Genomic DNA, 72,089 nt, shown 5'->3' on the forward strand with positions numbered 1-72,089 from the left:
ATAGCTTAGTCTATTATTGATAATTGACATTATCAATCTATAATCTGGAATTTCCTCAAGATCAATAAAGCTTTTCTCTCGCCTTCCCGTGGACGTAGCCAACACATTGTTGGTGAACCACGTAAATCTGTGTATGCTATTTATTTGTTTTACATTCATTAATTTGTTCTTTCTCACATCGGTTACAACAAGTGGTATCAAGAGCTTAGGTTCGATTTGAGTGGGAGAGATGTCTGGTATGAGTGTGAAAATTGATAAATTCACGGGGAAGAATAGTTTTAGTTTATGGCAAATCAAGATGCGGGCGTTGTTGAAACAACAAGTGTTATGGGCACCATTGGCAAAGAAGTCATCGGATGGCGCTGAGACACCATCAACAAAGAAGTCACTGGGTCCGGATACCGCTGAGATGGCCATTTTGGAGGAGAAGGCACATTGAACGATCATGTTGTGTCTTGCAGACGATATCATTACCGAGGTTGCGGAAAAGGAAACTGCGTCAGGTCTGTGGTTAAAATTGGAGAGTTTGTACATGACAAAGTCTCTAACAAACAAGTTGTTATTGAAGCAACGTCTGTTTAGTCTGCGAAAGAATGAAGGTACAACTCTTAGAGATCACCTTGATCAATTAAATACGATTTTGCTAGATTTGCGTAATATTGATGTTAAGGTTGATGATGAGGATGTTGCTTTAATTATGTTAGTTTCTTTACGTTTGTCGTATGAAAATTTTGTACAATCTTTTATTGTTGGTAAAGATACCATGTCCCTAGAAGAGGTTAGATCATCTCTTCATACTAGGGAATTACGCCATAAGGCATCTGGTAGTACAGGTACAAATAATCAAGCCTCTGGATTAATGGCCAGTGGTGGAAAGGGCATGGAAATTTCGAGAAGAATAAGGCTAAGAAGCCCAGAAATTCCAAAGGGGGTCCTAAGCAACCTGATGTCTGTAATTACTGTATAGAGAAGGGGCATTGGAAGAGAGAATGTCCCAAGAAGAAACAGCAGGATAAATCATCTGTTTCTGCTGCTTTAGGAGAAGAGGATTCGAATTATGAGTATGACATTTCTTTAGTTGCGGGTGAACATACATATCACAATGATGTGTGGGTTGTTTATTCTGGGGCATCGTATCATATATGTCCACGTAGGGAGTGGTTTACTACTTATGAGCAGGTAGATGGAGGAAATATTTCAATGGCTAATAGTGCAGTGTGCAAGGCAATTGGGATTGGCTCTATCAAGATCCGGACACATGATGGTACATTTCACATATTGAACAATGTCAGACATGTTCCATAAATGACTAAGAATCTGATTTCACTTAGTGCGCAGACAATAAGGGTTTCAGTTTCAGGGGTAAAGGTGGAATTCTGAATGTCTGCAAGGGTTCAGATGTGATTCTAAAGGGTGTCAAGCGTGGTACTTTGTATTTCCTACAGGGCTCCACTTTATCAGGTTCAGTTGATGTTGCTTCATCTGAGGTTCAGAAGGATGACATGACCAAGTTATGGCACATAAGGCTTGGGCATATGAGTGAGAGAGGAATGAAAATCCTCTCCAAGGTTAATCATCTAGGTGGCCACAAGGTCACAAACCTTGAATTCTGTGAGCATTGTGTCTTTGGGAAACTACATTGCAGCAAGTTCCGCAAAGGCATTCATAAAACTAAAGGTATCCTTGATTATATCCACTCCGATTGTTGGGGTCCTTCACGTGTTAAGTCATTGGGAGGTCACAGGTATTTTGTATCATTCATTAATGATTTTTCAAGGATGACTTAGGTGATCATAATGAGGTTTAAAAGTGAAGCTTTCAAGAATTTCAAGCAGTGGAAGGCATTAGTGGAGAATCAAACTAGGAAGAAGATCAAGAAACTACGAACTTATCATGGTCTAGAATTTTGTTGGTCTAAGTTCGATGAGTTCTGCAAGAATGAGGGGATCACTAGGCATCGTACCGTGAGAGATACACCACAGCAAAATGGTGTAGTAGAATGAATGAATTGGACACTTTTGGAGAGAGTTTGGTGCATTCTCTCTAATGCTGGATTGACCAGAAAGTTTTGGGCAGAAGCCGTTAGTACGGCATGTTATCTGATCAACCGTGGACCGCACTCTGGAATTAACCTCAAAACACCCTATGAGGTGTGGTCTGGTAAGCCTGCAGATTACTAAAAAATGAGAGCTTTTGGTTGCAATGTTTATTATCATGTTAATGAGGGTAAATTAGAGCCAAGGGCCAAAAAGGGAGTATTTGTAGGGTATGGCGATGGGATTAAAGGTTATATGATTTGGTCTCCATCGGAAAGTAGAGTTATACTTAGTAGAAATGTAGTCTTTGATGAAAATTCTATGTTTAACTCTAATGTTCAGTCCATAGTTGTATCAGATAGTGGTAGTGTTGACAAACAGGTGGAGCATCAAGTCACTCATGATGAGAGTGATCAGGTACAAGAAAAAGATGTTCAAAACGAAAATTCTGGAGCACCAAAATCATCAACGCCAAAATTGAACAAGCCTAGTCTAGCTCTGGAACGTTCTAAAAGGGCGAATTTTGGAAAACCTCCTGACAGAATTGGTTTTAAAGATATGGTGGTTTATGCACTACAGGTTGCCGAAGAGGTGGATGTATATGAGCCATCTAACTACAAGGAAGCAGTTACATGTACAGAATCTACCCATTGGCTTGCTGCAATGGGAGATGAGATGGAGTCACTTTATAAGAATAAGACTTGGGATCTTGTTCCTAGGCCTTCAGGGAGAAAAATTGTTACTTGTAAATGGATTTTCAAGAAAAAGGAGGGGATAACACCTGCGGAGGGGATCAAGTATAAGGCTCGAGTATTTGCAAGAGGGTTCACATAAAGAGAAGGGATATACTACAATGAGATCTTCTCACCTGTGGTCAGACACACTTCCATCAGGGTGCTATTAGCAATAGTTGCACATCAGGATTTGGATCTTGAGCAACTAGATGTGAAAACATCTTTTCTACATGGAGAGTTGGAAGAGGATATATACATGACCCAACCGGATGGTTTCCAAGTTCCAGAAAAAGAAGACCATGTTTGCAAGTTGAAGAATTCCTTGTATGGGCTAAAGCCGTCTCCTAGGAAATGGTATAAGAGGGTTGATAGCTACATGATGGAGCTAGGCTACAACAGGAATCCGTATGGTTGTTGTGTATACCATAACAAGTTGACAGATGGGTCTTACATCTACTTAGTTCTATATGTAGATGATATGTTGATAGCAGCGAAGAACAAGTTTGATGTTCAGAAATTGAAGGGTCTTCTCAGTGCCGAGTTTGAAATGAAGGATTTGGGTGCGGCTCGAAAAATATTGGGCATAAATATTTATAGGGATAGAGCTCAAAAGAAACTTTTCTTATCGCAGAAAGGCTACATTGAGAAGATATTGTCGAAGTTTGGCATGTCAACATCGAAGCCTATAGATACTCCAAGCGCGGCCAATTGTCACTTGTCGGTCGCTTTTGCACCAAAGTCTGCTGAAGAGAAGAAGTACATGCCTCGTGTTCCCTATGCTAGTGCAGTACGGAGTTTGATGTATGTTATGGTTTGCACTAGGTCGAATCTTGCACAAGCAGTCAGGGTTGTTAGTAGGTTCATGATTAATCCTGGAAAGGAGCATTGGCAGGCATTCAAGAGGATTTTTCGTTACCTAAGGGGTACGTCCGATGTTGGTCTCATTTATGGTAATGATGTGGCATGTTTAGTTACAGGCTATTTGGATTCTTATTATGCTGGGGATGTTGATGGTAGAAGGTCTATGACTGGTTATGTGTTCACTCTTGGTGGTTCTGTTGTTAGTTGGAAAGCTACTTTGCAGCCTTCAGTGACTTTGTCTACTATTAAAGTAGAGTATATGGCCTTAACAGAAGCATCTAAAGAGGAAATTTGGTTAAAGGGACTAGTTAATGATCTGGGTCTACATCATGATCAAGCGATAGTATATTGTGACAGTTTAAGTGCAATATGTTTGGCTAAGGATTAAGTGCATCATGAGAGAACTAAACACATTGATGTCAGGTATCATTTTCTACAAACTGAGACGAGAATTAAGGTGAAGAAGGTAGGTACTGCCAATAATCCTGCTGATATATTCACCAAGCCGGTTTCGCGGAGTAAGTTTGAACACTGTTTGAACTTGCTCAATATTCGAGATTGTTAGTAGCCCTTAGGGGCTAATCTGGAGCTCTATGGGGCTAATCTGGAGTCCTACGGGGCTAATCTGGTCTGGTTTTCTTTTGTGACAAGTCTGGTTGCAAGGAGAGTCTAGGCATTGATCACAATGCGTCTGGTTATCTGGTTTTGTGAGAGGATTCAAGTCAAAGTGGAGATTGTTGAAATATGCCTTGAATTTGGGTTTAGGAGCAGCGAGCTATAGCTCGAGAGGTAACTCGGTAGTTTCAAAAGCATATGGAGTTGCGACGAAATTGGAGCTATAGCTCCTATGCGAGTGAGATATAGCTCACGAAGACAGATTGGTTCGACTAGGCCGAGCGATAGCTCGCTCGGTAGCTCGCGTGGTAGCTCGTGAAGGTCAAAGGTGAGATAGGGGCCGAGTGATAGCTCGCTCGACCATGAACGATAGCTCGACTGGGGTCCGAGCGATAGCTCGCTCGAAGGTGAGCGAGAGCTCTCCGTTTGTGCACAGTGGAACCAACACGACTTTTAGGGATTTGTGGGTCTTTTTATGCACTTATCTATCTTATTTGGGGAAGCTATATATAATCCTTGTTAGGGTTTATTCATAGCTTAGTCTATTATTGATAATTGACATTATCAATCTGTAATCTGGAATTTCCTCAAGATCAATAAAGCTTTTCTCTTGACTGCCCGTGGACGTAGCCAACACATTGTTTGTGAACCACGTAAATCTGTGTGTGCTATTTATTGGTTTATCATTCATTAATTTGTTCTTTCTCACAGCCGTTACAACAATTTCTTTAGCAAACTATTAAAGTAAGGCTCGTCTTTCTTTTAATAATTTGAAATTATCAATTATTGACTTAGTACTAAATGACTTAGAAATCTTCCTTTCAATTGAAATAACTTAACTATCGGCCAAAAACTCATCCTCCATCTTGTTACGTAGTCTTGTTTTCATGATCTTCATTGCTAAAAATGCTCTTTCAGTGGTAGCTGTTGAGACAGGAAGAGTCAAAACTAGACGTATTAGTCTATCAAACAAAAAGTATACATTTGATTTTCCTGTTTGTGCCAAGTGTTCGCAAAATTCCTCCAAGTTAGAATGATGAGTCAAACTAGGCTCATTTATTTCTTCACAAAAAAAGTGTTGCAATTGATACCTCAAATGATACCTTTCTTGCTTCGTAAAATCCATAGGGTAAAACTTTTCTGCAATCAAGCAAACCTTCTCAAGATCAAAATTTTTAAATCTGTCTTTGGGCTCTAACAAAGATGATAAAGTTAAGAGCTTTAAAGCATCATCATTAAATCTGCGATTAAGCTCTTGTAATTGTTTGTCAATTGCACCCAAAAATATTTCAACTCGATAAAAAATGGTTCATTGCAACTTGATCTTGTTGATGACGAGCTTGACCCCTACGAGCTATATAAGGAGAATTCATATCAGGTATTAAAATATCATGTTGTTGACAAAACAATATCACCGACTCTAAAAAACTTTCCCATCCATTTTCTCTCATATCCTGAATTAGTGTATGATCTGTAGACACTAATTTCACAGCATTGACAATATCTTGGGACTTTTGTTGTAAGGCTTGACATAGAACATTAGCAATTCCCAAAATTTCTTCCATTAAATGAGCAATGAACATAAAATCAAAGGAAATCATTAGATATAAAGCAGCATCAGCATCCCCACGTTGAGAAGAATTACAAGACTTATCATTCGAGATGTGTTCAAGTACTAACACTGTTGCATCAAACATTTTCATTAAGCTACGAATAGAGTAAAGATGTGAACCCCAACGTGTATCTCCAGCACTTTTTAAAGTACTCGTCTGATTAGCTCCTCTACCACTGTCTATTTCACAAATACATAATAGCCTTTTAATTTCATCAGATTTGATGGATTGCAATTGGTCAACTCGTTTAGGAGATGAAACAATGACATTGATAATGAAATTCAAATTTGAAAAAAACTGATGTATTACTCTAACATCTCTAGATGCTGCAACCAATGCTAATTGTAAACGATGAGCAAAACAATGGATATAATAAGCATATGGACAATCAGAAAGAAATAATGGTTGCAAACCATTCCACTCACCTATCATGTTACTAGCACCATCATATCCTTGCCCTCGAATATTTTCAACAGATAAATTATGTCGAGCAAGAACTGAACACAATTCTCTTTTAAGTGTTGTTGCTGTGGTATCGAAAAATTGTATAAGGTCAAAAAATCGCTCCCTAATTGTTCCATATTTGTCAACAAACCTTAAAACAAGACCTATTTGCTATCTTTGAGATTCATCTTGAGCCTCATCAACAATAATACAGAATTTAGAGTTACAAATTTCTTGTGTAATATAGTAGCGAACCTTATTCGAAATAATATGGAGAATATCTAATTGAATCGAGGGAGCAGTATATTTGGCATTATAAAGAGCTTGTCGTATAGCTGTGGAAACATCTTTATTATATGCAGTCAACACCTTTCTGAATTCAAGATAGTTTCCTTGATTCTCAGAATTATTTGTTTCATTGTGACCTCTTAAAGGACAAGATTGTGTAGTCAACAAGCGGAGGACATCGATAGAGGCCTTCAAACGCAATCGGTTTTTCTTGATTTGCATTTCACTTTGTTTGTAAAAAACATTACGAATCTTTGCTTTTTGCTTAGGAAGAGTCCTGTACAATTGAACCTCATTTCGATGAGCTGTACATGGACCTTCTCCAATATGAGCAAGGAACCCACAACGTTTTCCGTCATTGACTTTTTTTCAATTTTTGAATCCGGTCAAAGTAAACATTTTTACTCGATAATTTGGTGTTTTAATAAAGAGATAACAAGGTAGACAAAACGCAGCATCTTTAGAAGGTGAATATTCCAACCAATCTAGGAACTTAGAAAACCAAGTAGATTGAAATCGACAACGATGCTTTGTAGGCCCTGAAAATGGATATTCTGCCAATTGAGGTTGATAAGGCCCCAATTTAATATAAGCACGTCTTATTTCATTTCGTTTTCCAATTGGATAAGCCCATAATGGAGGACATAACCCTGGATCACGTTCTAAAGAATTGATATCCACATTGTCAATGTCAATGATCGATGGACCTTCTTCATGATTATGTGTCCGGGTAGGAGTATCTTCATTATTAAGTGATTAATTTTTGTCGGGTGTTGTGTCATTTTCAGGCTCTTTTCTTTTAAAAAAGGAGGTAATAGATTTTGTTTGTTCATATTTGTTTACCTGAAATTAGTTATAAGTTAAATTTATTTTATAAATGTCCTACATCTTTCTTGAAAAAAATATTACGTTTTAATTCATTATTTAATTCTAACAAGTAACAATCAATTAAAAAATATAATATGAATGAAAACAAGAAACTAACTTTAAGAAATTAAGCATACATTCATTAGTGACTAATTTGTTAATTATTAATGCATTACAATTCACAAATCATAAGTGTAAATCAAAAGTTAAAAATAACTTATCAATTGATAAATATTAATAGAGAAATAAAGAACGACATATCGAAGGCAAAACTTGCTATGTACTTTGAACTAAGTAATTTATTGACTTTGATAACGTCTTGTCACCTAAAATTATCAATTTGTTTATTAATGCTCAAATTAATCAATACAATACTACATAGTATAACACAAAAATATTTAATTGCAAAAAGTAAAAAAAATAAGGAAAATTTCATATTTACTACCAGCAAAAGGACCCTATTTCACATTTGCTACCCCTTTAAAATTTTATTTTATTTTACTACCACCGAAACACACTAACTTTCATAATCACTACCACTTAACGGAATCCGTTAGATTTCCGTTAAGTTTATTAAAAAAAAAATTAAAAAATTAAAAAAAAAAATTAAAATAATAAATAAATAAATATAAAATGAAAAAACCACCCAAAAACCCTAGCCCTCCCCGTCATCCACCCTCCCCCCTCCCCCGGCCGGCGGCCAGCGCCCAAACCTGCGGCCGGCGTCGGCGATTCGGGTCGGAATCGGACCCCTCCCCTTCCCCACCCAAAACCGACAATCCTAACACTAATCCCCCTGCCCGAAACCACCCTAAACGAGTTTTAGGGTTTCGCTTAGGGTGGTTTTTGGTGGCAGGGAAATCCTTCGTCGCGGCCAGAATAGGGAACGGGGGACGATGAGGGGCTGGATCGGGTTTCGAGGGGAGAGGGGCTGGGATCGACGGGGGTTTCGAGGGGAGAGGGGCTGGGATCGACGGGGGTTTCGAGGGGAGAGGGGCTGGGATCGACGGTGGTTTCGAGGGGAGAGTGGGGCTGGGATCGACGGGGGTAGGGGAGAGAGGGGCTGGGATCGACGGAGGTTTTCGAGGGGAGAGGGGCTGAGATTGAGGTGGGTTTCGAGGGGAGAGAGGGGCTGATCGGGTTTTCGAGGGGCTGGGAATGCGACGCCGGCGCCGACAATCAGGGTGGTCGGAGTCGCGGACAGCAGGGGATTGGGCTCAGGCAACTATGGAAGTGGCTTGGTGGCTGGGCTGGACGGTGAGTGGTGGTTGCGGCGGATTGGCAGCTGGTGGGTGGGAAGGAGTGGTGGCTGGACGGTGGTTGGGTGGTGGTAACGGAAATACTAACGGTGTAAGTCAAGTGGTGTGATTATAACAGTTAGTGTGTTTGGGTGGTAGTAATATAAAATAAAAAATTAAAGGGGTAGCAAATGTGAAATAGGGTCCTTTTGCTGGTAGCAAATGTGAAATTTTCCAAAAAATAATTGAAAACAAAAATTGAAAAACAAATAGTCGAGTATAATTCCTTAGATAGTGATATTGTAAACTTGTAATTTGTTCTTGGAAGTTGCAATTAAATTGGAACCTTGGAAAATTTATCAATTGTTTAATGGTATTGATGACATGATGAGGATTGAGGAATACGAAGTATATAATACGGAGTAGAAGGAGCGTAGGGAAAAGGGTTAAAGGGTTTAGGTTTCACAATTATCAAGTAGTTTTTTTGGGAATTGGGAAGGAAGGAATCTTTTCCTTTTCTAAAATTTCCTTACACCGTAGTTTACTAGCCGCATTCACATAAAGCCATCACTTTTGGATTTTTTTCCTTTTTCTTTTTTTTTTTTTTAATTTTTTAATTGGGCTTTAAAAAATTTTCCCCAAAAGTCATCAGGGGCCAAGCCCAGTGCAGCCCCTATTATGGTCCGCCCCGACGTACAATTGTAACTATATAGACAAACTAGGACAAGGATTTACAACTTCACAACATTATAACTTTCAATACCATATCCCTTCTTAATTTTTTGTTACTTTGCATTCCTTCAACTCTTGTGTACAACCAATATATGTTAGAGATATGAATTATCGAAAAATATAATACTCCCTCCGTCCCCGATTGATAGTAACTTTTGAAGAAAAATCACGGGAATTAAGGAGAATTAAATAGAGTACATTGAAAAAGTAAATTTACATCGGGTATGCAAAAAAGTAGAGAGAGAAAGTAATTAAATTACATGGGAAAGTAAAATTTACATGGGAAAGTTAAATTTGCACAAATATTTTTGCAAATGTTAGAGAATTTTGGTAAAAAAAATAGTATTAATGGTACTTGAAAAAAAACAAATGTGACTAACATTTTGAGTCACCAAAAATGGCAAAAGTGACTATCAATCGGGGACGGAGGGGGTATTTATTTTGAGGTAGAAAACAATAATAACTTTCACACTGTCTTCTTTTTTTTCTTCATTTGCATAACTTGGCACCTCTAACTCACATATATGCAGATAATGCAAAAGAATAAAAAATTGTTGCATAAAGCTTAGATCTTTCCTGTACCCCACAATGATCATTTGAAGACACAACACTACTCTTACCAAGGAAAAGTTTGAGAAGCTCGTATGCATCAGTTTGATGAAAGTAAGGATAACACAACACTACTCTTAAGTATTAACAAGCCATTTCTCTTAGGAACAATTAGTGTCGGTACAAAAAAAAATACTCATACTTTCACGGACATATATAACCTCTTACCATGAGTTCTTGTATTTACCTTGGCATCTCCTTTGTTCCCTCAGGATTGCGTTTATAACTAAGGTTGTGGCGGATCCAGGAATGAAGGAATGGGGGTACAAAATTTGGCTCGTTAATAAAAATACGAAACTTGATAAACTAAAATTTCAATAATTTATTAATACAAAGTAATATAATCAAAGGCCATACAATTATATTACACTTTAATAAAACTCTTAAACGAATTTTTATTTTAACAAGTCAATTATTGTATAAATAAACTAAAAAATACTCGTAATAATAACTTATAATTCCTTGTCACAATCTAATATACGAGTACTCGAATTGAGGCATACTATAAAAAAAAAATTTAATTATATTGATCAACATACTACGTTTAAAACTTATAATTCGCAAACTCTTAATTTTGTACACTGAGAAATCATTAGACAATCATATAATATTAACAATATATCTTAAGTAAGATAAAATTAAAAATAATTGATATTTGATAGTAGAGTTAGAGCCTGTTCACTTCAGCTTAATTTCAGTTCATTTCAGTTAAGCTTCAATCAACTCAGTTCAGTTAAGCTTCAATCAGTTCAGTTCGTTCAACTCCTAATTTCCTTCTCTCATAAAATATTCATTTCATTTCAGTTCAGCTAAAATCAATTCACTTTAATTCAGCTCCTAGTTTCCTTCTCTAATAAAATATTCATTTCAGTTCGGTTCAGTTCAACTCCAATCAGTTCAGTTCAGTTTAAATCAGTTCAGTTATTGTGAACAGACCCTTATAGTAATATAAACTATAAAAGTGAAGAAGGCATGAAAAATTTGCTATGATATATAGTGAGTACAAAAGTTTTTTTATAAAAAAATATATAAATTAATTTAATTATTTTGGATTAAAAAAAATAAAAAAGGAAAGGAAAAAAGAGATAAGGAAAAAAACGTGTCACAAAGCAAATACTTTATATATAGGGAGTACAAAAGTTTTTACATAAAAAAAAATAATAGTTTTTTGGATTAAAAAAAATTAAAAAGTAAAGGAAAAAAGAAATTAAAAAAAGGGTTTTTCTATACAGTGTCCCTGAGACATTGACTTTTCCAAGCTGCGCCAATCCATTTTCAAAATTCCACGCTGTACCCCCAAGGTACCTTTAGTGTCTACGATACAACCCTACCCTAATCCCTCCGTTATCTTAAGTTAACTTTCTATTAAGTTCAAAATAAATAAATTAAAAAGAAAAAACAAAAAATACCCAAACACCTCTCTCTCTCCTCTCTCACAACTACCCACCACTACACTTCCAGCCGCACCACCGCTGCACCTCTAGCCGCACCACCCACCACCCACCAACACACCCCGGGCCACCTGCAAGCCGAACCCCATCACAGGAAAATAAAGCATCAAACTCAAAAATAGTAGTACTACCGTACGATTGCCTCGCTAATCCCGTCGGAGCCGTCCGATTAACCTTCGAAAAAGCTGTGTCCTCCGGTCTCAACCCCTCCACCTCCACCGGCGCCAATTGGGGCGTTGTAAGGAGGGTGATCCCATACTAAGGGGTACTCTCCAAAAATGCCCATGGCCAAAGCCTAGGACTTTACACTTGTTAGGGTGTAGTAGGATTTAAATTCCTGACTGTTTGGGAGACCTTAAATTAGAATTGACTATATCATTACGCTTTTTTATAAGAAACAAGTAGGAGTCGCCAATGAGTTTAAGGAAAAAATAATTTTGCGACTACCATAATAATTAGTTACAAAAATAATTTTAGCGACTGAAAAAGACAAGTAGTCGCAAATTTTGCAACCGAATTTGCAGTAGTTGCTATGCGGTCGTTAATTAGCGACTGATTTTTGCGACTACTATAATAATCAGTTGCAAAAAATATTTTTGCGACAGAAAAGGACGAGTAGTCACAAAATTTGCAACCGAATTTATAATAGTTGTTATGCGGTCGCTAATCTGCGAAGCTCTTGTAATAATTTGCAACTAACACGGTAGTCGCTACTATTATTTTAAATATTTATTAAAAAAAAAACCTAAGTATAATTAAAAAAAATAAAAAAAAACCCCTTATTCCTAAAAAAAACGGAAAAAAAAGGTTATTGCCGCCAAAAAAACAAGAATTATCAATCAGTCTTATGCTCTTATTCACCGTCAAAAACAAGAACTATCATACTCTTCCTAAAAAAAAAAATCCTTAATCATTTAAAACAAAGCAAAAAAAGAAAAAAAAAAAGAATTAATCACTCAAGATACACGCAGAAGGGTTTTTCAAAGAGAATCAACCCTCAGCCCCTCACCGTCGTTCTTCACCTTCTGTGTGTTGTTAGTTGAGGAGTGCGTTTTCGCAGTACGGCGATATCGAGGATTGTAAGGCGGTTACCGATAAGATCTCCGGGAAGTCGAAAGGGTACGGGTTTATACACGCAGAAGGGTTTTTCAAAGAGAATCAACCCCCAGCCCCTCACCGTCGTTCTTCACCTTCCTTAGCTCCGCTGCGCCACCACGTCTCTTCCCAGGTAAGTTTAAATGCCTTCCACCCTTCGCTTATTGTAATTTGTCGACTATGAATTTTAGGGTTATCATTGATTTTTTTTTGGTCCAATTATTGATTTTAATTTGGTTTCCATGGTCTAATTGAAGTCAATTAATTAAAAATTAATCAAAATTGATTGAGTATGCAAAAATCCCAAATGATTTTCAATGTAAAAATCCCGAATGGTTTGTTGTTAATTGAATTCTCGTTTTGCTCTGAATTCCTGTTCATTAGAGGGTATTGAGGCTCGCTAGTTATAATTGAATTCTTGTTTGCTCTGATTTTATCATGTTTTTGAGCCTAATTTGCTGCTGGTTAGTTGTCATGGCAACGGTTGTGGGTGGTTGCTAGAATAACAGTATGTTAATTGAGTTTGCTCCTAATTTGAGTTGTGGGGCAGCAAGTTATTCTAAAAGAAGTGCAATGACGATAAATAAAACCATCTTCGTGTTGGATCGAAGTGAAGAATACTTATGGATAACTGGTTAAGCCACAAAACACAAAAAACTAGCCCAAATAAAAGAACAAGGCCAACACAAGGTCCAATTAATTAAACCCGATCATAATTAGGCTTAAGCCCGTGCTTAAAACCCAATAATGACGGATTTAGGAGCATCTAGGTTAAAATTAAAGCTGCCGCGGAAAATGTCGCGCGCATCTCACAAAGTCGCGCTCGGTAGTCGCGCGCAACTGATTCAGTTGCGCACGGCATCCAACGCAACTTTGTAGGTGCGCTCGCGAAAGATCCAGAATATCAAAATATTGGAAAATCGAATCTTACCATAGAGCTGTGCGCAAGACAAATAGTTGCGCGCGTATACCGCGCGCGACCTATTCACTTGCTGCGTGTGTATACCGCGCGCGACCTATTCACTTGCACGCGACAGCCGTTGTGCGCGACACCTACTGCGGCAAAATGCTCTAAACCCTAAACCTAATTATTCCCTATAAATAAGACCCTAATCCGAGGGTTCAAGACACAGAAAAATAACCTAAATCCTGGCAGAATACTTGTGAACTTGTGCATCCAAACCCTCTTGTCCTAAACACTCACCCTTTTCGATATTTTGTTACTACAGTGGAGGTTCCCCAACAAGAAGGAGTCCATAACTGTTCTAAATGGAGATCTAGCAAAGAGAAGTGGTAAATTCCTGAGCACTTAGTTAAATCACCTTTATTTTCATTGTTTAAAAGAACTTTAACTAATTAATTAGTGTTGTTTGATCACCTTAAAATAATAAATTAATTAATTTCACATAGTATTCTTTCGTTAATCAAGATTAGAATTGAATAAAATATTTGTTGGTTGATCACTTAAGTCAAGACGAATATTGTTTATTTTATTGTTCTTTTCACGAATTTGATTAAATAAGAATAACGACCTTACCATGTAATCCCTACGTGAATTAATGTGTGTAAATAAAATCAAATAACATAGTTTTAGGTGTCACGTTGCATATATTTTTTGGTAATGAAATTGTGCAAAGGAAGAGCTAGTTGAGGCCGCACTAGGGCTAGGATCGCGATTCCCCTTTAAAGGGAACGTTATCTTAGTACCCTCGCTCCCGAACTCATTTATGGTTTCTAGACCAATTTGGGGATGGGTAAACTTATGATTCATGCTAAATATCCCTTGAACTCTACTTGGGAGAAAGGCATGAACGAGGTTTATGGGTTTTCCTAAAACTCAGTGGCGACTCCTACTTGTTTCTTACAAAAAAGCGTTTATGATAGAATCATCTCTAATTCAAGGTCTCCCAAACAGTCAGGAATTCAAATCCTAATACACCCTAACAAGTGTAAAGTCCTAGGCTTTAAAGGGCCATGGGCATCTAAGGAGAAGGATCCCCTACGATGGGAATACCCTCCTTACAGTGGCGACTCCACTGGGGACTTAGAGGTTACATGATTAGTTCGTAGTTATGGTCCAAGGTATCCAACACCAGGTTACCTATGGGTTGTAACGAGAGCTAACTTGGATTATCTCTAGTTAGAGAGCAAGACTTGAACGCATAATATCTCGCTTTTGCACAAAAGTAAAAACCAAACAAGCAACATTGCATCATGCATAAGTATAGCACACTTAAACCTTGGGGATTGGCTCATTGACTAGGGGTTGCCAACACTAGGCTTTTATCCCGAAATCAATAACAATCATCTCACCCATATCGCCAACAAAATGTTGGGAGAGCGATGTCATGAGTCAACTCGTTGAGTGATTGATTTAGTGCGTCGTTTCTTAAGATATGGTACCTTGGACACCCAAACCTTTTCGACCTTAGAATGGCGATCCGTGAATTATAACTTGTGGCATGCTTATGTGATTATGTGACTATATGCAACGTGTTAGGATAGTTTTTTTTTCTTGCTTTTAGTTTGGTCTAGGTTCCCAATTACGAAGTCGTCTCTTCGTAATTTAGAGTCATATTCAACGGGTAACATAAAAAAAACAAAAACAAAAGAACAACGTAAAATAAAAGGGAAAATAAAAAAAAACGCTCGAATAAAAAAAAGAGGTCATACGAGCAGGTGGCGCGCGCAACTCACAGAGTTGCACAACCACACCCAGCGCGCGACATCCGCGCGCAACTCTATTACTTGCGCGCGCCCACTGTACGAATCAGTTTTGATTTTGCAAAAAACAAATTGATTCGTCAAAACGATATCTTTATTCAAGAATTGTTAAGGGCAATGTTATCCGTTCGAATATATCTTGCATCATTTCCTATTTTCTTTCTTTTCCTTCTTCCCCTTCTAAGCAAGCATATCAGTTACTTATCCTTTCGTACTTCTTTTAAGGCCGGTTTCCAATCTTGGGAAAGAAGACTCCCGGGCGCTCGCCTTCTACATTTACCACCAAAAGATCAAACCCTTTCAAACCATTCTTCTTCCACAACTAGTCCTAGTCCAATAATGATGTCTACAATTCAAGAACTTCAAGAAGAGATTCTTCGTTTGAGAGAGGAAAAGGCTCAAGAAGCCGAGGAAAAAAGAATTAAGAAAATCGAAAAGGCTAATAAGAAAAATGTTGAAGCCTTAGCCTTGCAAGAAAATATGGAACAACTATCCATCAAAGAAAATTCGTTAGAGAAGCTAGTTCTTCGTTCTACAATGGGGAACAAGTACTTTGACGCAGAAAAGTTTGCTCCTCCCGCAGGACTTGCTTTACCGGAAAAGTTCGTAGCTACGGACTTGCCAATATTCAAGGTGACCAATAATCCACAAAATCATTTAATGTGTTTTACTGGCACCATGACACTAAAGGGAGTTGATCCTAAGCTTTACGCTTTGACTTTCCCTTTATCTCTAGACCCAACCGCAAGAGAGTGGTACTATGGGCTAGATCCAAAATTCAAAGCAACATGGGAAGATGTAGTTTCGGCTTTCATTACCAAATATGAGAGTAACATAGAGTTCAAGTCCACTCTACGTGAACTCGAAATGCTTAAGCAAGGTGACGATGAAGGTTTCCTTGCTTTCTATGGTAGATGGCGAGAAAAGGCGGCCCACCTTGCCCAAAGGCCACCCGAACTCAAGCTAGTACAAAAATTCATTGACAATTGTCATGAAAAGTACAACAAACATCTACGTTACCTTGGTTTAGACACTTTCCAAAAGGTCTATTCCGTGGCTACTAGGATTGAAGATGATCTTGCTAAAGAAAAGGCAAATAAGCTTCATCATCAACAACCTAAAAATAACTACAAGAAGGGGATTGATGGCACATCATCCTTTATTGACGTATTTGCGACCTCCACGCAATACCATAACACAAATCAATATAATGATCCCAGGAAAAGATGCAAAAGAAAGAAAATTTACTCCATTTCCTGTAAGCTATAAAGAATTACTAGAAAAGTTAAATGAAAAAGGCTTACTTTCACCAACAGGACCAACACCACCCACTCCACCAGAAAGAAGATTTCCTAATTGGGATGGTAATGCTTATTGTGATTATCATAGAGGTAATGGACACGATGCTGAACGTTGCTTTGTCTTGAAACACAAAATACATGATTTGGTAGACGATGGGAGAATTCCCACGCCTAAACCAAATAATAATGCATCCCCCTTAGGGGTATTTCACATCGATGAGGACCATATGGGAAGCGATATGTTTAATCCGTTGAACTATATCACACCTATAGGAGAACCTCTACCTACAATACTCATGGGGGCAACAAATGAATGATGAGTGACATTTTTGTCACTCTTAGGGAGTAGTTTTAGAGTTATTTCCGTGTTTATTTTCCCTTATTTTCCTTTTTATTCTCTTGTTTTCTTTTTAATAAAGTTTCTAGTTTATTTCTTAGTTTTAGTATGTTTTAATTTAATTTCTTTATTTAATTGGTTTCTAGTTTATTTTAGTATTTTATTTGCTTTCGATTTATTTTATTTTGTTCCTTTTATGTGTTACTTTCATAGTTTTAATAACCTTTATGTTTATTTTGTTATTTTATTTTACTTTATTTACGTGTATAGTTTTATTTAATTTTGTTAGTTTTAGTTTATTTTCGTATTTTTATTTTATTTGATTTTATTTACTTGCGTAGTTTTAATTATATCTTTTAGTTTTAGTTTTGTGTCGTCTTTTATTTTAGTTTACTTTATTTATTTTCATTTTATTTTATTCTTTGTCCCAATCCTCTCCTCAATCTTGCTCGTGTTTGTAGGTGTGTTCGAGGTTCAAGGCATATGCTACAATATCCAAATGGAGTGAGTTTCGGGTTTTCCTTGCTACTTGCTGCTGCCCCTTAACCTTCATTTTTATAACGTTTTAGTTTTATCAAATTAACGTTTTGTAAAAGATTTTTCATTGATTGCAAAGCCTCTCACATCCCTATTGCAACAAGATAAAGAGTTTATATTTGATGATGCTTGTCAAGAATCTTTTTGTAGGTTGAAAGAAGCCCTTTGCACCGCCCCTATTGTCCAAGGTCTGGATTGGTCTCTTCCATTTGAGCTCATGTGCGATGCAAGCGACGAGGCTATTGGTTCGGTTCTTGGGCAACGAAAGGATGGAAAACTTCATGTCATACATTATTTGTCCAAAACTCTCAATGATGCCCAACGAAACTACACAACCACCGAGAAGGAGTTCTTAGCGGTTATTCACTCATTTGAGAAGTTTAGAACCTACCTCATTGGTTCTAGGACAATTGTGTATACCGACCACTTGGCTCTCAAATATTTGATAGGGAGAAGGAAGCTAAACCAAGGTTGTTGAGATGGGTTTTAGTTTTCCAAGACTTTGATTATGAAATGAGAGACAAGAAGGGAGCCGAGAATGTGGTGGCGGATCACCTTTCAAGGTTGGGCGGTGCAAGGTTCAAGGATGATGGTTTGCCAATAGAGGATGCTCTAAGGGATGATGTGCTATATGTTCTTGAGGTGAAGTCGGCGCCATGGTATGCGGATATTGTGAATTACTTGGCTTGTGGTGCCATACCTCCGGATTTCACTTCACAACAACGTCGAAAGCTCAAGCACGAGGCAAAGAGATATATTTGGGATGATCCGATTTTGTTGAAGAGAGGGGTCGATGGTTTGTTGAGGAGATGCGTCCCCAACAACGAGGTTCAAAGCGTTCTTCATATGTGCCACTCTTCTCCTTGTGGTGGGCATATGAGTGCTCAATAGACCGCCTCAAAGGTTCTTCAATCTATGCTCTTTTGGCCTTCTCTATTCAAGGATGCTTGGTTGTTTGTCAAGACTTGTGATAGATGCCAACGGATGGGGAATATTTCTAGAAGGGATGAGATGCCGCAAAACCCAATCCTTGAGCTTGAGGTTTTTGATGTGTGGGCTATAGACTTCATGGGGCCTTTCGTTTCTTCACATGGGAACAAGTATATTTTGATTGTCTTTGACTATGTGTCCAAGTGGGCGGAGGCCGTGGCTTCTCCAATGAATGACTCTAAAGTGGTGGTCAATCTTTTCAAGAAAGTGATCTTCCCGAGATTTGGTGTTCCAAGAGCAATAATTAGTGATGGGGGATCGTATTTCAAGCACCACACCTTCGTTCGACTACTTGATAAGTATGGGGTGTCTCACAAGCGAGGGCTTGCTTACCACCCCCAAAAGAGTGGTCAAGCGGAGGTCACCAATAGAGAGCTCAAGGTGATCTTAGAGAAGACGGTTGCTAGGACGAGGAAGGATTGGTCCTCTAAACTCATTGATTCTCTATGGGCTTATAGGACCGCCTTCAAGACTCCGATAGGGACCACCCCCTACAAGCTTGTATATGGGAAGAATTGTCATTTGCCCGTTGAGATGGAGCATCGTGCTCATTGGGAGATCAAGCAAGTCAACTTGGATCTCCATAATGCGGGAGAGCGAAGGCTTCTAGAGTTGCATGAGCTAGAGGATTTGAGGATGAATGCCTATGAGAATGCAAGTATGTATAAGGCAAGATCAAAAGCGTGGCACGATGCCCAAATCATCAAGAAAGATTTTGTCAAGGGGCAAAAGGTGCTCCTCTTCAACTCGAGATTGAAGCTTTTTCCGGGCAAGCTCCAATCAAGATAGAGTGGGCCATACATTGTCACGGAAGTGTTCCCGTATGGTGCATATGAAATCTTCCAAGATGGCCACTCTCCTTTCAAAGTCAACGGTCACCGTCTCAAGCCCTATTTTGAAGGATCCCCAAGTGATGAACCGATCTCCGCTACTCTAATTGATGTGCATTGTCAATTTGACCCTCCTTAATCAACTCAAGGAACGTCGAGCTAACGACGTTAACCAAAAGCGCTTCCGGGAGGCAACCCGAGTTTCTAACCCTGTTCTACTTTCTTCTTTTCATGTTGCTTTTATTTTTCTATCTACAACTTTGGATTGTTGGGATTTATGAGTTTTGATTGTGTTTGGGTTTTTGATATGCCTTGCATCTAGCATGATTGTATGGTGTTTAGATGTGTGTTAAGGACTATTTTTGCTTGTGCGATTCTTTATGGGAGTTTGGCCGAACCACTTTATGTTCGTCCGTCGAGACAATCAAGCCTCCATTGAACAATGGGGGTACTATGCGAGGGCAAATTATGACAATCTCGTGCAAGCGGGCATTCAAGCCCCCTATGTGAACTACCCTTACCACCCTCCTCCAGAGGGTCCGGTAAATCATTGGGGACCCTATGATCCTCAAAACCCCACCCCCCCTTGCTATGCCTATTGGGAAGGTCCCATAGAGCCTTCCCAACGCGTCGGCACCCCACCATACGACCCCTATCGTCCGGGTGGATGTGATCCGGCTTATGACCCGGCATCCACATCCACCCCCGCTCCTTTTGATGGTGGTTGGGGTGCCCAAGGGTGGCCCTATGAGCACTTTAACCAACCCTTCCACCCTTTCATGGACACTCCCGGGTTTGATCCTGATAACCCCCCTAAACCTAGGGGGCGAGGAGATGATAACCAGTGATGAGGGTTCCTTTCCCTCCCCCCCCCCGTTCTTCTCACTTGTAACTTTTGCTCGGGACGAGCAACAGAATAGTGTGGGGGAGGATGTCCTTTTGGTTGGTTTAAGTGTACATATATAGGAAGGTAGAGTGGTAGGGTAGTTGCTTGCACATAAGCAGGGTAGTGAGGATAGTGGCCTTGTAGTGTTGATGGCGTTGTGATGGTGGTGATGATGTTGTAATGGTGATGTTGTGATGGTAATGTGATGAGATGGTGATGTTGTGATGATATTGATGTGATGATGTGATGGTGATGATGATGATGTTTTATGATTATTTTTGCTGATTTCTGATGATTTTCTTTGATGATTCCTGAGTTTTTGTAGGTGGAGATGCTCCCGAGAGAAAAATCCAAATTCCCGAAAATCCAAATCCCCTTAATCCAAACTTTGTAGATAGTTTTTTTTATTTATTTTTCTTCTTTTTGTTTATATCTTTAGTCTTCCTCCTTGTTTTCTAACTTTTTCTTGTTTTATTGTAGTTTCTCTTGTTTGGCTCACCTTTCTTGAAGCTTGAGACCGGAGATGAAGGAAGTTAAGGAGCAACCCGAGCTCCCTTGGTGAGATTGGTTATATTACCTTGTCTTCTATATCAAGCGGCATTTAATTTGGTGAGACCTTTCCTCTTTTTCTTTTTCTTTTTCTTTGAGTGCTTAGTTTAGGTTTAGTTTAGGAAGAGTTGAATGGTTCGAGGTTGATTGATTGTGGTTCTAAGGAACCTGGGATCGTTGATGTTGATATCAACGATCACTTGTATGTCGATTGGGATTTATTTGAATTATATGCCTCGATCATGAACCTTTTAATTTCTTCCTCTTTCTTGTGTGTTTTTCTTGTTCTCTTTTGTGTAACAAGCATGACCTTGGCAAGTTGAAATATTTTTGTTGTGGATTTGCTCATCCATTTGGATTTGAGACTTTGTGTGCCTTCTTGATGACATGACTTTGAATGCTTACTTTCCTAGTTGATAAGGGATTACACGGTTTGAGAATGCTTAAGGTTGAATCAGACACATTATAAGCTAAGGTAGCCCGGTTTAGAACTTTTGAGGACGTTTGAACCCCTAGTTCACGGGAATGGTAAGATGGTGTTGCTCTCCGTAGTGAATAGGATTCCCTTGGTTGGTATTTGCTTGTTTTTATCCCGTGTGAGCGTCATTTGTTCTAGCCTCCATCATTCTTGTGAGCGGCGCTTTGGATCCTTAACTATGCATGTCTTAATCTTTGTGTTGGTATTTAGCTCCCGAGATCGTGACCAAACAACTTTAAAGGAGGAAGAGGGCATTTCTTCTCATTTTTCTTTATTTTCTTTGTGTTTTGTTACAAATTTGGTTTTCATTTTTACATCCACCCACTTGCTAACCGATTTGGGCCTTATTCCCCTTTCTTGATCTAGCCATATTACAAACCTACCGGCCTATGTTCTACCGACCCTTGTAGTTAGTGAAGCGTTGGCTTGTGAGGTTCGAGTTTGAGAGAGTTGGTTTTGGGACAAGAAAGTTGTGAATGTTGGTTCAAGTGAGATTTTAGAAGTTGTTCATGAAAGAAAATATTTGCAAAAAGTTTGTGAGGAAGGATGCAACGTATGAGGACCAATAGAAAAAAAAAAAAAAAGAGAAAAGGAATTTGAAAAAAAAAAAATTTAAATTGAAAAAAAAAGGGTGAAAGAAATGAAAAAAAAAAAAAGAAAGAGAAAATGATGAGAGAAATGATGTAATGTTGTGAAATTTGTATTGAAGGTTGTAATTTGAATTAAGGTTCAATTATTAGGTTGTTCTTGAGAGATGGCTACTCTTTTGCTTCACTTAGGATTTGCCACCAAAATTTTCAAATTGATTCCCAACCTTAACCCCTAGCCATGACATTACAACCCGAGTTAAGACCCTTGGACTTGGAGGAGTGCGGTCAAAGAACGATGGAGGGAGATGGATTTCAACCCTATAGAGAGAGTATGCATAGTTGAGATGTCGGGATAACCTCATGTTCCACACAGAAATATCTTTCCGGTTCCCTCGAGGAATCATGAGGAGCTAACTAGGGGATGAATGGAAACTAGTGGAGAGAACGTGGACCGTCTTGGTTGGGGCTAGGGCGGAAGATGAAATCATTAGTTCTCTATCCTTAGCTTAGGTTTGTCTCCTTCAAACATGAGCATCTTGGAACGTGTTTTCCCTCTTGAATTGAGAAAGGTAAGTATTCTTTGATGCATGTCCCTACATTTGAATCCAATTGAAGCATTTCCTACCTTGAGGTTTGATCGGTTTTCTTAAAAGCCTTGTCATGTCATGTTTGTTGTGTGTGTGGTCTTCTTGTTTTAGTATTCCTTGCTTGAGGACAAGCAAAAGGCAAATGTGGGGGATTTTGATGAGTGGCATTTATGCCACTTTTCCACCCCTTTTCTCTAAGGATTCTCCCCTCATTTGCACTTGTTTAAGCCTCTTTAAGCGTTTTTACCTTAGTTTTGCTTTTTCCTTTATTTTCTCGTGTTTCCTTTCTTTTTCCCCTTTTTGTCGGTTTTACTAGAGTTTCTTTGTTGTCCTGTAGGTTCTTAGCCTTTTTGAACGAACTTTGGAATGCACGGCGTGCCATGGAGAAGGAGCGTGAAGATCAAGAGAAGCTGAAGGAAGGAAGAACATCTAGGTTCGGTCGAACCCCCCAATGGTGTGGCCGAACCTACTTTGTGGTGCGGCCGAACCATCTTGGCAGTTTCAAGCTGGAAAATGGCCGTTTCGCAGGAGTGACCGAACCTCCCAAGTTCGACCAGACCAAGATCAGGGGAGGTTCGACCGAACCTACCCAGGGTTCGACCGAACCTACCTTGTTGTCCGGCCGAACCTTCCCACTGTTCGGTCGGACCAACCTTTTTATTCCAGCTACTTGTACGGTTTTATTTTAGGCGGTTATTTAGAACATTTTTAAGGTAATGAAGGGGGATTAGCTTAGGATCATCTTATGTACATTTTTAGCCCTAATCTAGAGAGAGAAAACTTCATTAGTAGAGAGAGAAAGTGTGGATTTTCATTGATGAACTTGGATATTGAAGAAGGAGCTTGATTGAATCTTTGTAAATCTTCATCTTCAATTAATGAGCAATCACTTACTCTTTTTCTTTACTTTTGTATTTAGTTTTGTTTGCTTATTTTGACTTTCCTTCTTTGCTTATTGATCATGTTGATGCTTATTGATTTGATGGTTGATATTTTTTTTCAATATGATTTGTGAGTAGTCACCTAGCCAAGGGTGTGGGGATGGTGTAGTTGTTAATTGATTCATGCTTATGATGTTGGGGTTATGTTAATGCTGATTAAAGTCTTTGCATGCTTGATATTCTTTAATCTTCTTGCAAGTGCACATTGTTGGGTGATTAAAGGTGAATCTTTGCTAACAAGGAACGGAAGTTGACTTAGTTAAGGTTCATTATTATCGATTGTTATTTAATAGTACCTCCTAGTATATGGTTCTAATGTGGAAACATAGAGGCTATGTTAGGAGAAGCCAATTGACCCCGGAAGGCGGCTAGATTGGATCCTTTATTTCGATATTTGAGCATGTTTAGTTCATAATTAATTCAATTTCTATGCCTTTGTTTATGTTAAAGTGAATTCTATACCTAAACCATTTCCCTTAATGTTTTATTTCTTGTTTTAGCATATTTAGACTTTAGTTTATTTATCTCCTATTCCGGACTGGCTTAATTGTCGATAACATTTGGTGGTGTTTATCCATTCTCTGTGGTTCGACCCCTATGCTTGCCTTATACTCGTATTAGGTTTGTTTAGGTTGTATAAATTGTATTTGATCTAGGGATAGACAATTGACGACGCGTTTATTCCTTTGTCAATGAAGTATGTGGGCTATGGGACGACGACTTTCAAGACTTATATGTCTCTAAGTATGCTGCCGTCCCACCTCCATCTTGTTTACAAAATGAAACAAATGGAGCGCTTGATTGGGATCATTTCTTGGGGAAGTCACAAGACTTATCAAATCTCTCCTTGGATGAACAATGGCACCAAGCTCAACTCATGGAACATCTTGAAATGGAGGCGCGCTCAAAACCTCTAGAAGAAAGTTGGTTTGTGAGTCTTACAACTAATCCAAACGAGATAGATTATCTAACTCGTTCTGGGCGAGTTTACCAAGCACCACCACCAAATGGATCTTCGACCACACAAAATCAAACTCAAGGTCAAAATACAATGCCACCTCCTCTTGAGGTGGAAGATCCATTGGTCAAACAACTTCGCCAATCCAAGGCGAATGTTAGCATTTGGGAACTCCTAAGTACTTCTAAATAACATAGGAATTCCCTTATGAATGCTCTAACGGCTTTGTCTGTAAGCACAGACACAACCCCTCAAAATCTCTTTAGCTTGCTTACTAGCGAGAAATCTAACAAGTCAATCATTTTCACTAATGATGATTTGCCTTTAAAAGACACTACCCACAACAATGCATTATACTTAACTGTGGGGTGCAAGGGATACAACATCTCTCTAACTTTGGTAGACAATGGGTCAGCTGTAAATGTATGCCCATTGCGAACTACAAAATACTTAGGCCTTAATCCAGAATAAGATTTTCAATCAACAACACAAAGGATTAGGGCCTATGACAATTCGAGAAGATTGGTTTGTGGAACTGTTAAGCTACCAATTACCACAGGCCCAATACAAAAGATGGTTGAACTTCATGTTATGGACATAAAACCTACATTCAACCTTCTACTTGGACGTCCTTGGATACATGAGCTTGGTGTAATACCATCCTCACTTCATCAAATGATTAGGTTAAACTATCAAGGGCTTCCTATGACTTCGCCGCAGAGCCAATTTGCACAATAGAAATGGAAGAAGACTTGGAAGAACCTTTCAAGCTTGATCCATATTCCACCCGGATAGTAAACAACATCTTACTCAAGAGTAGTTACTTCCTTGGGATGCCTTTAGGAATAGGAATGAAGAAACCTTTCTTATTTCCTATCCCAAAGAAAAGCTTCTCCTTTGGATTGGGATATAAACCAACCAAAGAAGAATTGAAGTCTCACGATGCGAAAAATAAAGCATGTAGAGATAACAACATAAAGGGGATCGGATAGTCACTTTACTCCCATCCTACCAACAAACCCTTAATGGACAATTTATTAGGGAGGGAGAAGACTACCCATGCTATGACTTTCCAGATTCATTGGTTTTGGAAGGAATCAAGAAGCCTGGATTCGAAATATTTCACGATTGCTACTTCTTGGATGACGATTTTAGTATCGTTAAATCAAAGTACCTAACTCTAGGGTGATATGATAGGCAAGCATTCAACTTGCTATTTGGAGTAGAGAAAAATCATGTCGCTACCATGACCAATCAAAATGCCATAAAAAATGAAGCTTTTGACCCAACTTCATTGATCACCCCATCTAATGAAACCTTGGAGCATGGATGGAAGAAATCTTTCAAATGGACCAATCACAAAGGCGATAAGCTGGAAATCGTCACAGGCGAAGGGAGGATGTTTGAAGAATCGGACAACGAATCTGTTATAGACTTTAGGGAAGCTGAAAATTTAGGCCTTGTTGCCATTACTGAGTCTTTATTTTCTAGTTTTAAGGACGAAGATCCCAAAAAGGATTCTTCTCTTGATGTACTTTCTTTCGATTTTAATAATATGATCTCTATTTCCGAGTATATGCCTTCCTTTGAATCTTTCGAATGCTATAATAATCAATCTAATGAAGATGATAACATTAATAAGTTGGTTGAACTAATGAATGAACGAGAACAAAAGAACCCTATCATTGAAGAAACTAAAACAATCAATATAGGAACTAATGAAAACAAAAGAGAAGAAAAAATTGGCTTAACTCTAAATCCGGAAGAGAGATCGACCCTCATATCGACGCTCAAAGAATTTGAAGACATGTTTGCTTGGTCATACAAGGACATGCCTGGAATAGATAGGGAAATTGCGGAACATATCATTCCCTTGAACCCTACCTCTAAACCAGTAAAACAAAAACTTCGACGAATGAAACCTGACGTCGCATTAAAAATAAAAGAAGAAGTACAAAAACAATTGGACTCAGGTTTCATTCGCGTATGTAATTACCTAGAATGGGTAGCGAACATCGTCCAAGTCCCTAAAAAGGATGGACGAGTTCGCATGTGTGTCGACTTTAGGGACCTTAATAAGGATAGCCCTAAAGACAATTTTCCTCTACCACATATTGATATATTGGTAGATAACACGGTTGAACATGCAATGTTATCCTTTATGGATGGATACGCAGGTTACAACCAAATTTTAATGGCAAAAGAAGACGAAGAAAAGACATGCTTTATCGCCCCTTGGGGTACGTATTGCTATACAGTCATGCCATTTGGTTTAAAATATGCAGGAGCTACGTACTAAAGAACGGCTACAACTCTCTTGCATGATATGATGCATAAAAAAATAGAAGTGTATGTGGATGATATGATTGTAAAGTCCAAAGATAGAATGGGACATATAAAAGCTTTACGCAAATTTTTCACTCGCATAAAAGATTACAACATGCGATTATATCCACAAAAATGCTCCTTCGGGGTAAATTCTGGCAAGTTACTCGGATACGTAGTTAGCACTCACGATATTGAGATCGATCCCCCTAAGATAAAGGCAATTATTGACATGCCTCCCCCTCAAACAGAAAAAAGAAATTAGGGGGTTCCTTGGCAAATTGCAATACATTAGTCGATTTATTAACAAATAGACTATGACTTGTGAGCCAATATTTAAAAAATTGAAAAAAGAAGAAAAACATGAATGGGACGACCAATACCAAAAGGCCTTTGAGAAAATCAAAGATTATCTCAAAAGTCCACCAATTTTAGCACCACCAGTACCCAAACTATCTCTTAGGCTATACATTACAGTTACAGACATGGCCACAGGAGCCATGTTAGCACAAGAGGTAGACAAAGTCGAGCGTGCAATATATTACATAAGTAAAAAATTCATCCAATATGAAACAAAATATAGCACTCTATAAAAGACAAGTTTGGCATTAGTGTGGGCAACTAAAAATTACGACATTATATGCTACCACACACCACTCATGTGATTTCTCAACAAAATCCGATAAAGTATTTGTTTGAACAACCACCTACACAAGGAAGAATATCCAAATGGTTGGTGATGTTGGCCGAATTTGAGTTAAGATATATTCTAAAAAAATCAATGAAAGAAAAAGTAATTTCCGACTTTCTGGCCCAACATCCAATTCAAACAAGTTATGTAGAAACTACTCATCTTCCGGGTGAAGAGATTCTCATGACACAAGATGACAAATGGGTAATGTACTTCGACGGTGCATCTAACCAAAAGGGATGTGGCGTAGGAGTGTTACTCATAAGTCCAGAAGGAGCACATACTCCAATCTCTGTAAAACTAGACTTTGAGGTTACTAATAATGCCGCAAAATGTGAAGCGTGCATTATTGGATTAGAAGCAGCAGCTAGCATAGGTGTGTAAAAATTAGAGGTATATGGAGATTCCAGTTTGATTATAAATCACATACTGAAAAAATGGAAAATAAAGAACTCCACAATGATATTATACCAAGCACACCTAGAGCAACTCATCGAGCATTTTGAACATATTGACTTCAAATATCTCCCTAGGGATGATAATCAATTTGCCTATGCGATAGCAAAATTAGCCTCAATGATCAACATTCCAGATCACTTGAATATGATGCCATAATGCGTTGATAGAAGAGAAGAACCATCATATTGCAATGTAATAGAGGAAATAAATGACATCGAAGGAAACAATCCTTGGTATGATCATATCCTCCAATATATTACTCATGGCACATATCCCGAAAATACTTCATCGAAAGACCAACGAGCCTTACGAACACTTGCGGCTCAGTACGGTCTATTAAATGGTCAATTATGCAAAAAAGTACCTATGGTCAAAGTTTGTTGTGTATAGACCAACCCGAAACCACACGCCTTTTGGAGAATACTCACAAAGGTGTTTGTGGACCTCACATGAATAGTAAAATGCTCCCAAAAATAATTTCACGACAAGGGTACTATTGGTCCACTATGGAACATGATTGCATACAATATGTCAAGAAATGTCCAGAGTGCCAAATGTTTGCTAATTTACAACACCTTCCACCATCCGAACAGTATAATCTCACTTCCCCTTGGCCCTTTTCAACTTGGGGAATTGACATAATTGGAAAAGTCTCTCCAACAGGAGCAGGAGGGCACGAGTACGTATTAGTAGCCATCGACTACTTCACCAAGTGGATTGAGGATGCTTCTTACGTTAATTTCACTTCTAAACATGTCGCAAATTTTCTCGAACGAAACATAATTTGTAGATATGGAGTTCCACACGAACTATTTAGTGATCAGGGATCACAATTCAAAGCTGAAGTTATAAATAAAACATCATCACTCATCCCCATACAGACCTCAAATGAATGGAGCTGTAGAATCGGCAAATAAAAATATAACAATCATCATTAAGAAAATGGCAGAAAATTATAAAGACTGGCCGAATAAACTACACTTCGCACTATGGGGTTATAGAACGTCTATACGAACATCAATAGGAGTAACTCCATACTCCTTAGTTTTCGGAATGGACGCAGTTCAACCAGTCGAACTGTAAATTCCATCCCTACACATCGTACTCGAAAGTAAGCTGCCGGAAGTTGAATGGGTAAGAGCGAGGTATGAAGAGCTTTTATTGCTCGATGAACGACAATTAAGAGCTTTGCATCATGTACAAGTCTGCCAAAGGCCCATTGTGCGTCATTTCAATAAAAGGGTAAAATCTGGAAACATAAAAGAAGGTGACTTTGTACTAAAAGAGGTTAGGGGTCCACCTACTGATCCAAGAAGGAAATTTAAACCTAATTGGATCGGTCCCTACCGCGTAATTGAAATCCTATTAGGAGGAGCCGTCAGATTAATGGAAATTGGAGGAGATGAAATTCGCCAATTAACAAACATTGATCGACTTAAAAAATATTACATATGAAATCCGGATTTCTCGTTCATTCATACAACCAACTTTAAATTAGCATTCAACCAAAAGATTCTAAGTGTTATGCATTTTAACGAACAACACGATAACATACATAACACTTGGGGGGTATTTCAAGAATAATAAACCATTCTAAGTGTTCAGATTTTTTCTCGAACTCCACGAAAAAAATCTTCACACTTGGGGGGGTAGTAGCACAAAAATAAAAAAAAAATTTCTTGACCTTATGGAGTTCAATAAAGTCAATAATTAAGTTCGACTTGAGCTTAGAGTCTAACATCGTCCACAGAGTTACATGGGGTACTTACTTGATTTCTTGAACTTAATTTAGTTACAATTTCCTCGCACACACTCACATGCACAGAAAATGAAAAATAAAATGCAAAAATAAAATGAGCTTAATAATAAAAGTTTGCATATATACAAAATGTCTAATACATGAGTCATATAATACAATTAGACAAAGTCCTACAAAGTCAAATAAAAATAAACACAGGTACAACTACGGTGCGGGAGGCCGCAAATGATGAGGAACGTTGAAAGTATCAAAGAATTGTGTAAAGCGGGGAGTATGCCCCTCACCATCTCCTGACCTGTCAGTCGACGGAAACCTCAGCCCAGGGCCAGTCCAACCCGGCTCACCCTGATAGTCAACCGACAACGGCTGAAGCTGCAAGGGCTGCTACGACGACGAGCCGACCTCGTACGTCCCACCACCCATCGAAGGAGCCGCTTTCGTCCCTCCTCGGCCAGTCGGCCCAGCAAGAACCTCCTCGGGAGAGGAAGCTAAGTCCTCCGTAGGAGCAGCCTTAGATCGGCCACCTCGACCACTAGAAGAAGTGCGGCGACGCCTCAAGTCGGATCTAGTCGACTCTCTCTGAGGCTCGGGTCTCGACCGAGTGCGCGGAGAAGGAATAGGTTGTCCCCGCAAAAGTAAATCAAGTCAAATATCAAGTAAAGGGTATAACGAAAGGCAATACAAAAATACAAGAGAAATACCTCCTCAACGTCGTTGTTCCGACAAGTAGCTCGGTTTCGTAAACTCGCGAGCTGGCTGCGAAAGGCGTCTATACACCTCGCTATAGCTGTCACCACCTCGCGAGAAAACTGTCAAAAGAGCAAAGTCAGTAATGATAAAAGGACAAATGCAAAGCTACTATATATGAATATGCTCACCCAAGTCTGGTGACAAGGAATAAAGCGCTCCACGAAACGCTCCTCCTCAGCAGCTGGAGGAATCATCTCCTCGATTGGCCCGAACATGCCCTGGTAACGAATGGACATCCTTGGAGGGACGAACTCCCTAGGCCCATCTTGATAAGGATAAATCAGAATGATTAGAACTCACTTGGGGGCTACCTAGATGAATAAAAAGAAATAAAGCGAAGCATACCGCTGCCTCCTCAGACAGAACAGGGGTCGGCGCTAACAAAGGCAGCAGGTCCTCCTCATAGCTCAGTCCCAAATAGGCAAGAGACTGCCAGGGGGTGCCCCGAGACGACCGACTCGCCGAATCCCGCAGCAAAGCCTCGTGAAACATATGTCGAGGCGGGCGAGCTGGGACAACAAAAACATCCGACGAGCGCTGAATAGCCACTCTCTAACCGAGATATACCGCAGCGTCATATGTCCCCTGATAATAACGACGCTTCGTAGTGTATTGCGCGGCCAGCGCAGGTACAACAAAGTTAGCCCAGGGTCGGTAGACCCCACCAGGCTCCTACAAAACAGCTATGTAAGATAAATGCTAGAGTTTGAGGGATCCTTAATGTCATTTGGGGGGGTAGTAGCACAAAAATCATAAATTCGCTCGTCCCTTAATTTAAGATCCTTAATTTTGACTTAATTCGCTCTAAAAAGGTCTTATGGATCTTGAGCTTAGACTTAATTTAGTTTAGAGTTGTGACCTTACTCAACCTTATGGACGATCTTGAGCTTAGAGTCTGTGGACGATCTTTTTCTGCAACTCTTACTTTGACCTTAAAATTTTTTGTAGTAGTATCAATTTCATCTAGGAATTTTCGATGTGGCGCCATGAAACCGTTCTCTGTGTAACAATTTTGAAATAACATGATCAAAGTAAATATATTTAGAAACTACAAACATGTCTCATATTGCATGCCTTAAGTGGATGAAATCTGAATTTAAATTAACAATCTTTATGCATGCAAAATGTTTGAAATATAAATATCATCAGTCTTTTGATTGTTATTGAAAAATATCTAATGCAGATGATTTTAAAATCATTCTATATGCCTTAACTTGATGTTCAAGAAGAAGAAAACAAAGATAATAATGCATGCAATATGTACAGGTTCAAAATACATTTATAATTCTGTAGTTTTTTTTTCTGTATTTTGTATATTTTGAATGTATGAGTATTACATTGTATGTCTTAAGTGTATGTTTTGCAAAATTAAATAAACAATTGTTGTGCATGCAAAATGTTAGACATGAAAAATTTCATCAATCCATCATTGCTCTTATTGTACAATATCTGAAGTCTATGATTTATAAATCAGTTTGCATTCCTTAAATTATTGTTTATAAGGCATAAAGGTAAGAAAACTATGCATGCACTTGTAGGTATTCAGAATGTATTACTTATTATGCAAAATCTGTAAAATTTTTGAAGCATGTTATGATTTAAAAATAAAAGTTTCATACTGCATGTTTAAAACAGATGCTTTGCAAACTTAAATTAGTAATTATTAGCATGCATAATGTTTATAACAGAGAAAATTAAGAGTTCATATACTGAAAAATAACAACACATGCAAATCTATCTAAATTCATGAAGTAAAAACAGATTTTTTGATGTAAACATGAAAATTAAATTGATCATACCTATGAAGTAGCCAATGATTGATTGATGTGTGTTGAACCTGGTACAGCTTAACCAATTGTTTATGTATTTGATATTTTTTGATATGTATAGCATAAGTTTAAATATAGAGGGTTTTTTTAGAGAATGTAAATGATGTTATACATTGCTTATATAGTGGAAAATTAAGTGAAAAAAGAATGCATGCGCAAGTTGATGTGGGAAACGTCCATCCCCTTTCTAACCTAAAAGAAAATTGGATGCATGCATAACTCTCTCACCATGTAATAGTGTTCTTGTCTCCTCCTTTTTCTTTTTTTATTAAAAAAAAAAATTTTCCCCTTGATCATGAAAATAAGATTAACATATCTAATTTTCCACTATTTACATTTACATTATAATATGTGGCATTAATCTTACAGATACTTCCATCCCCTTTCTAATCTAAAAGAAAATTGCAAGCATGCATAGCTATCTCAGCATGTAATAGTGTTCTTGTCTCCTCCTTTTTCTTGCCTTTTTAAAAAAAAATTCCCCTTTTTTTCTCCTTGATAATGAAAATAAGATTAACATATCTAATTTTCCACTATTTTCACTTACATTATAATATGTGGCATTACTCTTGATTTTTTCAATCTATATGTACATGAGTTTAGCTGAAAAATAACCCAAAAATAAACTACTTAGGCTGAATTCCAAGTTGTTCCATTACTGCAAACCTATAGGAAAACAATTAGAAGTTATATATAAATTAAAATAACCTCACAAATGGTTTTTACAAAAATATACATGATCTCCTAACTATTATGTATGAAAAAATGATGATAACTTACCCTTTGATTCTGCTAAATGATTCCTGCCAAACGAAGAATATCATAAGATACTATATTTTTCGCCTTTGTTGCATCTTGTTGCTTAGTATTGGCTTCAGTTATTACACTGACATTAGCTGATTTTCGAGCTCTAGAGAGCGCAACATACAATTGTCCATGTGAAAAACATGATCGTGGTAGAAAAACCACAACTTGACTAAGTGTCTGTCCCTGAGCTTTATTGATCATCATTGCAAAGCCAAGTTTCAAAGGAAACTGTTTCCTCTGAAATTGAAAAGGATAGCCTGTTGAGTATGATGGGCGTAAGGATATTCTCGGAATTAACACATGCTGACCCTTATTATGTCCAACAGCAATAACACACTAAATGAGATTACGAAAAAATCATTTACATATTAGTCTTGTTCCATTACACAAACCAGATGATAGCAGAATGTTTCTTAACAGAATAACATGACTATTTACTTTCAGCTCTAGCACATGAGGACTCATACCACCAGGAAAAAGCTTGTTTAGAAATTTAGTAGGATATACGGCACAATATTCATCAATCATTGTGTCATAGCTTTTATATACTACTGATTGACCTGGGAATTTGCAAATCAAGCTTGAATTAATAGCATACATCCTCATTCATCGGTGTCAGTATAACTCTTGTAGTAAAAATATCTGAGCTGAATGGAAGCATATCCATTTCTAGAAATGCTACAGCTGTTAGATGTACATCATCAGCTTCTCCATTAAAACATGATTTAACAATTTCCGGTGGCAGCTCAACAAATGCATCTTCGGTGTTTTGCAATTCACCATTTCCCAGTGCCAACAAAAAAGCGGCATACGTAGGATCATCTTTAGCTCTTAAGTTTTCAGTAAGCCTGAACTTCAGCAGCTTTGGCCATAGAGAAGAAGTGACTAAACTCGCAGTAACTGCCTCTTGCTGTGTTTTGCGTGGAACAACAGGAAGAACTTGTCTAAAATCCCCACCAAAAACTACTATTTTGCCTCCAAATAATTCACTTGAACTACAAATATCTCTGAATAGTGAGTCGAGGGATTCGATATTCTCCTTTTTAGCCATAGAAGCTTCATCCCAAATAATCAACGTTGTTTCCCTTATAAGTGCAGCTAGAATACCCTGCTTAGGAACATTACAAGCAAGAGAGCCTAAAGGATCTTAAGGGATTTTAAACCGTGAATGTGCAGTTCTACCTGAAGGAATATTGGCTGCAGCAATACCTGAAGTGGCTGTTAGTAAACATTCTTATTCATTGATATGATTTCTGCATATAGAGCATTATATAAAAAAGTTTTCCCTGTTCCACCAGGACCATCTATGAAAAAAGCACCATTCTTTCCCTTTGTAACATGATTCAGAATGACATCAAATGCAACTCGTTGAGCCTGATTTAACTTATATTTACATTCTAGACATTCTGGTGGTATCGGTGCATTCATTGCATCTTTTATGTCTTTGGTTACACGTATTAAATCATCATCATCTTCTACTAAATTATGTAATCCAAATGCTTTCAACGTACTTGACAAGTGGAAAATGTAGGTCGTTATCTACCCTTCCCCAATTCAAACTAAATTTGTAAACACTTAACCAACCTTATATGAGTATATGGCAAGTTAAGGGTCGATCCCTAGGGGATGCAATGATGAAAACTAGAGTCTAAGTCAAGCTACCTTGAAGATGGAATTGAGATTATGGTTGGCACTATGGTAACTAAAACAAATCTAATCAAGTAAATCAAAGGTCTAAACACTAGGGATATGGGTTCCAAATGCAAGTTCAATGATAATGCTAGTTTAAAGCTCAATCAATTAATTCAAGTATTGCAAGGGACAAACAATAGTAGCAATCAAGAGAGCTTAAATGCTATCTCCTATAGGCCAATCTAAGGGTCACTATGAAAGGCAAGTCAAGGAGAATCATAAACAAACCCAATCAATTAGAGCAACTTTCAAATCAATTGTTCATGTCATTAAGAGTTGCAATGCAATCTAGATTAATCTTATAGGTTGATCACTCCTAGTCACTACTACAAAAATTGGCAAAGAGACCCGTTGTAATATACTTGACAGACCGCCTCAGAACGGGTCTCTATCTCAGGGGTCTCTTTGATAAAGAGACCCGTTCATTGAAAGGGGTCTGTTTTTTAGGACAACAAGACATGTTATTTGAGATTAATAGTTTTGAAGGGAAAGAGACCCGTTATTTGAGAAATGGGGAATGTTTAGTGGGTATCAAACAGACCTGTCATGTTAGTTAACGGGTCTCTCTGCTCTCAATTTTTTTAAAAAAAAAATAAATTGGTTTTTTTTTAAATTTTGAATTTTTCGTATTCTACGCTTTATACGAAATACGAAATGGCAGAAAATTCATTCTACTAGAAGTATATTGTAAGTTACACTTATTTTCGTTTTTTTTTTTTTTTTTGTAAGTTACACTTCAAGAACACTGGAATAATAATGGGCTAAATAAAAATTGATTTGAAACAAAATTAAATAAATTAATTAAAAAAAACAACAACATAAAATCCCAGCAAATTAAAAAAAAAAACAAAGTTACTAAATTTTACAATTGTAATTACATCAAGGCTTGAGTATTCATTCCCTCAAAAAAAAAAAAGGCTTGAGTATTCCATTCTCTTCCTTCGTTTGATAATTTTGTGAGATGAAATCAAGCAATCTGACAAAACAAAATAATGAACCATTATAATTTACAAAAACAAAGAAAATAGAAGAGCACTAAAAATTATTATAAAAAATCACCACTTTACAAGCAACTAGAGGCCACAATAAATCCAATTTATAAAAGCATACAATTATTGCAACCATGAAATCAGTACTGCACTCTGCATGTATGTTCATCGCAATTAACATCCAATCAATCAAAGAAATTTGCAATAAAACATCGAAAATAACAATGAAGAACTAATTGTATATGTATTTACTCGGTACTATGACAAAGACAATGGATAAAATTTGTCTAAAAAAAATTAGGATGAATAATTTTTCAAAGCCTTGAAGATCCCTTGAAGATCTAATAGTATAAATTATTCCATAAGAATAATACCTCACTAATTGAAAAATAGCGAAACAAAATCTTATTTACCAGAAAAAATGGAGGTATTCGCCATTGAAATTAATGAGTGCCGGTAGTATTTATATTTCTTCATATGGCTTGTTTACCACATCTTCATATAATTAACTTGGCATTTTTTTTGAAACCTGAGAAAATTGAGAGGAGAAAGAGCAAGCAGGAAGCTAAGGAAGAGAGAGTGACGGCGGAACAGGTTCAAAGAGAGGATGAGGGTTTTAGTTTAGAGTTAGGGTTTGAAGAGAGAGAATGACTTAAATAAAAAGAGGCATTTTATTGCATTCAAGATTCAGGAGTAAAGGTAAAAGACCCGTCAGATTTAACAACGGGTCTCTTATATCTATGGTTTTTTTTCTAATACATATAAGAGACCCGTTATAATTAATATGTGATCTTTTATACCAAACAAACCCGTTATTCAAATAACGGGTCTTTTATTAGGGGTCTCTTTTTCAAGTTTTGTAGTAGTGAGTCTAATTAATCACATGCAAAACTATGTCAACCAATTTAATTGCAACAATCAATCAATCAAAGAACATCAACTAGCAAATTCATCAATCAAACATGCTTCCCCCTTTCCCTAGCAACTAATCTACTCACTAATCATGGTGAAATTCAAGAACAAATAACTAGAAATTGCATTGATCATCATTCTAAATCAAAATCTAAGAGAAATCAAAATATTCAACAATATCAAACTTAAATCCAAAGAAAACAAGCAACAAACATAAATCAAACAACATGTAAGTAAGAAAATGAAATAAAGGAAGAGATTCTCACTAATATTGATGATTGAAAATGAAGAAATCCAAACTTGATTGATCAAATGTTGAGTTACAAATCCAAATCCAAGAACTTCTCTCTAAATTCTCTCTCTAAAACTAAGCTAATGAAAATATTATCAAAAAGTTGGATTCAAAAAGGAATTACAATTGTATTTATAAGCAAAGAAGAATTCCGGATTTCCCGCGCCCTCTCTCGATGAACCCGCGGCCGCGGAGAAATGGGTACGGAACCCTCCGCTGGCTGTCTGGGAAACTCCCGCGCCAACGGACATCTAAACCCGCGCCCGCGGCGATTCCCCTGCTCCCAAAGAACAATCAGGGGGGCCGCGGTCTCTCTGAGACGGAGCGCCCTCTCCAATTTTGCCGCGCCCGCGGAGAGCCCTGGGGGCAACCGCGGGTTGCTACTGCCACATTTTGCCATTTTGTGCTTCCATGACCCGCGCCCGTGGCTTCCATGACCCGCGCCCGCGGCCTGCTGGCAATTCCTTAGAGACCTCTCCGAGGCCTCTCCAAGGCCTCTCTAAGCCCTCTCTAGCCAAATGCTTCTTCCTTTCTTAGTCATTATGGCCCCACTTTATTCCTTTGCAAAGATAATTCTCCAAGTACCTACACAAGCAAACAAAGAAAGGAAATAAAAGGGAAAAAGAGCCAAAAGAAAGGAAAACACGAAGAAAACACGAGAATCATAAAGAAAGGAGGAGAAAGAGAAACTAAAGGAAAAAGGACCAAAAATAAGAGAAGAAAGCATGAAAAGGGAAAGAAATCACCCTAAAAGACTACCCTATGAGTGCCATAAATGACACTCATCAAATTCCCCCAAGCTAGACTTTTGCTCGTCCCGAGCAGAAAAAAGGCTAAAGAGGAAAAAGAAGGGCTTATTCAAAGTAAAAAAAGAAAAAGAGAGACGAGAATTTACACTAAGACTCACTGTCGTAGGAATCACGGTTGTAGGAATCACGGTTGTTTTTAGCTACAACAAGCCATTTAAACCCCTAGATCGCCCTAGAGGACGAGTGATGCTCTCGTAAGGGTATCCTAAGAGTTTACCCATAACTCTCCACCAAACCCCAAAAGGCAAACCATAAAAAGAAAAGAAAAAGGAAAAAGGAAACAAAATCTTTACGAAATGGACTTTACAAAGTGACTATAATTCAAATGAATAACAACCTTTCTAAAGTGAATTATGGTATGCACGTTATAAGATATCTAAGGTTGATTGAAACATATATATGCTAAGCATAGGAACTAGTTATCACACTCCACTTTCATCCCAAACGGTCTTACCGCGTTCCCCCTACTAATCTCATATCTCCCCTTAGTGAGCATCTCATAGATTCCGCGAAAGAACCGGAAAAAGAACAAAATTTTGGGTTACTAGACATCTTGATTTCGCATCCCCTTTCCTTAGTCTACAACCCATGATTCCCTCCACCGATGAATGACTCAACCCCTAGTGTAGACACCTAAAAATGTCTCCCCAAAACCAAACCCGTTGATGAACACCTTTCACCGCCATTATTGGTCGAGTTGAGTATTTAATCTTTGGAGTTCTTAAATCCATGTTCTATCCAATATATTTCATGAACCAATCCAATTTCTAGCTCATTTCCCTAAACCATAACCTATTTTCCACTTTTCGTGTCCACATCGCAAAACTGAGAGAAACTGATTTTATGGCTATAAAATTTTGATCCAATTATTATTTTTTTGGATAGGCCTTTAAATAATCTTTCCAACCATATATCATAAGCCCAATTCCGAGCTATAACGAAAAAGATATGAGCAAAACATTAAACTCGGCCCAGAACCGACACCCTTCTACTAAAACGGCCCTATCTTAAAATCTACAAACTATTTTGACCTGATTCCAATTGGGTTGAAAAGTAGACTTGATAAGCTTTTCAATGATATATTAATTATATGCTTTATTCTGAGTTACGGATCAAAAGTTATGATAATTTTAAAAATGCGTAAAAAACTGGAATTACCGCGCAGCAGCTAAAATGCCGCGACGCGGCAAGATCTGACGTGGCACGGGAGAAATTCCCGTGACACGGTAATTTGGAGGGGATTTTCATGTTTTTTTAGTGCCCCGTGACTTGGCATAAGTACCGTGACCGGCGCCATATGCCGTGACACGGTGGACTTTGCCGCGTCACGGCGTTTTCTACCGTGTCACGGTGGGTTGCTGACGTGTCACGGTGGGTTGCTGACGTGTCACGGTGCTTAAAACTTTCCCGCGTCACGGGGAACTATGCCGCGACACGGGAATTACTGCCGTGTCACGGTAGGAATTCCCGTGTCACGGTGCCAGTGCTGTGACACGGGACAACTCCGTGTCTTTTCCGCGTAATCCCTTCACGCGTTTTTACTCCCGTAGGTCAAATATTTCCCGCGTCACTCTATTTTTCCCCGCGTCACGCTAATTTCCCCCGTGACACGGTAGAATCTTCCGTGTCGCGGTAGCCTTTTTTAGGGTTTTTATCTTTTTAGGGTTCCGTGTGTTCCCTCTGCTCATTTTCCCTATAAATACCCCCCTCCTTTCTGCAGTTCGGGGCACCAATAATCATTCTCTCTCACCTTACACCAAAAATCATTCTCTTCTCCCTCTTTAACCTAATTTCTAGCCTCCTTATTCTTCCATAATAATTCCCCTAAGCACTCCAAGGAGTCTATACTTAACCTGAGGTTCCGTCCTTAAACCAAGGCGTGAAAGGTACAAATAACTGAGGGTTTGGACCAAATCAACTCTACTTTTTATTTAATTTAATTTTCATTTACTTTTTCATTGAAGTTACTAACAGTTTATTCATGATGTAGCAATTCAAAGGAACGCGCAGAATGTGAGTAATTAATTAATTTAATCACTCTTATTTTTAATATTGCTAGTATCATGATTAGGGTTGTTATTATTATTATTATTTGATTTGACTCACGTTATTATTGTTAAATTGCTTCCAATATTAATGTTTGTTCTATTATATTTATTGATCACCATATTGCATGTTTAAAGGGAATATGTAATTGAAAATCACGCCTAATAAGATAATTTGGACAACCGGTTTAGCACTAGTAGAAAAAACGCATTAGGCAGCGGTTCAAACCCGGTCTAAGGCACCGGTTTGAACCGCTGCCTATTTGAGGGGTGCCAAAAACCCCCTATTTGGCACCGGTTCAAAACCGGTGCCATAGGGTTTAATAGGCACCGGTTAACCGGTGCCATAGGGTAGAATAGGCACCGGTTAACCGGTGCCTAATACTGCTCTCCCGCCATTTTTTTTTTGGGTGGTGGATAGTTTAGGCACCGGTTCCTGCCTAACCGGTGCCTTTTGTATAATTTTTTTTTCAATCGTGCAATAATATTTTAAAAAAAAAACCTGCAATAATAATACCCTGTAATTCCAGCAATTATATTAAATATAATAATTAATAATTTTATTATTATAATAACTAATAATAATATTATTAATTATTATATACAAAAATAATATTAGATACACGAATTCAATTTTATATATATATATATATAGATATAAATATTCCCAAACGCAATACAAAAAAAAAAAAAAAAGTTGCTTACATATACAAATAATAGTAAGTACACATATATAATGAATAATAAGTTATATATAGTTCAAAAGTTAACATAAATAATTTACAATTACAATGCATGCCATTTACATGTTGAAGGTGATGAAAGACGCCAACATGTCACGAACTTCATTAAGCTCCTTGATTGTCAACGGACCATCCTTTTGGACCTTGCAAAACTTGAAATACAAAAACATTATTTTAAAAATAATTAATTAGGCAAAAAATATGTATTTTATCAAATATTACCTATACGACTTCTATATAGCCCATTTACTACATTACTTATCAAATGAACTATTTCTTTCTCATAACATTTCAATATTGGATAGTTGTATGTGTGTAAGCCCTAAAATTGTATAGGAGAGCATTTTATTAAGGTTTATGACGGTTTTTACCCAAAATGGCCCGAATATGGCCTATATGACCTTACTTTGCCCATTTCCTACATTTCTTATTAAATGAACTTTATTTATCTCATAAAATGTCAATATTATCTAGTTATAGGTGTATAAGGAAAGAAATCACATTAAAAGAGCATATTAACACTAAATGGCCCTAATATGGCCCATATGACTTCTATTCAACCCACTTTCTACCTTTCTTGTGAAATAGCCTTTTTGTTTCTCATAACATATCATTTTTGGATAATATTAGGTGTCTAAGGCTAGAAATCACATCAATATAGCATTTCAAGAAGTTTAACAACGCATTTTACTCAAGATGGCCCAAATAGGGCTTATATGACTTCTATGTAGCCTATTTTCTACATTACTTATCAAATGAACTATTTCTTTCTCATAACATGTCAATGTTGGGTAGTTGTATGTGTGTAAGCCCTAAAATTGTATAGGAGAGCATTTTATTAAGGTTTACGACGCTTTTTACTCAAAATGGCCCGAATATGGCCTATATGACCTTACTTTGCCCATTTCCTACATTTCTTATTAAATGAACTTTATTTATCTCATAACATGTCAATATTATCTAGTTATATGTGTATAAGGAAAGAAATCACATCAAAAGAGCATATTAACACAAAATGGCCCTAACATGGCCCATATGACTTCTATTCAGCCCATTTTCTACCTTTCTTGTGAAATAGCTTTTTTGTTTCTCATAACATGCCATTGTTGGGTAATATTAAGTGTCTAAGGCGTGAAATCACATCAATATAGCATTTCAAGAAGTTTTAGGACTTACCTCATCAAGCTGTTGAGTGTCCGTACAATGAGTCACAATGTCAAGCATGAATCTCATCACATACAAAGCACAATCAAGTCCATTCTCTTGTTGTGCGCACTAGCATATGACAAACAAATCACATTAGTGAAAAATGCAAAGGAAATGAGCAAATATTTACTACCATAGATTTTCAAGATAATCACAATAATATCATGTAAATTACCAACGGTGTCTTCCATGTTGGACCCTTTGGAGCACGACAATGTAGCTTCTTCATAACACTGTAGTATAAAAAAATACAATCAAATTTGATTGGTCGTATGATTACTAAATTAGTTATTATTAGCAATAATCATCACTATAGGTTGCTATATATATTTACTTTTGCAATATAGACTTCACGAGCCACTTCTCCGATGATCGAGCTGAATCAAGGTGATAAATTGTGTTAGTGGAATTACAAATCACCATGAGGCTCCAATGCTCCTTACATAAGTTCACAATAGACAAGGTAATTAATATTTAGGAGTCAACATATAATGAGGCCAAATCGATTGAATTTGACATGGTTAGTCATACTCTCTATAACATGGGGCGAATATGAACTTGTCTCCCGCACGCGTTGATTCCCTTATACTCTGTTCAACATAGTACAACACGTCATGGGGGTTGCCTATGATTTTAGTAGTGGATAACTGCTCGGGGCATAACCACCCAACTTTACAAGGAGAATCAGTGTCAGTTAAGTGCTCCTGTAGTGCTCTGCGTGCATGAACATTGATTAATTTATCAGATGTAGGATAATCACCATCAATTTGAATAACTTGAAAAAAGTATGAACTTTATGTGGGCATTGAAGTACCTCATGAATTTTTGAATGAGGGAAATGTTAAGCTTTGCACCACGTAGAAATTCCTTCACATCTTCTTTGCTGATCCATGCAATTGCATCCTCATCATAGTGGAACATTAACTTAGGAAGTGCAACTTCCATGGGATCGACCAAATGACAAGCACGGTTGTGAAGAAAGGTCATGTCAGTAGAGAGCGATTGAAGAACAATGTCTTCAACAATTGGAGTAGGTGGCATGGGTGAACCTTTCGAAGAGTGCAACTTCGACGCTTGTTCACTCTTGGACTGTTGTTCACTAAGCTTCTTCTTAGGTTGATCAATTCTTTTAGGCTTCTCCACCCTCTTTCTCTTTGAAGTTTTGCTTCCATTGGAAATCTGAAATAGTTTGAGCAATAATAAGTTTCAACTCACAATCACTTATAATAGCCAAGTGAGTAGCCATTTCGGGTCGAAATGACTTTTTTTGATGAATTGGACCCAAAAACTTAGAACTTGGCGATTTTTATGTAATTTCAAATGACAAACACTTATAAATATTTGATTATGAGTTTTTTTGAGATGCAAGGAGTTTATAAGTTGAGAAATGAAGAAAATAGCCAAGTGAGTAGCCATTTCGGGTCAAAATGGCTTTTTTGATGAATTGGACCCAAAAACTTAGAACTTGGCGATTTTTATGTAATTTCAAATGACAAACACTTATAAATATGTGATTATGAGGTGTTTTGAGATGCAAGGAGTTTATAAGTTGAGAAATGAAGAAAATAGCCAAGTGAGTAGCCATTTTGGGTCAAAATGGCTATTTTTGACGAATTGGACCCAAAAACTTAGAACTTGGCGATTTTTATGTAATTTCAAATGACAAACACTTATAAATATGTTATTATGAGTTGTTTTGAGATGCAAGGAGTTTATAAGTTGAGAAATGAAGAAAATAGGCAAGTGAGTAGCCATTTCGGGTCAAAATGGCTTTTTTTGATGAATTGAACCCAAAAACTTAGAACTTGGCGATTTTTATGTAATTTCAAATGACAAACACTTATAAATATGTGATTATGAGTTTTTTTGAGATGCAAGGAGTTTATAAGTTGAGAAATGAAGAAAATAGCCAAGTGAGTAGCCATTTCGGGTCAAAATGGCTTTTTTTGATGAATTGGACCCAAAAACTTAGAATTTGGTGATTTTTATGTAATTTCAAATGACAAACACTTATAAATATGTGATTATGAGGTGTTTTGAGATGCAAGGAGTTTATAAGTTGAGAAATGAAGAAAATAGCCAAGTGAGTAGCCATTTCGGGTCAAAATGGCTATTTTTGACGAATTGGACCCAAAAACTTAGAACTTGGCGATTTTTATGTAATTTCAAATGACAAACACTTATAAATATGTGATTATGAGTTGTTTTGAGATGCAAGGAGTTTATAATTTGAGAAATGAAGAAAATAGGCAAGTGAGTAGCCATTTCGGGTCAAAATGGCTTTTTTTGATGAATTGGACCCAAAAACTTAGAACTTGGCGATTTTTATGTAATTTCAAATGACAAACACTTATAAATATGTGATTATGAGTTTTTTTGAGATGCAAGGAGTTTATAAGTTGAGAAATGAAGAAAATAGGCAAGTAAGTAGCCATTTCGGCTCAAAATGGCTACTTTTTGATGAAATGATGAAAATTGCTTAATTTTTTTTTTTTTAAAAATGCAACGGCAGCCGCACCGGGACACCCGAGGGAGGCACCCCCGCTGTCGGAACAGCGAAGGCAGCCCGTGCCGAGGCCACAACAGCCCCGACAGGTGGCTGCCAAGGCTGTAGCAGCCACGGCAGGTGGCTGCCAGTCTGCTGCAGCTTTGGCAGCAGCCTGCCTGGGCTGCTGCTGCCTCGACAGGCGGCTGCCATGGCTGTAGCAGCACCTTCCGAGGCTGCAGCAGCCATGGCAGCCGCCTGTCGAGGCTGCAGCACCTCAGGCAGGCTGCTGCCGAGGCTGCAGCAGTCTGGCAGCCACCTGTCATGGCTGCTACAGCCTTGGCAGCCACCTGTCGGGGCTGCTGTGGCCTCGTTGGGGCTGCCTTTGCTGTTCCGGCAGCGGGGGCGGCTCCCTCGGGTGTCCCGGTGCGGCGGAAGTTGCTTATTTTTTTTAAAAAAAAAAATTTGAACTAGGCGATTTTTATGTAATATCAAATGAAAAACATTTATAAATATGTGATTATGAGTTTTTTTGAGATGCAAGTAGTTTATAAGTTGAGAAATGAAGAAAATAGCCAAGTGAGTAGCCATTTCGGGTCAAAATGGCTATTTTTGACGAATCGGACCCAAAAACTTAGAACTTGGCGATTTTTATGTAATTTCAAATGACAAACACTTATAAATATGTGATTATGAGTTGTTTTGAGATGCAAGGAGTTTATAAGTTGAGAAATGAAGAAAATAGGCAAGTGAGTAGCCATTTCGGGTCAAAATGGCTTTTTTTGATGAATTGGACCCAAAAACTTAGAACTAGGCGATTTTTATGTAATTTCAAATGACAAACATTTATAAATATGTGATTATGAGTTGTTTTGAGATGCAAGTAGTTTATAAGTTGAGAAATGAAGAAAATAGGCAAGTGAGTAGCCATTTCGGCTCAAAGTGGCTTTAGTTTGATGAATTGGACCCAAAACCTTAGAACTTAGCGATTTTAATGATATTTCAAATGACAAACACTTATAAATATGTGATTATGAGTTGTTTTGATATGCAAGGAGTTTAAAAGTTGAGAAATGAAGAAAATAGTCAAGTGAGTAGCTAATTTACCTCCTTATTAATCAACTTCACCCATGCACGTGGCCAATCAACGAAGCTACCTACAGCTTGCCAAAGCGCTGTTATCTCAACCTCCTCTATCGGTACGGGTAGTGGGATGTCTTCGAACCCCGCAACCACTGAATCGATCCCAACCGAGTAATGATGTGGCCCCGCCGTAGCACCCGTCGTCGGTTGGGCACTACCATACGCCACCAAACTCAACACGGTACTATTTGCATGCCCCGGGGCTAGAAGTGCACACCGGGTGTCTTCCTAAACAAGTATATATATAAAAAGAAGATAGTTAAATAGGACTTTTACAACAACATAGATATAACAAAATTCATTAAGGTAGAGGGTTACAAATCACCTGTAACTCTGATTCATGCGGTGTTGGATTTTCAAGCTCCCTCGAGTCCGCATGTGTAGGAGTAGGAACCTGCAACAGTACATCAATCATTGCACCTAAAATCTCAATTAACTCGGTATTTTAAAACTTTTAATAACCCAATTGATTTTACCTGAGGTGGCACATCTTCACCACGTATCTCATCTCCTCCATGTCTATCACCTTCTCCTTGTCCTTTTGGTTCAGAACGTGAGTCGACCGGGGTACGAGTGAGAAACGGCAAAGTCGGTAAGTTCATCAGCTTCGCCCAAGCATTCAATTCACCAACTAACTCGTTGCGTACTTGTTCCTTAATTGATGCCACCTTGGCATCCAACTCCCCCGGTGAGTTAACACTGGCTCGAGATGTACCCGATTTTGTGTATTCGGGACCCATCACCTTATTCCATCCAAGCAATGACCCTCCCGAACCTACTACTTGTCCTGGATGGTATGGCCTTCCCAAAGCCATGGTGAAAGGGTCATTCTCCACACTTGGTTCAAATTTGCCCTCCACCATCTCTTGAGTGTGCTCAAGCTATAGCATAAGGAAAAATGAGGTCAGTAAAACAGTTAATGGTTTGTACAGTGATTAGATGCAAAAGTGACTTAATTTCAACAATTCATAGGTAACTTACTAGCTTATCCGCCAGTTTTTTGGCTTCCGGACCCTTGATGAACCATTTTCCGGTTTTCTTATCAAACGAATGGAGAGAACAAAAGAAATCACCGGCACGACTCACCAAGGTAGTGATCATGGAACTAGAGGGTTCCTTCGATGCCACTAGAAGCGCTTTAGGGTATAAACCCGAAGCGGCCCACTCAGGTCTCTTTTCAGCAAAAGTCTTAGGACCCATACGATGGACGTATTCCTTCTTTTTTGCATTCGCTTGATTTTGCTCTCGAAGTTCCTACAAAACAAAAAATGTTAGTCTCATTAATACAAAAAGTGTCAAGCTATTATTCAATTGACATCAGATTTACACAAACTTACAATGACTCTCTTTTGACTCTTCATTCTAACGAACTCATACCAATCATCTTTTAACACGGTCGGCCATATTTGCCACGGGAGACGGTTATCCTCTTTGGCATTCTTCTTCTTTGTTTGCACCTTCTTCTTCTTATGGATGCACCGATTAGTCAACTTGGTCTTAAAGCCTCTGAATCTTTCCCCTAATAAAGAGACAAACACCCTTTTCTTCTCGGGATCATTAGGAATAGAAAACTTCCCCTGCAAGCACAAATTAAAACCGATTATTAGTTTCTATTTAAAAACAATCATAAGGTTAAGGTATCTTAAATTGTCTAAATGTGCCAAAAACACACTTACCCTTGTATCATCCCAAAATGCTTGAATCAAACCCGGAGGTACTTGCCGCATTCAAGTGTAATGGGGATTTTCCGGGAACATAAGCCAACTTGATTAGCATATTGTCGACGCCATTTGGGCCCGGGTTGGCCTTTGTTGTCATACTCTAAGACCATGGGACCGTCCGGTTTCTTAAAGCTTCTCGTCGGACCCCTTGTTTTTCTTTCAGCCGGTGCCTTTTCCCCCTCTCCACCACCTGTGTTGTTTTCATCTTGTCCTTGGCCTTGACTTTCAGGAGTCGGGTTCTCACCAACAATCTCACGTGCTGTATTTTCAATGGCCGGTGCACGTTCAGCTGACATTTCAAAATCGTCAAGCCTACGCTCGAACTCATCTTGAGCCTGATCCTCTGGCTTACCCAAGTCATCCTCCTTATTCACATCATAGGGAGCATCACTATCATCGGAGTCGTCATCCTCGTACTCGTCCTCATACTCATCATCGTCAATGTCCTCTACCAAACGAGGATCATGATCGTCCGCCATGAGATATAAGCACCTATCAAAGCAATCATAAAACAATATTAGTGTATAGTAAAGTATATGCATGATTGTTATTATGGTTATGTAGAAGCTATTTTAGCCATTTTCACCTACTTATTATGGTCCTATAACCTTGTATATGCATGATAATGAGTACAAAATGCCAATTTCAATCTACATATGGAAAATAGGTTGTTAGAATGAATAAATGTTAGTTCATACACAAAACAAAGGAGTTGGGTTAATTAGAAGCTATTTATGCCAGTTTCACCTACTTATGGTCCTATAACCTTGTATATGCATGATAATGAGTACACTTAGGCAATTTCAAACTACAAATATATCATTTTCGCCTACTTATGCTCCTATATACATGATAACTAAACTATATTTGCAATGAAACCATTACTAACTTTTAATCAAACTACCTCATTCTGAAATTCCTTCGTTGTGGTCTGATCGCATATAACCTGCTTCGTTGTCTATGTCATTTAGTACTCCAGGTCTAGGAACAGTGAAAGGTGCTGAATCATCAAACGCATCATATTCTTCCTCATCCTCAACATCTTCAATGCCTAGGATTCTTCTTTTGCCAGCTAGCACTATAGACCATTTTGAATCCATTGGGTCAATTACGTAGAACACTTGCTTAGCTTGAGATGCAAGGATAAATGGTTCCGCACTATCATTCAAGTGGCCAAGATCTACAAGAGTAAAGTCCTCATGTTTGACGTTTCGCCTGATATTATCAACCCACTTACACTTGAAAAGAGCAACCATGAAGTCACAATAATCAAGCTCCCATATTTCTTGAATTCGACCATAGTATGACAACTCTGCATCGACAGGTGATTTATCCTTAGAACTTGCAAACTCCCTTGACGATGCCACAAGAGTTACACCACTGTTTTGGGTGGAGGAAGATTTCAAATCACGAGCCTCGGTCCAAAAAGTGTACCCATTGATGTCATATCCCTCAAATGAACGGACATCATCCCTAGGACCGTACGCAAGCCACCGTACTGTATCGGTCACATTAGTATCATTCAATCCACTCATTACTCGTTCACGAAACCAATCAACAAATTTCTTATTATGCAACTGCATAAGTGCCCTTTCACCTTTGGATGGAAATTCGGCACGCAAACAAGCCATGTGCTCGTCTAAATATGGGTGCACATCTGAAACATGGTGCAACACATAAAGGTGTGCTTGTAAGAACTGATCTCGGTCTGGTGACATTCGTTTCGACCCAATTGTGCCATGACCATCAAGTCTACCTTCATGTCGACAAGTAGAAAGACCAATAGGTTGAGCAAGGGCTATGTAGTCCGCCACAAAGTTACCTATCTCCTCACCCACTGTCCCTTGCATTATACTTCCTTCAGGTTGAGCTCGGTTCCGTACTTTATCTTGTAATGTACCCATGTGTCTTTCAAAAGGGTAGCACCACCTCATGAACACTGGACCGCACAACTTAATCTCACGCACCAAATGAAGAACCAGATGAACCATTATGCCAAAAAATGAGGGTGGGAAATACATCTCAAATTTGCACAAAGTCACAACCACATCAGCTTGCAAAGCATCTAGTGTACAAGGATCAAGAACTTTGCTACAAATTGTATTGAAAAACGAACAAAGGCTTGTAATCGCTTCCCTCACGTGTTTCGGTAGAATACCACGGATCGCAATCGGTAGGAATACTTGCATCATAATGTGACAATCATGGGATTTCATACTTGTCAGCTTCAATTCTCCATTTAAGGTTACAAATCTTTTCATGTTAGATGAGTACCCTGATGGAACCTTAATGCCGTACAAACATGCACAAAACATACGTTTCTCTACCCTTGACAATTTATAGCAAGCCGGGGGTAAATAATTCTTTTCATCCTTCCCTTTACCCTTAACTTTCTTCTTTGACGCATCTTTGGCCTTTCCCTTTCCCTTGCTCTTCTCCTTCCCTTTTTTCGAAACACTTTCATCTTCTATTCTCGGCTCCTTTCCCTTTATGACCTTTTCTTGAGGCCACAATTCTGGACGAATCCCCATCTCTTGCAAATCTAACCGTGCACCCTTTCCGTCCTTTATTTTTCCTGGGATATTCATAAGCGTCCCAAAAAGAGCCTCACACACATTCTTCTCTATATGCATCACATCAAGACAATGCCTAACGTCATGTTCTCTCCAGTACGACAGCTTCCAAAAGATTGATTCTTTCTTAAACAGAGCAGCTGAGACCACAGTTTTTTCTGATTTTCCAAACACCGTTTGTATCCCTTTCACCCGAGCACTAATCTCAGCACCAGTCAATGGTCTAGGCGCAGTATCCTCTTCCACGGTTCCATCGAAAGCCTTTTTCTGCCTACGGTACGGGTGATCACGCCTAAGGAACCTTCGAGTCCGTAGGTACACATCTTTGTGAGAATGAGTCAGGTATACGCTTGATGTGTCATCAATACATATGGGGCATGCTTTTTTCCCTTTGACCTTATACCCACACAAGTTGCCATATGCAGGGAAGTCATTCATGGTCCACATAAGGGCTGCACGCAATGTGAACATCTCGTTCTGATGAGCATCGAAAACGGAAACCCCTTCGTCCCACATCTTTCTCAAGTCGTCAATAAGCGGCGCAAGGTAAACATCTATGTCGTTTCCAGGTTGCTTAGGACCAGTTATTAGCAGTGAAAGCATTACATACTTACGTTTCATGCACAGCCAAGGAGGCAAATTATAAATCACTAAAAGTACCGGCCATGTGCTGTGTTGGGTACTAAGAGTGCCAAATGGATTCATCCCGTCCGTGCATAACCCAAGCCTTAAATTTCTGACTTCATTACCAAATTCCTCAAACTTCAAATCAATGTTCTTCCACTGTGGAGAGTCAGCTGGATGCTTCAGCATTCTGTTTTTCTTTCTTCCCTCTGCATGCCACCTCAAGTTTTTAGCGTCTTTTGGTATTGAGAACAGACGCTTAAACCTTGGAATAATGGGAAGATACCACAACACCTTAGCAGGAGGTCCCTCCGTGCCAGGATTGCAACTCATGCGCTTGTACCGCGACCGCTTGCATCGTGGACACTCCTGCAGTTTTTCATACTCATTTCGATACAAAATACAGTCATTAGGACATGCATGTATCTTCTTATACTCCAAACCAAAGGGACACATGAGCTTCTTTGCGTAATAATAAGACTTAGGAATTTCATTCCCATTAGGCAACATATCACTTAATGCGGTCAACAAAGAAGTAAAACTGATGTCCGTCCACCCATGCTTCGACTTAATGTTGAAAAGTGTTAGCACGGCCGATAGTTTGGAGTATTTTTTGCACCCGAGATACAAAGGCTTTTTGGAAGCCTCCGATAATAATTCAAACACTTCACCTTCAACACCTTGCAACATCTCATCCACTTGTTCATCCTCGACCTCATCCGCCTGATCTTCATCGGCTCCATCCTCACCATTATCAACAATATACTCATCATTCTCGTATTCCTCGTCCACATGAATCTCAGTGCTTCTAACACGCACATCATTCCGATCAAGATCCCCACTGTACTCTCCACTTTCTCCGTGCCAAATCCACACATGGTAAAATTGCCTAAACCCACAACATAATACATGATCTCTAATGATTTCAACACTATCGACCACATTCACACAATTACAATCAACACAAGGACAATAAAGGCCTTTGCCTCCCAGTGTGCGTTGATAAGCTAAAGCCCTCTCGCAAAACTCTTGAACCCCATTCCAAAATTCCAATGTATCGCGTCTACCATACATCCAACCACGATCCTTCTCCATTTAGTAAATTGTCTCTAAACATATATATAGCACCATATAATTATAATGTGTAAGTGCTACATATTTTATGTAAATCAAATTCAAGTACAAAACGTGAATATACCATTCATATAGTGAAAAAATGCATGTTTCTAAAGGGTCCTTATCACTCCAACCTAACCCATCCTTGAATGTCTACTCTCACTAGTGAATGTATGTCAACTTTCCAATTTTAAGGAAAATCCGGCAGCATTTCCCCCTAGTTCTCCAAGTACACGATGTAGATAATTAATTACCCACATATGTACCCAGAGAACATAGTGAGGAAATGGTAAGCCGAGATGTTCCTTAAAATCGAAAAGAAAACATACATTCACCACCTAAGTGAGAGTACACATTCAAGAACAGTCCCAACCGGGGACTATTCAAGACTTTCTCTTAATGAGAAAGCCTTGAACGGGTATCTAGGCATATGATGATGCAATTCAAGTATTCTATATATTGTTGTATTTATTTGCAATTAAACAATACACAAGTTGCAATTTCATGAATAAACTTTTATTAAATGGATGAATAGAAAGAAATATATCTAAGTAAAGTTTAGTAGTCATACCAATATAGCAACTACCCACTTAAGCTCAATATGTAGTCCTCAAGCTAATTAAACTCTTGCTTCAATTCACATATGAATCTATTTATTAAAAAAACAAAAAAAACAAAAATTAGGTTAAATATTATGTATGTACTTCTCATAACATGTCAATTCACTAATTTATTTATAAGCTAAAACACATCATTCATCGAACTAACAATTGCTAAACTATGTATTCACTACTTTAATTTGTTCAAAATTCATTTTTTTATTCAAAATTGCTAAACTAAAAAGGTTACTAATCTCTAATTTTTTTCATTTTAATTATTCAAAATTGCTAAACTAAAATGGTTACTAATCTCTAACCATTATACCAAACCAAAATTCAACTAATTAAGTAACAAGGCTAATATTCTCTACTTTATTCAAAATTACACATCAAAACAAATTAAATTAACCATTAAAACATACTAATATCCAACTAAATGAGTAACAAAGTTACTAATTTCTAATATTTTCACAATTTCCCAATAAAAAAACCAATTATTGAAACAAATTGAAGTTAAATTATATTCTAACCTAAATTTTAATTTGCCTAACAATTCTTCAACATGCAAAACAAATTAATATAAGTTCATAAATGGGAAATTATTGAGAATAAAAAAAAATTATACCTAAAACACTCAAATTGAATTGAAGTGGTGCGGTGGTCAGTGGTGCGGGTGGTCAGTGGTGCGGTGGTGCGGCGGCAACCTTCAGCAGGGAGGTGGTGCGGCGGCAACCTACAACAGGGAGGTGGTGCGGCGGCAACCTTTAGCAAGAATTCAGAAACATTGGAGGTCCAAGTAACGTCGGCGTGGAGGGGGTTGAGCTGAGGGGAGAAAGAGAATGGCAGGGGAGAAGAGAATGGCAGGGGAGAAAGAGAAGGCCAGGGGTGGCGGCGGTGATGGTGGCCGGCGACTGTTGCGGCGGTGAGGTGAGGGGTTTCGTAGGTGAGGTGAGGGGTTTAGAGAATGGATCAGTGAAGAAGATAATTTTGAACATCGAGAATGAAAAGAAAGAGAAAGAGAAGGAAGAATAAGGAAGAAAGAAGACGCGGTTTTTTTTTTTTTCAAATGAGGCACCGGTTCATTTGGCACCGGTTCAAACCGGTGCCTTTTACATTTTTGGCACCGGTTTGAATTGAACCGGTGCCTTTTCCCTATGTTTAAAATCCCGCCCAATTTTGGGCCGGTTTTTGGCACCGGTTTGGGCTGAACCGGTGCCATATGGGGGGTGCCAAATGCAATTTTTCTACTAGTGTAGGATCCTTTTAATCTTATTATTAATTGAAGTGATCACCAATATTTTAGAATTATGTGTGCATTAATCTTAAACCAATTTAGTTAAATAATAGTTTGGAGTGAATTGAATTATTGTTTGTATGCCTTTGAGATCACAGGAGTGCTTTTCAATATAAGAATCGAGTAGAGGCCAATACGGGCGAATGTGACTCCATGACTCACTTCGTACCATCATCCCCGATCCTCCTTTCGTGGTTCCGAACCATATGGAGTTAGTAATCTCATGGATTATGAATGGGGTGTAGCCTTCACGGGTCAATCGTTGTTGCCTATTGTTGTCCCTTATTCGTGATTGCCTTTTATGATCCGTGAACGGTTTACAAGTTCCTTAAAAACTTGTTGGCGGCTCCCTAATTTCCTTGTCCCTAATCGTATTATGTCAATTCCCACTTCCTATGAGTGCCAAGCATATTCACCACATGCTTTTAACGTAGGCGCACATCGAGCGACGCCTACAATTTGGCGACTCCACTGGAGAGGATTCTTAATTATTTATTGATTTGAGTGATCGGTATTTAATTAAGATGAGTGGATGAGACTTGAAAGATTCTTGAAAAAATATTCCTGTGATTAATTTGGCATTTTTGCATCTGCATAGACGTTTTAACGTCGCGTTTAGGTCTGTCCCGTAGGAAAAATTGGATAACTTGGTTGCGCGCGAAGGAAAACAGGGCACCAGTCAGATTTTCTGACTGCCGTGCCACGGCATAATCTGCCGTGTCATGGTACAGTGCACTGTTTGACGGTGCACAGTACCGTGACACGGGAATTTCTGCCGTGTCACGGCAGTCCTAAAATCAGTCCGGTGGCTTATTTTCTTTCCTCACAGTCGACTTCCTTCGATTTTTCTGAAAAAACGTATGTGTTCTACATGCGTCTTAGCCCCGGGGGATTTAAGCTCTATCGACCCAAAAACGCTCATGGCAATAAGGGTTCATCCGAGTTATTAAATCCACCCAAACCATGGAGTCGAGTTCGATTTCATCACGAACTTGCGGAGCCGCCCGTTGGCATACACCCTCAAGGGAGGCTGCCTTGCTAACGCGTCCAAACTCTTAACCATGGTACCCTTTTGACACCCAAAGCTTGACCAATAGTTGAACATAGAACTTGACCTTAGGTTGCGAACTATTCTTTGCATCATTGTGCCTACATGTTTTATGTTTGGTCGTTTTGATCCTAACCTTAACGATCTTTCTTTGTCTATGGTGGATTATTTTATGACTAACGATTGCCAATGGACCGTACTCACTTAGTAATTAGCAAAAAAAAAAAAAAAAAAAAAATTGCCTTGTCACGGTACAGTGCACCGTCTGACGGTGTGCCGTACCGTGGCACGGGAATGTTTACCGTGGCACGGGAAAGTTCACCGTGTCACGGCAATTTCCACCGTGACACGGTGGATTTTCCGAAAAAAAAAAATTGCCGTGTCACGGTACAGTGCACCATCTAACGGTGTGCCGTACCGTGGCACGGGAAAGTTCACCGTGTCACGGCAATTTCCACCGTGACACGGTGGATTTTAGCCAAAAAAAAAAAAATTGTCGTGTCACGGTACAGTGCACCGTCTGACGGTGTACCGTACCGTGGCACGGGAATGTCCACCATGGCACAAAAAAAAAAAAAAAATCGCGTCAGTCAAGTCTTCCGTGTTAATTTGGTCCTCGCGTCAGTCATTTTGGTTATTGTTCACATGTCTAGCCATACGATCATACCCCGAGTCTTATGACATCACTTAGTCACTCACGAGTCAAGTATAGTCCACACACTTTCTTTATGTTCCGACTCGAGTCATGCACCAGGTCGTTTATGATCGTATATTAGGTTCATGCACCCTTTTTTCGTCATAATAAAAAATGAGTGGAGTTTTCTCACCTGTTTTCAAATGTCTATTTTTTCCTTCCTTTCCTATCTTGAGCAATGAGTCAAACAATTAAGTGAATTGTTTTATTTCACAGTACTTGGTCAAGGAACAGGGATAGATCAATACGGTTCGAGCCATTACCGCAACAATCTCTCAGATCTAATAGGCGTTCAAAGAGAACTTTGTCATCTCCGTTACTCATCACCTTTCAATGGCCACTAAAGAAGACATTGAGAACATCAACAAATCCATTGAGGCACTGTCTTCCATGATGCAAACCCTTACCACTAGGGTCACTACCATGGAACAAAACAAGGTCACTGTTTCCACCCTTGACAAACTGAAGGAACAAATGAGTAAGATCTCTAAGGATTTCACTTATGTGGAACGGCCTCCCACTCCTTTGGATGTGAAGGATAGACTCCCTGAAAAGTTCTCCACTGCTGATATTCCAAAGTTTAAGCCTAATGACAATCCAATATTCCATTTGAAGGCGTTCTCTGCAACCATGGCTCTTAAGGGATTGGACGTAACACCCTTCCCTACGGTGTTCCCTCTCTCCTTAGAACATGCTTGCCAACAATGGTTTTATTCCTTAGATGTCAAGCATACTGCGACTTGGCAAGATGTCATTGAAAGTTTCATGAATCGTTACAAGTGTAACATTCAAACTAAAACTTCTGAACGTGAACTCTCCATTCTCAAACAGAAAGAGAATGAAGGCTTCACCGCTTACCTGAACAGGTGGAGGGAAACAGCTTCACTCTTGGTAGATCCCCCCAAAGAAAGAGAGATGGTTCGCCTCTTTATTCAAAATCTGACTCATAAATATAGGGAACATCTCAAATTTCTTCCACTGAACACTTTCGAAGTTGTATACCACATCGGCATCAATATCGAGGATGAGCTAATAAAGACTGCTGGTAGTAACAATAATAACACTTGGAAAAACAAGAAGAACGACCATCCTTCTTCTTCGTCTTCTAAGCACGAAAATACTACCAACAATATAAGCCAAGTTGATATCAATGAAGTGTTAGCTCTTGATACTCCATTGCCCAAGAAGAAAAGAACTTACACTCCTTTAGGAATGACTTATGATGCGGCCTTTGATCGCCTTTACAGTCAAGGCTTGATCACACCTATTGGGCCATTTATAGAGCCAAAACCTGAAGAAAGGAGCGCCAAATGGAATCCCAATGCCTATTGCAAGTACCATCAAGGAAGGGGCCACACTACGGAGCAATGTTGGAATTTGAAGGACGCCATTCAAGACTTGATGGATGCAAACAAACTTCCTGTCCCTCCAGGCGGCAAGAAGTAATGAATACAAGGCACACAGATCCTTCGTGCAAGATTTCATGATTTCTTTCTTTATCATTCTTCTCCATTCCCCCATTCATATCTAGCATAGGTTTTCCACTTTGAATTTTTTTATATGTTTCATGTGTTTCGTTCACCTTTTCCATTAATAAAATGAGCAATTTTCCTTTACATCTCGATCATAGAATTTTTCATTCATTCATTCATTCATTCTCAATAAAAAAAAAAATCAATTACCGAACTAAACCCAAGGTACACCAATGACTTGAGGCACCTTTGCAACCATGTCATTCCCTGTTAACCGTTCAATCACATTCCATTTCTTCATCAACCATTTTGAGCCTCGTCTAACGTTTGGCCTTCATTTCTTCAACCCACATTCACTTAACCCTGGGATTGGAAGATGTGTAATTGTATAACATTCAAAAAGCAAGTAAAAAAAAAAAAGAAAGCAGCAAAGCAACAATAAAACAATGTCTAAAGGCAAGTGTTCCAATGTCTTTGATATGAACACGTCTCAAATTGCGTCTCTCATCGAGTGCTTGGTACCGTGCCTAAGAAACATGAATGCTAAGTGAGTGATGGACCGCATGATCTGAGATTGTCTACATTGATTCAAAAAAAAAAAAAAAAAAAAGAGAGAAAAAAAAAAAGAAATTCAAAACAAAAAAAAAGGGGGTTGAAAATAAACTTGCAAAATTCAAAATTTTCAAATTCAAAATTACACATCTTGGGGATTCTCTCGGGTCTTGAGCCTTTTATCCATTTCTTCCTTAAACCATCAACTTAACCACATTACAACCCTTGAAAGACCTCTTTGAGGTGTACATACACTTATGCAAAGTTCGATTAGAGCTACGTTCGGCCTGATTCCTAACGGATACGTAGGCAACCTCACATCGAGGTGCGGCCACATTCATATTCATATCCATGCATGATCGAGTCAAAGAATATCCAATGCTTACCCCTACCCATTTAGAGCTAGACTTGGGGGCTTGAACCCACATCATTTAGCCTACCCAGCCTAAAGAGCCATCATCTTTGACTCTTCTCACATCTCTTTCCATCACCATAACCCTTGCAGCCAGCCTTAGTATCACATTCACACACTTCACTCACATATTCATATCCAAATCATCCTTCCCTTTAAGAGCCCTTTATCATGAAATCTTGTTTCAACACTGTGCATGTTTCATCATATTTAAAGACAACATTCAGTAGAAGAAACATTGTATACTTGCTTAGCTTCCTGACCTGAGCAATGTTCATTGTTTCGCATAATGTGCTAAGAATCATTTATATATCAATGATTTTTAATCATACAAAGGATATCGTGCTTAGCTCCTTGACCTAAGCAACGTTCATTATGCAATAATCACTATACGTGCTTAGCTTCCAGACCTAAGTGACGTTCAAAATCGCTTCTTTACACCATATATGATGCTTAGCTCCATGACTTAAGTTCATTCATCTATCGTGTCACATGATGTAATTGTCCTTAGCCTCCTGGCCTAAGAACATGCATCATGCATACATTATTTTCAGGACAAGCAATTCAATCCATACGATTCATTTCGTCTTGCTCAAGGAGGAAGTTCAAAACTTCTTTCCTTTTTCATTATTTTATTTTGGGGAAGTTCAAAAACTTTTTCCAAGTTTTCATCGAAGGAAGTTCGAAAATAAAAGTTCAGTTTTCACATCTTTCTTTTTCGGGAGAAAGTCGGTACCTTCCACTCATGACAAAAATTGACGGAAAATTTTTGCTTTTGCATCTTCGTTTGCTTGTGTCTGCACACACACATACACACACACACACACACACACACACACACACACACTCACAAGTCATACACATGTCATGTCACATCAAGTCAAACTTGGTCAAGTTAGTGGTCAAGTCAATCACAGTGTATACGAGTCCATTGGCAAATTTATTTTTGCATGTCTTATCTACAGCCCACGTCCGGGGACAAACGGACCATTTACAGCCCACGTCCGGGGACAAGCGGACCATCTACAGCCCACGTCCGGGGACAAGCGAACCATCTACAGCCCACGTCTGGGGACAAGCGGACCACCATCATTTCATGACGCAAAGTTCTCGATACACAGAGACTTGCAATCTCATCATCTTTCGACTTTCCTCAAGCATGGAAAGTATTATCCGGTGGATTTTTCTTCAAGTATAGAAAACCGCCAAATCGGCTTTCCTCAAGCATGGAAGGCATTATCGGTGGAATTCTTCAAGCATAGAATGACACCATATTCATCAGTCAGCTTTCCTCAGGCTTGGAAAGCGTTATCGGTGGATTTTTTCTTCAAGTATAGAAAACCGCCAAGTCGGCTTTCCTCAAGCTTGGAAAGCGTTATCGGTGGATTTTTCTTCAAGTATAGAAAACCGCCAAGTCGGCTTTCCTCAAGCATGGAAAGCATCATCGGTGGATTTCTTCAAGCATAGAATGACACCAAATTCGAACGACGACTTTTCTCAAGCATGGAAAGTATTATCCGGTAGGTTTCTTCAGGCTTAGAAAACTACCAAACTCCTCAGTCGGCTTTCCTCAGGCATGGAAAGCGTTTCAACAGACGTCATCCGGTGGATTACTTCAAGCATAGGAAGCTACCAAGCTCATTTGCCACCAATACACTGGTGTTAGATAAGCATTCTATCCCTTTACTCTTTTATCTGTAGAACTAACACTTTTCTGCAGGTATCGGCATATACAGAATGATTTAGGATCGCAGAACATCTTTAATCATTCTCCGTCCCTATCGGCTACTTTGACTATCGTTTTCGAAACTGACGTTTCTACAAACTCAGTCAAAGTGGGGGCTTCTGTAGACACCTAAAAATGTCTCCCCAAAACCAAACCCGTTGATGAACACCTTTCACCGCCATTATTGGTCGAGTTGAGTATTTAATCTTTGGAGTTCTTAAATCCATGTTCTATCCAATATATTTCATGAACCAATCCAATTTCTAGCTCATTTCCCTAAACCATAACCTATTTTCCACTTTTCGTGTCCACATCGCAAAACTGAGAGAAACTGATTTTATGGCTATAAAATTTTGATCCAATTATTATTTTTTTGGATAGGCCTTTAAATAATCTTTCCAACCATATATAATAAGCCCAATTCCGAGCTATAACGAAAAAGATATGAGCAAAACATTAAACTCGGCCCAAAACCGACACCCTTCTACTAAAACGGCCATATCTTAAAATCTACAAACTATTTTGACCTGATTCCAATTGGGTTGAAAAGTAGACTTGATAAGCTTTCCAATGATATATTAATTATATGCTTTATTTTGAGTTACGGATCAAAAGTTATGATGATTTTAAAAACGCGTAAAAAACTGGAATTACCGCGCAGCAGCTAAAATGCCGCAACGCGGCAAGATCTGACGTGGCACGGGAGAAATTCCCGTGACACGGTAATTTGGAGGGGATTTTCATGTTTTTTTAGTGCCCCGTGACTTGGCATAAGTACCGTGACCGGCGCCATATGCCGTGACACGGTGGACTTTGCCGCGTCACGGCGTTTTCTGCCGTGTCACGGTGGGTTGCTGACGTGTCACGATGCTTAAAACTTTCCCGCGTCACGGGGAACTGTGCCGCGACACAGGAATTAATGCCGTGTCACGGTGCCAGTGCTGTGACACGGGACAACTCCGTGTCTTTTCCGCGTAATCCCTTCACGCGTTTTTACTCCCGTAGGTCAAATATTTCCCGCGTCACTCTATTTTTTCCCCGCGTCACGCTAATTTCCCCCGTGACACGGTAGAATCTGCCGTGTCGCGGTAGCCTTTTTTTAGGGTTTTTATCTTTTTAGGGTTCCGTGTGTTCCCTCTGCTCATTTTCCCTATAAATACCCCCCTCCTTTCTGCAGTTCGGGGCACCAACAATCATTCTCTCTCACCTTACACCAAAAATCATTCTCTTCTCCCTCTTTAACCTAATTTCTAGCCTCCTTATTCTTCCATAATAATTCCCCTAAGCACTCCAAGGAGTCTATACTTAACCCGAGGTTCCGTCATTAAACCAAGGCGTGAAAGGTACAAATAACTGAGGGTTTGGACCAAATCAACTTTACTTTTTATTTAATTTAATTTTCATTTACTTTGTATTTTCATTGAAGTTACTAACAGTTTATTCATGATGTAGCAATTCAAAAGAACGCGCAGAATGTGAGTAATTAATTAATTTAATCACTCTTATTTTTAATATTGCTAGTATCATGATTAGGGTTGTTATTATTATTATTATTTGATTTGACTCACGCTATTATTGTTAAATTGCTTCCAATATTAATGTTTGTTCTATTATATTTATTGATCACCATATTGCATGTTTAAAGGGAATATGTAATTGAAAATCACGCCTAATAAGATAATTTGGACAACCGGTTTAGGATCCTTTTAATCTTATTATTAATTGAAGTGATCACCAATATTTTAGAATTATGTGTGCATTAATCTTAAACCAATTTAGTTAAATAATAGTTTGGAGTGAATTGAATTATTGTTTGTATGCCTTTGAGATCACAGGAGTGCTTTTCAATATAAGAATCGAGTAGAGGCCAATACGGGAGAATGTGACTCCATGACTCACTTCGTACCATCATCCCCGATCCTCCTTTCGTGGTTCCGAACCATATGGAGTTAGTAATCTCATGGATTATGAATGGGGTGTAACCTTCACGGGTCAATCGTTGTTGCCTATTGTTGTCCCTTATTCGTGGTTGCCTTTTATGATCCGTGAACGGTTTACAAGTTCCTTAAAAACTTGTTGGCGGCTCCCTACTTTCCTTGTCCCTAATCGTATTATGTCAATTCCCACTTCCTATGAGTGCCAAGCATATTCACCACATGCTTTTAACGTAGGCGCACATCGAGCGACGCCTACACCTAGGTCCAAAGGTCTTCCCAAAGGTTGTAACGTAAGGCAAAAAGGGTTAAGGTAGGCTAAAATTTAAAATTTGGTGGTTATCCTAAATTGTGAAGCAAAGACTGGCCAAATCTCAACACCAAACTTAAGTAATCACCAAACAAAAACGTATTAACACCCCCAAGCTTATTTAAAGCAACAATCTACAAACATAAGAACAAAAAAAAAGCGCAAACGCTTCCCCCCCCCCAAGCTAAAAGAAGCATTGTCCTCAATGCATATAGGGGAGAAAGACACTTGAATTTTTATGGTATTTCTCTTCTTTTGTTTTTTGCATTTTCTCATTTGTGAATTTTTTTTTTTATTTTCTCTTACTCTTTATAAGCATTAGTCCTTGCCTTTTTACTAGGGACGGCTTTTACGTAGGCATTTGCCATTATTTACCAAATATAAACAACTCAATCTTGTTTACCAAATTGAACCACATTCCGACTCCATACACCACAATCACCCAACATTGACCATTGCTTCACAAAAACCAAGAAGAAGGAGAATGAAACAAAAGGCTCAAGATATCTAATCATGCGGCTTGAAAAGAGGGAAAAAGGTTCAAAGGGGTAACAAGTAGGCAAATGTATCCCAAACCCAAAAAGTAAACATAAAGAGACTATCCTAGAAAAAGAAAATACCTCCCTGAAAAGTTGCCTTTGTCCTCCCTAAGTAGTTCGGTCACGGTCTTAGGAATCATACGTTAAGATTCTAGATTAGGTTTGCGAAAATCAAGGATCCATGCCGCTCATGCAAGAATATGATGAAAGCTTGAACAAATATACATCTCACATGGTTGTAGCAAAAACTCACTAAGGTTGTCAAATCAAAGATAGGGAGCAACTACCAACATGCCACAAGCAAGTAGAATCCGGCTTCATGATCCCCCTAGTTCTAGACAACTATCTTAGCATGCTTTATCCTAGAATCAACCAAATGTAATCTCAAACCGTGCATACCATTATTACCTAGGAAGAGTATTATTCAAAAGCAAGAGTCCATTTCATACAAGTCCAATTTTCAAAAAGAGAAAGAGTGAAAATAAAGCCTCAAAAAGTTATGCACACAAACAAGAATAGAAGAAAGGGAAAGGAAAGAAAAGAGAAGATGGAAAGCAAAGATAAAGGAAAAGAAAGGGAATTAGGAAGAGGGGAAAAGATGCAATCATAACACGTTTTTCCCAATCGACATACAAGCGGTCTAATGGCCACATCGCCAAAGACCCCAAACACACTAGGTGTTAAAATCATACATCCTCGAACCGTCCGACTTCCCCTAAATCTAATCCTAATCTAAGCAGCCAAGAAAAATAAAGAGATGAAAATAAAGAGTTAAAATAAGAAAGGCCTCACCAAACGTCCATGCTAAACTATGATACCCGAGGAGTAAGAACGTGCTCCTTCAAAAAACTCCGTAATCCAAAGCATAAGCTACGAGCAAGGTGAGTAAAAGAAAAAGGCTATATATACAAAATGAGATTGTTAGTAACTTCCAAACAAAATCAAGCAATAGAAAACTTAGACACAAACTATATACAAGGACGACCTAGAGAAGCCCATCATCAAATAAATCAAGACAACAACAAGTAACAAACCAACGAGACCATTAGCAAATTCCACCAAAAACCTTTTCAAAGACTTCCCACCGAGCCTAAGGTGCCTCCCCAAACCAACCATAAAACATCCTTTTTGACCCCCCCCTCATCAAAATAAAGGCATCGACCGCGATGCCTGCAAACATGCAAAATAAGAAAGGGGGAGAACAAAAAGGGAAAACAAACAACCATACGGGGACTATTGGCCACTAGGGCCGGCACCATCATCACCCATATCCCAACCTCCGGTGTAACCGGGAGGAAATCCATAGTGACCTTTGAATAGGTCACATTGGGATTGGGTTAATTGGGCGAAGGGTTCACGTTGTATAAGGGGCTCGGGGTGTCGGGGGTCAACATAATAGTAGGCGGGATCACCCCGATAATCACTCCCCCCGAGACCCTATAGTCATATGGTGGGAAGTCGCGCCTTGGCACATCAGGGTTTTCAACCCCGGGCCAATAAGGATAGGTAGGGAGGTTGTCACCACCCCGGGAAGGTACCGGCCCTTGTTGGGGCGGCACATAAGGGTAGTTGACCGGAGGTGTGACCTTCCCCCTACGCAAACTAGCGTCATACAAGGCGCTAGTTTGAAAAGACAGAGTTTGGTGGTCCGAATACATACCTTGCATGCTCAATTGCATGCGCTCCATATTGGCTCTCATGGCCTCCATCTCTCGGAGATAGGCATCTCCTTGGAAATCTTGTTGTTGTTGTCTTTGTTATCTTCTTCCTCTTCTCCTTTGTTGAGCATCCTCATGAAAATGCTCTTGTTGTTGTTGTTCTGGTTGTTGTTGTTGTTGTTCTTCATACTCTTCTCCTCCTCCTTCCTCCTCAACATCATCATCATCATCACCATCAACACCCTCATCAACCTCATCGTCCTCCTCCATCTCATCCTCAATCCTCCTATTGTCCCTTGGGACCATCCAAATGTTTCTAGCTTGGCGAAGAATGGAGGTGGCGGCCGAGTTAGGGAGTAGGCAATGGTGGGTATTTCTCACTAGCCAAGAGTATACTTCGGTTCTCCTAGTGCTAGTAATGAAACGCAAGGTATTAACTTGCTTCAAACTAATCCACACGTCTTCACTCCTTCCAACCGGAGTGCAAGACCTCAAGAACCCCTCTTACTTAAAATATGACACTAAGCGTGTCACCATGCCCCCACAATGAATTTCCCCCGTCTTTGCCCCATGCATTATCTCCTTACAACACTCCAAGAAGATATATCCAAAATTAATCCTTGACCCTAACTCCGGTTTGGTGGCCATCCATAACACCATAATCTCCTCCCGAGAAAGCTTCCCCAAATCTTGCTTATTGAAAACCGAATACCCTAGAATTCTATGAAGGATCCTAAGGGCCGGATGGATAATCTCACTGGCAAGAGACTTTTTCGAGTCAAACTCCCTCTTATGGGCTATGGTTCTCCACCAAGAAACCTCATTATACTCAAATTTGGCGAGGGAGAGAAGGGGCTCGAAAATATCACAATTGGGATTGAAACCAAGGGCTACATTGAACTCGGCGAGATTCATGGCGTGTTTGACATTGAAAAGTTGAAAGGAAATAATAAAGTCGGTTTCCCCCACCCTATTGAACTCGAAAGTGGAGAAAAACTCAATGGAAGGCTCCAAATAGGTTCTAGGGGAAGACTTTAGAAACTCATCTAGGCCGAGGTTGTTTAGGAGGATGTCAAGGTCATTATCAATTCCTAGTTTGGCCATATCCTCACGAAACTTCCGGTCTTTCATTTTGTTGTAAAGTGGGGCTTGTTTAGACCGGTTCCAAAATTTGAGAGCGGGTAAAGGAGGAGGAGGGGCATCATCTTGTGGAGTAGGATGTGGTGGGGGTTGATAGTTAGAAAGAGTACCTCTCCCCTTAAATTGGGAGGGAAGATTTGAAGATTGAGAAGAAGATGAGCTCTCCAACTTGGCTTTGATTGCGGTCACCTCCTTTCCCAAGTTTGTCATTTGGGAGGAAAGGTTGTTGATCGCATTTAGATGGTCCACCAAGTACAATGAAGACTGCTTGCTTGAAGAGTCCCTCTCACCATCTTGCCAATCTCTATAGTACGTCACCACGTCCTCAATAATGTCCACCACTTCTTCTTCGGTCTTGTTCATGATAGGACCCTCGGCCCCCCCATCAAGGCATGACTTGCCTTGGGGACTTAAGCCGCCATAGAAGATTTGGATCACTTGGTATGTTGGGATTCCGTGGTGAGGGCACTCCCTTTGATACTCTTTGTATCTCTCCCATGTATCGTAAAGGCTTTCATTTGGCTTTTGCTTGAACCCTTGAATCAAGGCTCTTGCCTCCGCCGTCTTCTTTTGAGGGTAGAAGCGGGACAAGAAGGCCTTTGTAACATCGTCCCATGTTCTTAAGGAGTTGGGCTTCACCTCTTTATCTAGCCACTCTAAGGATCGGCCTATGAGAGAGAAGGGGAACAATTTGAGGCGGATGAGCTCTTGAGAAACTCCGTTGACTTTGATGGTGTTGCAATATTTCTCAAATTCTTTAAGATGATTCAACGGACTCTCATTCTTAGCCCCACTATATTGCCTCCTCTCAATTAAGGTAATCATGGCCGGCCAAATTTTGAAGTCATTTGCCGGTGTTGTAGGTGGAGCTATGCCGCTCTCAAACCTATATGCACCGGGTATTCCCAACTCTTTCAAGGCCACTCTTGGATTTTCTCCCATGCCTTGTTCTTCTTCAATCTCTTCTTCACTTGAAGAACTATACCCCAAAGATCGATTAGCTATTCTTCTCCTTGAGAGAGTCCTTTCGATTTCCGGGTTAAAAGGCACAATGGATCGATCACGAGCTCTATGCATGCAAAACTCAATGAAAATATTAGTAGCACGGCTACAAGTGTAGCCTAAAGAAACAAAATCTTTTTGTATTTTTCAATTAAAGTGAAGTAGACTCAACAACAAAAGCTAAGCACCAATAGCATTCCCCGGCAACGACGCCATTGTGACAAGTGGAAAATGTAGGTCGTTATCTACCCTTCCCCAAGTCAAACTAAATTTGTAAACACTTAACCAACCTTATATGAGTATATGGCAAGTTAAGGGTCGATCCCTAGGGGATGCAATGATGAAAACTAGAGTCTAAGTCAAGCTACCTCGAAGATGGAATTGAGATTATGGTTGGCACTATGGTAACTAAAACAAATCTAATCAAGTAAATCAAAGGTCTAAACACTAGGGATATGGGTTCCACATGCAAGTTCAATGATAATGCTAGTTTAAAGCTCAATCAATTAATTCAAGTATTGCAAGGGACAAACAATAGTAGCAATCAAGAGAGCTTAAATGCTATCTCCTATAGGCCAATCTAGGGGTCACTATGAAAGGCAAATCAAGGAGAATCACAAACAAACCCAATCAATTAGAGCAACTTTCAAATCAATTGTTCATGTCATTAAGAGTTGCAATGCAATCTAGATTAATCTTATAGGTTGATCACTCCTAGTCTAATTAATCACATGTAAAACTATGTCAACCAATTTAATTGCAACAATCAATCAATCAAAGAACATCAACTAGCAAATTCATCAATCAAACATGCTTCCCCCTTTCCCTAGCAACGAATCTACTCACTAATCATGGTGAAATTCAAGAACAAATAACTAGAAATTGCATTGATCATCATTCTAAATCAAAATACTCAACAATATCAAACTCAAATCCAAAGAAAACAAGCAACAAACATGAATCAAACAACAAGTAAGTAAGAAAATGAAATAAAGGAAGAGATTCTCACTAATATTGATGATTGAAAATGAAGAAATCCAAACTTGATTGATCAAATGTTGAGTTGCAAATCCAAATCCAAGAACTTCTCTCTAACTTCTATCTAAATTCTCTCTCTAAAACTAAGCTAATGAAAATATTATCAAAAAGTTGGATTCAAAAAGGAATGACAATTGTATTTATAAGCTATACTTTATTTTTTTTGAAGGATTTTAAGGTTAGACTTTAAGTAAATTTTAATTCTTTTATTAGTTTTAATAAATTATTTAAAGAGGATAAAATAGTCCATTCAAATTTTCCCAACCAAAAACACCTCCTCTTTATATATTACATAGATTTCTTCTATTTTAGTTTTCCCCCATTTCACTTCATCTAAAATTCTACACCTCACTTTTTCGATTTCCATAACCCTAAAAAACCTAACTTTTTCATTCTCTTGACCTTCTCCCTCTTGGCTTATCAAATTCTCGTCGGTATGTTTCTATTTCTTCTAATAATTATAAGTATTGTTGTTAAATTTCTTTCTAAATTCCATTTTTATGATTATTATTCAAACTTTTTTTTCTTAATTACTAGTTTACAATGTAAAAATGAGAAGAATTTGCATTTTTTTTTTCCAATATTTTTGATGATGTCAAAATATCCAATATTTAGAGAGTTTTTACACTATTTAACATTAGTAAATAAATGCATAATCTCTTGGTGGAAGACTCACCCCCATAAGCCAGGTGTGCGACATAGCTAAGCTTCTGGGTGGGCATCTTAAATAAATAACACCATCTGGATTCTCTCAAAGTGATAGATCCTGAAGTAAACCTTCTATGTAAATCTGTTTATGAACTAACTCATATACTATTGGATTGCAAAATAACCAGAGTGACCTTAATGAAGTCACTATTGATGAGCATTTGGAAGCAACTGAGGAAGCTGGATTAAAAGAGTTAATCTTAGATAGTTGCGGAGATTTTTTAAGAGATTGCAAGGAATTACCTGATCAACTTTATGATAGTCTGATTGAAGGAATTACCACTCTTGTTTACCTGCTGTATGACAAGGTACTCTAATTCCTGTGATTTTATCCTGTCCTCTTTCTGCTTTATAGTCTTTAAAAGTTGGGATGTTTCAAACCAGAATGATGACATGCGTCTGGTCATTGTTCCTTTCTGTTGTATGCTTATTATATTGTTTATACATCTATACTTGACAGGAGGATTTATACCGGATATGAAGTTCTCGCATAGTTATTGATCAACAAAAAAAATTTTGGGAAGAACTTGCACCTATAGGAGAGGTGTGTGTTTAGTGTGGAATGTACCGTACATTTTGTCTTTGCCCTTTTGGTTAAAAACTGGTATCAGCAATTTGCAAGTGTATTCCTTCAGTTTATGTATTTTTTTCATCGGTGAATGATGAGGAAAAAGTTGTACTCCTTTTTCCTCATTTTTTTATTTTTATTTTTTTTTGTAAAGGATTATTTACATGTCAAATAGGCACGTGGTATGCTTATGTTGATTTTTTTTTTTTTTTTAATGCAATGCCATTACTAAGAAAGGTATTTTTTATTTGATACTTTATCGTCTAAAAACTGTCATAAAACCTTTTGAGGTGCCTTGTATGAAACTACATGCCTAAACTCTGTAATTGAAGCTTGAAAGCTCAAAATTCAATATTTTTTTATAGTAAAAATAAATTGTCCTATCACATCACTTGTATAGAGGATTAAAGGAAGGTATGGGAACGTAGTGCCATTGTATCTTTGTTGCAAGTTAAGTCAATCAATCATGTATCTTTATTTTTTTCACAGAATTAATGAATGTATGAGTTTTGCAAGTGAATATACCATTTAAAGGGTTTAGTTGATCAATAATTTATGTTTTTTATTTTTTATTTTTTTTTCTGTTGCAGAATGAATCAGTTCATGAGTTGTGCAAGTGGATTTTCCATAGAAAGGTTGACCGGGAAAGATACTCTTTGTTGACCGAAATTGATCTTGGCAATATGGTTTTGGTAACGCTTTGAAATATTGATGTTGTTTAGTTGCCATTTCCATGTGATGATTCCATTCCTTCTGATGTTTGCTTTCAATGTGCAGCATTATAGCAGTTTCCCATATGAAAAGCCTTATATGGTATGTGCATATACTAGTTAATATTTTGCGCATCTTGGTGCATAAGATGAATGTATGAATAATTTGGTTATTGCTTTAGTAAGATATGACTTGATGCTAGACAATAAGCCGAATGCCTTTTTTGAATTTGTGAAGATTTTGGCGTACCTATTTTGCATAGGAACTTCAACCCGTCCGTGTATGGCTGTATATTGACTTTTTTTTTTTGTTTGTCTCCCCAGTTTGCCCGCTGCAAGGAAAATATGAAGGTAGCATGGTTTTTCTTGCTTTTCTGCTGACTACGGACTACCAGGTTTTCTTGTTATGTTCATAATTTGCTGAGATTTTTTGTTATTACAGAGTACTATTGATGACAAGATTCTGAAAGCAATCAAAAAAGTGAAACTTTGTCCTAGATTAACGGTAAAATTCTAAATACTGGTAAGTGTGTTTGCTTATCAATGATCATTTTTTGTGTTGAAGGGTATACATAGACGTATGAACACTTTTGTTTGAATTGAAAATACTGCTTTATATTATCCTGGGTTTCTGGGGGCTGTTAAAGTCTAAAAAAAATTAATCTGGCTTAGTATTAGTTGTTTTATTCATAATCCTAGGTTTAAACTATAAAGTGAACCTATATGTCAATTCTTGTACTTTTTGCTTTGTTTTGTCGCATTAATTTTTCATTAATTTGGACTAAATACTCATCTGTACAGTTGATGCAACACCTCTAGATCACATCCAAATTAAGTTGCCTTTTTTTCACCCATATAGCCACTTCTCTTCCTAGGAAGTTAAGCAATGGTGGTGGCTAATGGAAGATGGGTTATGTGACAATCAACATCCTTTGTTTCTTTTGAGAGTGTGTTCAAACACTTCAAAGGCAGAATGTTGTTAGAGAACCATTTTTGTCAAATTTTTGTAAAGAGGGTAGAAGTATATTTTTATTTAATTAGATATCTTCTCCATTGCCTATCATAATAGGAAGACTTCGGTTGGATTCTAGAATAGCTACAGTGGGATGGGAGAATGATTGTAAAATGGAAGGATAACTTCTCCAACCAATACTCTAAATTCTTACTAATAAATCACTCCAAATAATGCCATAATATATGTGGATATTGTAGCCTGAAACTTGCTTGAAGAAAAAGAATATATCTAATGATCTATTACAAGTCAAATAATATTCCCTTCATCCTTAATTCTTCATCCTATTTCTCTTTTTAGGCAGTCCCAAATATTTGCTTCATTTCTTTGTATAAAAAATTCTCCCTACTTTTTCACACATGATGGGGGCCATACCAGCCCCATTACTCTTCTCTCCTTTTTCTTCATATTCGTTTGTGTGCATAGCCCACAAGGAGCAAAGAAATAGGGTTGAAGGAGTCGTTTTTTAGTTGTAAATATAGTAATATTCTAAATCTAAGTCCTAATAAAATGTTGTCGATAATTTGATTGAAAATGCAAATAATCCTCAATTCTATAGAACTTATAGATTTCCTCAATTAGTACTCAAGATAGTGAATTTTATACATGTTTTCTTTCTTATCTGCATCATTAAGAGCATCCACAGGGTGCTTTAGTCATCTCATCATGCAAGAGATCAGCCTAGGCTTGAGGTCTGTTTCACATATGCAAGGAGAAGGCCTAAAATAAGCATGGAAATGCTTGATGAGCTGGAAGTAGTTTGTTATGGAATCAGTTTGGGGAGTGGGCCAAATAGTAATTCAAGAATAAGTTTGTTATTTTGATTCCCTGTATTAGCTGTTGCTTGAGTTTGTTAAACTTGACCTTGGTATTAAATAGAGCTTGTGGGATAGGGGGTAGGTATCCAGAAATTATTGTTGAAGTTTGTTTTGGAGAGAACCTTCCTCTCGAAAGAATGCCTTGTATTATGAATTATGCTAATTGCAATACACTTATCCCTTGGCTGCTATTTCTATCTCTGATACTAGCTTGAATACTCTCTGTTTTCATACACAATTCTAGCACATCACTTCCTCGAGTTGTTGAACTTGAATGTACCTTAAAGCTTAAATTGAAATGCCATCAAAAGAAATAATATTTGCTGACGACGTGGTCTTCTTTCCTGGAGCAGGTTGACCAATATACAGTTTTACTGATGGAGATGTTTACGGATCGTGATATGAAATGTCAAGAGTTTTTGGTTGCCAAAGCTGTGGAGATAATTGATATTGAAACCTTGTACCGCTTAGATGCTCATTCACTGTCTTTTATTGTGGAGTGGCTAAATTCAGAGAGGTCTCCCCATGAAGAGTTTGACAGCCTTCTTAAACATCACTTATTATATATTATTCTGTGGAGAAAAATGATGGTGTGTTTGCTTAACCTTCGAAGTTTTAATCCTCTTTGATATCCTTATGTTTGAGGGGTGTGTGCTACTGGTTCATCAATGGTTGAGGGTGGGCTGTTTTTAAACATTCAAATATTTGCTCTTTTTTAAGCGTGAAATTTTCCCAACTATTTTCATCTTGTTTATGTTCCAGGTCAAAGATAACTTGGAGAGTGTGCTTATTCCTTTTACTCTTTTATTTATGAGAGAGGACATGTCTATGTCCGAGAATTTAGATCACTTTTGTGAACTTGCTGAACTTCGTCGTAAGGCTGAAGGGGCTCATTTTATCAAAAGGGATCATTTTATGTGGGCCTTTCGTGAGAGAGGATATGGTACTTGTTCTGAAATTGACCTTACTTGAATATTTTTTTTATTATTTTCTTCAAGGTCTATTTTGCTACTAGTGTTTATTTAACACAAATTCTGTTGGGTTCATGCTGCTGCAGAGCTCCCTAGTATTTTTATGAATATTGCAGCCTCTAGAATTGCAGATGATAAAGCTGATCAACCTCCTTATCACATATATGAGACTGCGTTTGCGTTGTCAAAGGCTGGTATGTTTCCTATTGCCTTGTAACTTTGAGCTGCTTATGGTGTGGCCTTGAGGACATTTTCCTGTTTTGATGTGGGCAATCATGTATATAATCTTGGGTTGTCATATTATTGGCTGTAAACGTTAAAAAACACTAATCCTGTTGTAACATAGCTTTTCCTTCTCTTGGGCTGCAGTTCAAGAGTCCCTTCAATTCGAACATCTTGCCTTTGCGGTGGTTTTCAGCGATTCTTTTGGCTTTTCTAATGAGGAGGAGGTAAATGTCTTAATTGGTCGCTATGACTTGGTTATCTGCTGCTGAAGTTGTCACATATTTGTGTGTGCTTTTTTTATTTTTGAAGGGAATTTTCCAGTGTTATTTGCAGCCCTTGTTACATGTCAGTTTCTAATATTTTCATTGTTATTTTCAGGTGAGAAAAATGAAAGTAGA

General features: G+C 38.4%; 4 protein-coding genes, 1 long non-coding RNA gene and 1 pseudogene across 7 annotated transcripts in view; 2 read left to right on the forward strand and 4 right to left on the reverse strand.

The window, feature by feature from the left end:
- Positions 1-5,535: 5,535 nt before the first annotated feature.
- On the reverse strand, positions 5,536-6,813 carry LOC145637014 (uncharacterized). The gene is made up of 2 exons (XM_081688534.1): positions 6,531-6,813; positions 5,536-6,386 (listed from the first exon to the last, which is right to left on the reverse strand). Exons 1-2 carry the CDS (start codon positions 6,811-6,813, stop codon positions 5,536-5,538), a joined length of 1,134 nt encoding a protein of 377 aa, XP_081544660.1.
- Positions 6,814-32,896: 26,083 nt separating this feature from the next.
- Positions 32,897-34,339, reverse strand: LOC145637015 (uncharacterized). The gene is made up of 3 exons (XM_081688535.1): positions 34,142-34,339; positions 33,510-34,019; positions 32,897-33,247 (listed from the first exon to the last, which is right to left on the reverse strand). Exons 1-3 carry the CDS (start codon positions 34,337-34,339, stop codon positions 32,897-32,899), a joined length of 1,059 nt encoding a protein of 352 aa, XP_081544661.1.
- A 1,018-nt stretch (positions 34,340-35,357) lies between these two features.
- LOC145634953 (uncharacterized) lies at positions 35,358-36,372 on the reverse strand. The gene is made up of 2 exons (XR_014113709.1): positions 36,006-36,372; positions 35,358-35,579 (listed from the first exon to the last, which is right to left on the reverse strand). It is a non-coding gene; the product is annotated as an uncharacterized LOC145634953 (long non-coding RNA).
- A 3,944-nt stretch (positions 36,373-40,316) lies between these two features.
- LOC145634954 (uncharacterized) lies at positions 40,317-42,033 on the reverse strand. The gene is made up of 4 exons (XM_081686271.1): positions 41,934-42,033; positions 41,775-41,832; positions 41,570-41,668; positions 40,317-40,545 (listed from the first exon to the last, which is right to left on the reverse strand). The coding sequence occupies exons 1-4, from the start codon at positions 42,020-42,022 to the stop codon at positions 40,453-40,455; spliced, it is 339 nt and encodes a 112-aa protein (XP_081542397.1). The 5' UTR covers positions 42,023-42,033; the 3' UTR covers positions 40,317-40,452.
- Positions 42,034-65,090: 23,057 nt separating this feature from the next.
- LOC145637676 (small nucleolar RNA R71) lies at positions 65,091-65,189 on the forward strand (annotated as a pseudogene).
- A 1,791-nt stretch (positions 65,190-66,980) lies between these two features.
- Positions 66,981-72,089, forward strand: part of LOC145636134 (uncharacterized) — a 5,615-nt gene continuing 506 nt past the window's right edge. The window contains exons 1-12 of one of the 3 annotated variants that reach the window (XM_081687594.1): positions 66,981-67,113; positions 67,516-67,695; positions 67,848-67,931; positions 68,546-68,647; positions 68,733-68,768; positions 68,990-69,016; positions 69,108-69,170; positions 70,849-71,085; positions 71,258-71,438; positions 71,553-71,660; positions 71,836-71,915; positions 72,070-72,089. The exon at positions 72,070-72,089 is cut by the window's right edge and continues 20 nt beyond it. In XM_081687594.1, coding sequence (XP_081543720.1) covers positions 68,639-68,647; positions 68,733-68,768; positions 68,990-69,016; positions 69,108-69,170; positions 70,849-71,085; positions 71,258-71,438; positions 71,553-71,660; positions 71,836-71,915; positions 72,070-72,089 — 761 coding nt within the window. In that variant the 5' untranslated portion in view covers positions 66,981-67,113; positions 67,516-67,695; positions 67,848-67,931; positions 68,546-68,638. Of the gene's footprint in view, positions 67,114-67,515; positions 67,696-67,847; positions 67,932-68,545; positions 68,648-68,726; positions 68,769-68,989; positions 69,017-69,107; positions 69,189-70,848; positions 71,086-71,257; positions 71,439-71,552; positions 71,661-71,835; positions 71,916-72,069 lie in introns of those variants that run through there. The other 2 variants (XM_081687595.1, XM_081687596.1) reach the window with 2 other exon arrangements.

The sequence above is a fragment of the Chenopodium album genome, chromosome 6 (genome assembly GCF_948465745.1).
Source record: "Chenopodium album chromosome 6, dcCheAlbu1.1, whole genome shotgun sequence".
Classification (NCBI taxonomy): Eukaryota; Viridiplantae; Streptophyta; class Magnoliopsida; order Caryophyllales; family Amaranthaceae; genus Chenopodium; species Chenopodium album.

What these genes read in the sequence shown, in the direction of transcription:
- LOC145634954 (XM_081686271.1), bottom strand. Translation starts at nt 42,022, where the DNA reads ATGGTGATTTGTAATTCCACTAACACAATTTATCACCTTGATTCAGCT. An exon ending in GTGAAGTCTATATTGCAAAA is followed by an intron (nt 41,833 to 41,933) that starts GTAAATATATAT and finishes TTTATACTACAG; the next exon opens with TGTTATGAAGAAGCTACATT. An exon ending in ACACTCAACAGCTTGATGAG is followed by an intron (nt 40,546 to 41,569) that starts GTAAGTCCTAAA and finishes TTGTATTTCAAG; the next exon opens with TTTTGCAAGGTCCAAAAGGA.
- LOC145637014 (XM_081688534.1), bottom strand. Translation starts at nt 6,813, where the DNA reads ATGCAAATCAAGAAAAACCGATTGCGTTTGAAGGCCTCTATCGATGTC. An exon ending in CTATATTACACAAGAAATTT is followed by an intron (nt 6,387 to 6,530) that starts GTAACTCTAAAT and finishes TCGATACCACAG; the next exon opens with CAACAACACTTAAAAGAGAA.
- LOC145637015 (XM_081688535.1), bottom strand. Translation starts at nt 34,339, where the DNA reads ATGAATGCACCGATACCACCAGAATGTCTAGAATGTAAATATAAGTTA. An exon ending in TCATATCAATGAATAAGAAT is followed by an intron (nt 34,020 to 34,141) that starts GTTTACTAACAG and finishes GTTCCTAAGCAG; the next exon opens with GGTATTCTAGCTGCACTTAT. An exon ending in TGACACCGATGAATGAGGAT is followed by an intron (nt 33,248 to 33,509) that starts GTATGCTATTAA and finishes AATCTCATTTAG; the next exon opens with TGTGTTATTGCTGTTGGACA.